General features: G+C 52.5%; 1 protein-coding gene across 2 annotated transcripts; it reads right to left on the bottom strand.

The window, feature by feature from the left end:
- Nucleotides 1-16,434: 16,434 nt before the first annotated feature.
- TCERG1L (transcription elongation regulator 1 like) lies at nt 16,435-66,484 on the bottom strand. Of its 2 annotated transcripts, XM_032116523.1 has the most exons (13): nt 66,200-66,484; nt 64,509-64,655; nt 63,467-63,647; nt 54,382-54,546; nt 36,011-36,136; nt 31,878-31,972; nt 30,724-30,812; nt 28,275-28,429; nt 25,050-25,119; nt 24,111-24,246; nt 21,085-21,174; nt 18,823-18,941; nt 16,435-17,375 (listed from the first exon to the last, which is right to left on the bottom strand). In XM_032116523.1, the coding sequence occupies exons 1-13, from the start codon at nt 66,467-66,469 to the stop codon at nt 17,219-17,221; spliced, it is 1,800 nt and encodes a 599-aa protein (XP_031972414.1). In that variant the 5' UTR covers nt 66,470-66,484; the 3' UTR covers nt 16,435-17,218. The 2 variants fall into 2 exon arrangements, with proteins under 2 accessions (XP_031972414.1, XP_031972415.1); XM_032116524.1 differs by lacking the exon at nt 36,011-36,136.
- Nucleotides 66,485-70,806: the final 4,322 nt, after the last annotated feature.

The raw sequence follows: 70,806 nt of genomic DNA, 5'->3' as shown, positions 1-70,806 counted from the left end.
AGCACTGCTGGGGTTCCTCTCCTCTGAGCCCAGAGAGATTTCAGGAAACTTCCCAAGATTTCATCAGAAACTCCAGGCCTTTCACTCCTCCTCATTTACAAATCAAGGGCAAGGCAAGAGTAGCCAAGATTTTCTGCGGTTTAAAGTTGTGCCTTTGCTGTGTGAGCTCTGGAGAGGTCTGAGTGAGGAAAGTACTGATGCCACGAATCCCTTGAAACCAGGCAAAGGTCAGGAAAAACAAACTCAGGACACTCAGAGGGGACCAGACCAGTCCAGGTCAATGGGCAGGGCGGTGCTGGAGGAACCCAGCATGCCAAAAACACATCTGTATGAACTTTGGAAGATTCCTTGTAGGGATTAGACCTGGGAACCATTTTCAGGTTCATGCGCTCCCTGTGTGGCATTGCTGGTTGCAAATACCAAGGATTGCATCTGACCTGGTATAGAATCTTTGTCCCAGCCTAAATTTGTATTTTTTAAACCAGAGTGGCCTTGCCTGGAGAATGCACTGAGTATTTCTCAGAGCCTCAGAAGAGCTGGGCAGGCAGAAAGTTGCCATGATCAGTCAGGATATGAAAAATCAAAAAGATGGGATAGCTCTATTCAAGAGGACATAAATCACAGGGGATTCTGTAGAGATTCATGGAATTACAAAGGGAAGAGCAAGAGACATCAAACCTGACACTTGATCTCTCTTGCTGAGTATAAAACACCAATTTCTAACACAGAACTGATTTTCCTTCTGACTTACTTTGTTTGACTGAAAAAAAAGCCTTCCACGGAGCAAAGCAGCCTCGTGCAGTGAGATATGCATGGAAAAGGACCTGACAGATCATCCTGGGAGCCCTCAGGTGGTGCTGCCTCCTGCCTGCAGCCACTGCCCTCCCTGGGAATGTGCCAGGCCTGGGCCTGGGGACGCTCTGGAGCTCCACAAGATCAAACAAATAAATAAATGCCATTAAACCATCCCCTGTTGTAGCCCTGGGAATGTCCCAGCCTGCTGGGCTGGGTTAAAGCAAACAAGGCACACAGACCTTCGTGCCACAGTCTAATTCTATGATTAACTAATTGGGTTTGGAAGGACTAATGCCAGCTAAGAGGCTTTTCTTCAGCACAGCCGAGTGGATGATCAGAGGAGATCAACGCAGCAGTGTACGAGTCAGGCCCCTGGAAATGTGTTTGTCAAACAGAGCTTGGCTGGGCTGCTGTACAGCCCAACAGGTTTAGGAGCTCCATGTTTAGGGAAGTTCCAGGAGCATCACAGGATGGAAAGAATAACCAAAAGGTTGTGCTTTGATCAGTTTTTATCTGGGAGGTGTCAGCAGCATCTGCCACACCTTCCCCACCCACTAAGGGGCCAGGAAACTTCAGCTCATTCCTTGGACACCTCCAGGGATGGGCACTCCAAACCTCCCTGCGCAGCCCTGCCAAGGCCTGAGCACCCTTTCCATGGGGAAATTCCTGCTGCTGAAGTCAGCTTGGTGCAGCAAGGAGGAAAACATCCCTCAGGACACCTGGCAGCATCCTGCCACACACTCCTTTATCCATGCCTTGGGAAATGATTCCCTTTCAGCTAAAAGAATGTGAAATCCAAATTAGTGCCTGTGCCCCAAACTGCCAGTGCATGAATTAGCATGAGTTAACCATCCCTAAATCACATTCTGCTGTTTATTCCATTTTGCTCATGATGTCATTTTTCTCGCCATTACAGTCACGGAAATAAATGATTTCACTTCTGCAGCCCCACTCCGGATAAAGCAGTGCTCTGGGAAGGATGGAATATTTATGTTAATCAGCTCCGTGCCTGCCCTGCCATTCCCAGCCCTGCTCGTTTGTTTGTGGTGCCACTGCTGATTACCCACTTTGGGAACAGAGTGCTGCAATCACGGGGGGCAGGCAGCAGCTCCCTGCCACGGGGGGCTTGGATCAATCTCCTGATCACAGCCGAAATCAATCTCCTGAATAAATTCCTGTAACTTTTCAGTTTGGGGCATTCATTAATTAATGTTACTGATTGCAAGGAGAGGCAGGTAGAGCTTGAATCAACATAAAGAAGCACCATGGACAGCGTGAATGCAGACCAGAACTGGGGCTGCTGGAAACACAAACTGAGGGATGGAAGGGCTTTGGTGTCTCCTAATTCAGCACCCTCTGAAAAGGAAACCCTGCTCAGCCCCAGAGCCAGAGATCCCACACAGCCTGTTCATAACTCAGCGTCTTCCTGCTGCTTTGCTCACGCTGCTGCTTGGGTTGTTCAGTTTGTTATGGATTTCTTTGTGCTTTAAACCCACCTTGAGCAGAACGTCCCCCAAGGAGTCTCCCAGCACGGAGCCAGACTGAGCCCTGGCTGGGTTTGGGGTCACACAGACAAACCCATCCTGCTGCTCCAGGGGCTGCTCCTCCCCAGGATCCTCCCAGCACAGTTACCGGGATGCTGCGTCTGGAATGCAGGGCTGAGGGATTACAGGTGCACGGGTACTGCCCAGGCACAGCACCTGGAGCTGCTCCCTCTGAAACGGGGTAACTTGGGGGGGTTGGTCACAACACCCTGTCACCCCACACCTCTGTGCCTCACCAGGAGAGTCCCAGAAGCACAGGATCACTTAGGAAAAGACCTAAAGATGATTGAATCCAGCTGCTCCCCAGCACTGCCCAGGCCACCACTGACCAATGTCCCCAGGTGCCACCTCCACAGGGCTGTGAAACCCCCCAGGGATGGGGACTCCCCCAGTTCCATTTTAATCAGAAAGCCCCAATTAACACCAAAGACCGAGGCCAATGCCCCACTGCCCATCTCACATCTGGATTTCCCTGCTCCTCCTCACCAACCTTTGGAGATCCCTCTTCCCACCTCTGCCACTGAGCAATATCCACCTGCTTCCCACAGGAACGAGGGGTTTGGGATCCCAGCTGCTTCCCACAGGAACGAGGGGTTTGGGATCCCAGCTGCTTCCCACAGGAACGAGGGGTTGGGATTCCACTGCCCAGGGAGTTCCCCAGAGCTGAGCAGCCCTGGCTGCAGCCAGAGTCCACCTTTGCCTCCAACACATTCCGGCCTTTCCTTCCAGCTGCTGCAGCAGTGAGGGATTGAACAGACACAGGGAGGACTCGGTGCTTTCCATCAGCTGGAACAAAATAGGATTGGAGGCAGGCAGAGCTGATAATTAGAGAATCAACTCGGTCTCAATAACAAAGCCCAGCAACAGAAAGCCCCAGACAGATGAAGCTGGAATGAGAGAAGAGGTTGTTACATCCTCTCATTCCTTTTATTCACAAAGGAGAAAATGGCTCTTTCCCTCAGAATTTTGGTTTTGGAGGAGTAGCCGGTGGGCAGAACAGATTCCTTCGTGCTCCCTGTGTCACCTGGCCAGGCTGGAGGCTTGGAAAGGCCTCTCCAGGTGAGCTCCAACGGATGCAAAAGTGTAAAATATTTCCTACTCCAGTGTAAACCATGGATCCCAGTTCCAGCTGTGCCCAGCAGGAGCAGCCAGCTGGGAAAGCCCGTGCTGGAAGGAGGGCACAGCAGGATACAGCAGGGGAGGACCCCACCCCTCCTGCAGCCCCTTCTGCAGCCCCACACTGCCCATTTCCCTCAGCTCCATGTGCTTTGGGCATCCTGGGCAATGAGCCAGAAACAGAATCCCAGAATGGTCTGGGCTGGGAGGGACATCGAACCCACCCAGTGCCACCCCTGCCGTGGGCAGGGACCCCTCCCACTCTCCCAGGCTGCTCCAAGCCCCAACCAGCCTGGCCTTAAACTCTGTTTTCTTAAATATTTCAGATCTGTGTTTTTATCAAATTTGACTTTTCCATGCTCAGGTGGGACCTGCTCCATCCCCACGACTCCTCCCAGGGACCTCCCAGCGATTTCCTTCATCTCACACACAAAGCAACAGCCCCCAAGCGTCTGCAAGAACGACCCAGCAGCATATTCAATAAAAGCTTTCCCTCAATTAGTGGCTTTCTCTCAATAATTACTTGCCTTGTTTTGAATTAGGGACTGGGACTCCACTGATCAATTGACCGATTGGAAAGATTGATTCCCACCGTTGTTCCTGCAGTTTGGTTTTCCTGGGATGATGCTTCTCCACAATTTTCCAGCTCCTGCAGCCCCAGGGGAGGAGCAGCTCATTCCCCACACCCGGGGATGCAGCAGAGCCTCTCCTGCTTTCCAAAGACAAGGGTTAAACATTAACAGCTAATTAATTTAGAGATTGATCTAAACACTGGCACAGGGTGCCCAGAGCAGCTGGGGCTGCCCCTGGATCCCTGGCAGTGCCCAAGGCCAGGCTGGACATTGGGGCTGGGAGCAGCCTGGGACAGTGGAAGGTGTCCCTGCCATGGCAGGGCTGGCACTGGATGGGCTTTGAGGTCCCTTCCCACCCAAACCATTCCATGATTCCATGTTTGTGCCGTGTGAGTGTCACACCCAGCCAGTGTGTTTGTGCAAAGACTTTTAAAAAACTCTTTTTAAGCTTTTCCCAGTCCTTAAATATCCCAGCCCTTGTCCCCTCTGCCTCCTGCGTTTTCCCTTTGCTGTCCCTCCCCTCCCCAGGGCTTGCAGGGGATGTTACTCCATGCTGCCTTTCCCAACAGAGGAATCAAATCCTGACCCAGAGGGTTTCCAGGGAGCTGTCCCAGGTTCAGTGTGAGCAGATTGGGTGTGCAGAGTTCATCCCTTGCAGGCACATTTCTCCATGTGCCGTGAGGGGATCAGGCTCTGTGAGCCTCACAGCTCCCAGTCACACTAACAAACATGTCATTGTGCTGGGCACACCTCTAATGCCCCCTGAAAAATACGGGAGCCTGCACAGGAATTCTGGGCACCTTCTCCAAGGAGTGAGTGAAACCCACTGGAGCTGCAGGACGGGGCAGGATGCAGCACATTCCCCCACACTGGGAACATGAGAGGGCACCTGGAATCCTGTATCCAGTTCTGGCCCCTCACTGCAGGACAGTCCTGGATGGGCTGGAACATGTCCAAGGAAAGGAACGGAGCTGGGAAGGGGCTGGAGCCCCAGGAGCGGCTGAGGGAGCTGGAAAGGGGCTCAGGCTGGAGCAAAGGAGGCTCAGGGGGGACCTTGTGGCTCTGCACAAGTCCCTGACAGGAGGGGGCAGCCGGGGGGGTCGGGCTCTGCTGGCAGGGAACAGGGACAGGAGGAGAGGGAACGGCCTCAGGCTGGGCCAGGGGAGGCTCAGGGTGGACAGCAGCAGGAATTTCTCCATGGAAAGGGAGCTCAGCCTTGGCAGGGGCTGCCCAGGGAGGTTTGGAGTGCCCATCCCTGGAGGTGTTCAAGGAATTCCTGGAGGTGGCACTCAGGGCTCTGGGCTGGGGACAAGGTGGGCATCGGGCACAGCTTGGACTCGATGGGCTGGGAGGGCTTTTCCAGCCTCAGGGATTCTGGAATTCTGTGACTCTGTGTGATTCTGGTGTCTGTGCACTCTCTGTGCACTTCCTTGCCCCTTTCCATGGGGAAAGGGGCAAGGAAGGCACAATTCTCATTAGCTGAGACCAATCAATTGTGGGATCAATTGAACAATCTGCTGAGCTGAGGGAGCACAGACCTTGCTGACTCTCCTTTACTGCTCCCAGATAATCTGGTTTATTGCCAAACCCTTATGACCCTTTACTTAACTCAGAAATGGGGAGGGGCATTAAAACTATTTCCCATTTGCTTATTTACAGTTTTATATTAGATTAGATTAGATTAGATTAGATTGTATTTTTCATTTGTGAGCTATGGCACAGGGTGCCCAGAGCAGCTGGGGCTGCCCCTGGATCCCGGGCAGCATCCAAGGCCAGGCTGGACAGGGTTGGAGCTCCCTGCAAGCTGTCCAAGAGCACTCTGAGCCAGGTGAACCCTCCCCTCTCAGCTGGCTGGGACAGAGCCCTCTGTGCTGCTGCGGACTGAAACAGAGGTTTTTTCCTGGTTAAATGCCCTGGAAAAGTGCTGGAGCCGTGTGGGTGCAGGGGAGCAGCAGAGGAAGGAGCCCAGGCCCTGCTGCACGGCACTGCCAGAGCATGGAAAGGGCAGAACACAAATCCCAAACACTCTGCTACAAAGGGGAGAAGCCCAGCCTTGTTCTCCTTTCTCACTGAAGCACATTAAAAGATTAACGAGGGAGGTGTGATCGCCAGGAAAAGGCACAGGGATTTCCATTAGGCAGTGCCTAAGCCCGAGCAGATCAGCAATCCCAGCAGTAATAAACCAGCTCCTGTGATCCTCGCAACAGACACCAGAGCCTTCTAGCAGCCCACAAGATTAAAGAAATTACTTCCATGAAGCACGATCTGCTCCCCTTGCTGGGCTTGGCTTAGTCAATCAGGGAGGAATACTTTCCCCTGCTAAAAAGAAACTTTTACAATGACACTTCCTTGCAAAAATGAGACTTTTCAGTGATAAGAAAATCCAATTTCCTTTGATCTGGCTCTGCAGAGCAGTGACTGCAGGCTGGGGGGTGTAAACCTCTGCTCAAGCCTGCCCAGGCTTAACTCAGTCCCTTCTGGTTCCTGCTCAAGGAGGAGGAGAGTCCCTCTCCCAGCACCTGGATATTAGCACCCTGCTCATTCCAGCTGCTCTGCCCTGAGCCTGCACTGGATCCCAAACTCGGCACTTGCCGACAGCTACAGAGAAAAACTGTAATTCTGGGATGGAGCAAACTCCGTTATGTGTGTGAAAGAACAGGAAATCCACGCGGAGATGGTTCCGGGCAGGTCCATCCCTGGGAACATTCACGGCCACGTTGGACAGGACTGGGAGACCTGATCCAGGGGAAGGATCCCTCCTCACTGCAGGGGCTGGAACTTGGTGACCTTTCAGATCCCTTCCCAGCCAAACCATTCCACAATTCCACAATTCCATGACCTCAGATGGTGCTTTCCACCCTCGGTCCCGTATGGGAGGTGTCAGGAACCTGCTCCAGAGACCCCCAGGATTCAGCCAGCTCTGTCCCAGCACTGGGCACTGCCAGCGAGCCGAGTGACCACTGCCCGGCATTCCCACTCCATGGCATTCCCACTGCCCAGCATTCCCACTGCCTGGCATTCCCACTCCATGGCATTCCCACTGCCCAGCATTCCCACAGCCCAGCATTCCCACTCCATGGCATTCCCACTGCCCAGCATTCCCACTGCCTGGCATTCCCACTCCATGGCATTCCCACTGCCCAGCATTCCCACAGCCCAGCATTCCCACAGCCCGGCATTCCCACTCCATGGCATTCCCACTGCCCAGCATTCCAACAGCCCGGCATTCCCACAGCCCAGCATTCCCACTGCCTGGCATTCCCACAGCCCAGCACTCCCACAGCCCAACATTCCCACAGCCCAGCATTCCCACTGCCCGGCATTCCCACAGCCCAGCACTCCCACAGCCAAACATTCCCACAGCCCAGCATTCCCACAGCCCGGCATTCCCACTCCCTGGCATTCCCACTGCCCAGCATTCCAACAGCCCGGCATTCCCACTGCCCAGCATTCCCACTGCCCGGCATTCCCACTCCATGGCATTCCCACAGCCCAGCATTCCCACTGCCTGGCATTCCCACTCCATGGCATTCCCACTCCATGGCATTCCCACAGCCCAGCATTCCCACTGCCTGGCATTCCCACTCCATGGCATTCCCACTGCCCAGCATTCCCACAGCCCGGCATTCCCACTGCCCGGCATTCCCACTGCCCAGCATTCCCACTGCCTGGCATTCCCACTCCATGGCTTTCCCACAGCCCAGCATTCCCACAGCCCAGCATTCCCACAGCCCAGCTTTCCCACAGCCCAGCATTCCCAGGCAAGGGCAGGAGGGACACGAACCAGGACATCCGTTCCAGCCCAAGATGAGCCGTTCCCCCGAAGGTTCCGAGCAGGGTTCCTGCTGCTCCCAGGCCTGTTCAGTCGGGCCCAGGAGCCCCCAGCTGCTGCCACAGCCGTGTCCCAGCAGCAGCCAGGGAAAACCAGCTCTGGAAATGCTGTGGGAAAGGAGTCCAAAGGCAAAATTCCATTTGCCTTGTGCCTCCCCTGTCCCCCTGCAACAGCTGGGAACTCCTGCTCAGCATCCTCTGCTTTGGCATTTAACCATTCCCCAGCCAGGAACCCACCAGGGACTGTAAATATCCGGGAACAGCTTTGGGATGGTCCCAGAAGCGCACGTGGGAACACAGAGCTCCCTGGATAACAGCTCGGAGGCATTTCCTGACAGGAGCTCTCCTGCTTGCAGAGAACAGAAGTAGCTTCAGTGGCAGGCTGAGAAAGCCCTTGCACGTTTTATGGGTTTATTATTTCCCGAGCTCTGGTTAATCACCCTTTTGGAGCTCTGTTTGCTAATTGAATGCTTCCCCTTCCATCAGGAGCTGAGGGGAGCAGGAGCTGCAGGAGATGTTGATTGCACACATGGATAAGGACACGGGGCTGCTCAATGAGCCTGGGAAATGAGAGATGTGTATCCGCCCTACATCAGCCATGGGCTTCGGTATCCCTGTTTGGGGGCAGCTCCTTGGCAGGGGCTGGGATGTGGGAAAGGAGCTCCTCAACCCCCCAGCCCCATGCTGGGTGCTGCACTGGGCAAAGGCAGGGCAGAATCCTGGCATGGTTTGGGTGGAAGGGACCTCAAAGCCCACCCAGTGCCACCCCTGCCATGGCAGGGACACCTCCCACTGTCCCAGGCTGCTCCCAGCCCCAATGTCCAGCCTGGCCTTGGGCACTGCCAGGGATCCAGGGGCAGCCCCAGCTGCTCTGGGCACCCTGTGCCAGGGCCTGCCCACCCTCCCAGGGAACAATTCCTGCCCAATCTCCCATCCAGCCCTGCCCTCTGGCACTGGGAAGCCATTCCCCCTCATCCCATCACTCCATTCTTTGGAAATTGTCTCTTTCCATGGTTTTTGTCGGCTCCTTCAGGCACTGGAAGGTCACACTTAGGTCACCCCAAAGCTTCTCCTCTCCAGGCTGAGCAACCCCAGCTCTCCCAGCCTTCCCTCCCAGCAGAGCTGCTCCATCCCTCTTGATCATCCTTGAGTTCCTCCTCTGGCTTGGCCCCAGCAGCTCCAGGTCCCTGCCATGCTGGGCCAGGACCGGGGCAGAATTCCAGGTGGTTCTCCAGGAGCTGTACCAGCAGTGTTGGGAGGAGAGGGCTTTGCTGAACAGCCAGGCAGGTTTGGAACAAAATCTCCCTTTTTGTATCCCCCAAGCATAAATTATCAGCTATAACACATAATTGTGGGGAGACAGGGAAATGGTGGTGAGAGAGGGAGGAAAACAAAAGTTAAATGAGTTAAACTGTAAACACAAACAGGTTTTCAAAAGGATAAGTGTGAAGTAAATGAACCAAAACTGGCTTAAACACTGGGGAGAGTGGATAATCGAGTTCAGGAATTAGAGTGAAAAACCAGGAGCTGCAGTTTAGAAGGACATCCACGGGGCAGAATACAAAGAGATCAGGAAAGTTGAGTCAAGCATAATCCCACCCTGGCAGGGTTTGTGCTGGGCTCACAGCAGACAATCTGCTGGGCCCTGTTACCTGTTCTCCTGTGGGTTTGGCTGCTGTGCTGCTTCCCTGCGTGGGGGCGGCTTTGGGATGGGTTGTGGGACACAGGGAGCTGGTGCTGGATCAGGGCACAGCCCCAGATGCTCGATGGAAGCCAAGAACACCTTCTTTCCCTGGAACATTTCCCTGCATTGCTGGGAAGATTCAGGGATGTGCTGCGAAGGGATACTGCCTATTTTCCCATTACAAGAGTCGTGTCACAAGCACAAGGCAGAAGCAGAGCTGCTGAATATTTCACGGGAGAGCCCTCGGCAGCACGGGAGACAGCGGGAAGATGGCTTGGGAATGATTCTGCCTGTGGAGTGCCAGCTGAAGGTGGCTCTGTTTATTACTGTTTGTTAAATTTGGGAGTGATGTTACTGCACTCAGATATTTATGGGATTTATGGATCCCATATCCATTTGCTGTAGAGAAGGGGTCACACTGGGTATAAACCCAGCACAGGGCTGGGGTAATTCCCGTCCCTCCCAGCAGCAGCTCAGACCGCCCCATAAACCCCATGTGTTCAGCACAGTCAGAATAAATGCTTGTTTGTAGAAATAGGAATAAGAGCCATGTGCCAAACCATCTGCTTGTGTCATTACTGTCACGGGGGCTGAGTGACTCCAGGCTGCCAACCCTGAGCTCCAGCACGGGCTGGCACCGCTGCCTCGGGAATTATCGAGGGCAGCAGCCACCATGGGCTCCCCAGCTTCGTTTGTTTTCCTTGGCTGGCTTTTACTTAATTGGGAATCAGATTGGAGCTGTCTGCACTAACCAGGAACGTTTCTGATTCCCTGGGACTGGGAGCAGCTTGGTGCAGCAGGTTTCCCTGGCAACCCTCAGATGCTCATATGGAAGTGTGGCCCTCGGTGCCCCACCCAGGGCTGATCCCACAACACGTCCCAGTCAAGGAATACACTGCTTTTTCCTATTCCTTAAGATCCAGCTCCCGTTGCTGGGAGAGGACTGCTAAACCCACATCAAGGAGCCACTGGGAGGGAGGTGGTGAGATTAGACACGTAAAGCCTTGTGTTCCTGAGTGGAGGAACACTCCTCACCTTGTCTGCTGCTTCGAAATAAACATATTAGAGAAAAACCCTTCTCCTGCCCAACACCAGCAGCTCCAGCTGGAGAACACAAAGGTTTTATCAGCACCAAGGTTTTATCATGGGCAGATAATCACCAGCTCCTTACACAGCCCAGGCAGCAGCTGACAACTCCAAGAGGGAAATGAAATCCTCCCAGAGCAAGCCTCCCCAGCGGGATTAAAGGCATCGAGGAACAGGGGCTCATGCAGTGAGAACCCCTGCCCGAGCCCCCAGGAATGTGCTCTGGGAGGAGCAGGAGGATCCGGGTTTGTGGCTGGTGCTGGGATGGGAACCCAACATCCCCTCTCCTGAGCTCTCTCCTGGCACTCTGCATAATCTCCCCTAGAATTCCCAGGGTACAAAGCAAACAACCTCACAGCTTTTCTGGTTTGCTTTTCCCCAGGATCCCCCTCCCAGGGCAAAACTTTTCTCCAGGCAGAGGACAAGTGTGGAATACTTAAAGACACAGCAAAGTTGAGAGAAAAAAGAGAGGGACAAACACAAACCAGGCGGGCCCCAGGATGAGCGTGGTGGGGAGCACAGCCTTGCTGGAAAGGGCAATCCCTTCTTTTCATGGAATGTTCCTCACTGGATAACCCTGGGGAGGCTCACAAAGCTGTCCAAGCAAGAGGTGGTTTTGGGAAGAGCTGAGGCCAAGCCATGGGATAACACAGGCCCAGAGGAGCCTGGAATGGGAGGGAAAGGACCCCAAAGCCCACCCAGTGCCAGCCCTGCCATGGGCAGGGACACCTCCCACTGTGCCAGGCTGCTCCCAGCCCCAATGTCCAGCCTGGCCTTGGGCACTGCCAGGGATCCAGGGGCAGCCCCAGCTGCTCTGGGCACCCTGTGCCAGGGCCTGCCCACCCTCCCAGGGAACAATTCCCAGTTCCCAATCTCCCATCCAGCCCTGGCACTGGGAAGCCATTCCCTGTGTCCTGTCCCTCCATGCCTTGTCCCCAGTCCCTCTCCAGCTCTCCTGGAGCCCCTTCAGGCCCTGCAAGGGGCTCTGAGCTCTCCCTGGAGCCTTCTCCTCTCCAGGTGAGCACCCCCAGCTCTCCCAGCCTGGCTCTAGAGGGGCTCCAGCCCTGGGATCACTCCATGGCCTCCTCTGGGCTCTCTCCAGCAGCTCCAAGTCCTGATGATATTGGACCCCAGTTCTGGACTCACCACTCCCAATACACAGAATAATTTACAGAAAAACCTGACTCGTGCAGCTCGTGGAAGCAGAGAGCAGGATATTCCTGCTCTTCGTTTCATGACTGGAATTTGTAGTTTCCTCTGTTTTTTAAATTAAAAGTCAAAATGGATTTTTTCAAAAACTGCCCAAAGCAAATACTTTAATTTTTAAGCAGTTCACTGCTCTGCTTTCCCCAAAGCATCCCAGGGCAATGGAGTTTCTGGTGTAGCAATTTCAGAGGCTGACATGGAGCAAACTCTCACTGTTCACTGCTGAGACCTCAGCAACAGAAAGCAGCGGCAGTGATCTGAAAGATTTCCTCATTTTTAATTAGTGAGAAGCCAAAGCCCCATCAGTGCCTCACCTGGGCTTCTCTCCTATCAGTGCCAGAAAAGAGGGACCATCAATTCTGCTGTGCTGAGACCATTCCTGGCTCTTCAACTCATCACTGACAGCCCACACCCACCCAGGGACTGCAGCACCCAGAAACTCCCTTTATTTCCAGCAATTCCCTTTATTTCCAGGGTAGCAGCCCCAGGTGTTGGTGAGAGCCCAGCAGGGGTGGCAGGAGCAGCAGCCCCAGTGGCAGCACTCCAAATGTCACCCCACCTTCACCAAGTGGGGTTCCCCAGCCTGGACCAAGTGCTCCACGTCAGCAGATCCCACTTCAAGGGCACCGGAGACCCAAGGAAGGCTCAGGGCTGGGTTCAGATGTGCTGAGGTTGCCCTGCAAAGGAAAGGGCAGAGCAGCTCTTCCCCAGCGCCCACAGCCCTGAGCCAGCCCCATCCTGGACAGCGTGGGGGTGGGAATTATCCCAGGGGAGAAGAGTTGCAGTGTCCCTTAAAGGGACTGCTGTGGGGCCAGAGTAACACCCGGGGAGGGCCAGGGCTGGGAGCTGCTTAGAGCCAGGGAATCCCAGAACTGGCGAGGCTGGAAAAGCCCTCGGAGCCATCGAGTCCAACCAGCACTGCCCAGGCCACCCCTGCCCCGAGTGTGTCCCCAGGTGCCACCGCCCCAGGGCTGTCACAGCCCTCCAGGGATGGGCACTCACCACAAACCGTGCAGACCTGCTTCCTTTGGCCACAGGCAGCTTTGGGCACAGCTCCCTCCACTCCCGGCTCTCCTCGCTCTGGGAATCACCAGTGGCTGCTGCAGGAAGAGGATTTGCCCTGGGTTTGTAACACCTCAGCTACACTGGATATTTTAGACAACATAGGGGCAGCTTTTGTTTCAAAATAAAGCCATAAAAACACCCGGCTGCAATTTGTAAGATCTGTGCAGAAGATCCAGACACATCAACCTCCAGCTGACTGTGTTTGAATTATTAAATCAATATTTTATTCTTTTAGGAGGAAAAACATCACATCTGAGGGGAAAATTATTTTTAATACAAACAAAACACAGGCCTTGAAAGTCCCAGCCTACTGTGCCTACAATGACAGCTCCTCAGATGGAGAAGGTCTTTATTAAAAATGCTCTTTAAAGTTAAATATAATCTTGTTTTGCAGGCAGTGCCTGTTCCAAGCAGAAGCACAGCTTTGCTGTGATTCCAGGGAAAGACTTCTCTCTTCAAAGGAGAAAAAGGAGAAATACATTTAAAAGATATTTTGTTTCGTGGGGTAAAGCCTGACCTGAGTGGTTTGGGTTGGAGGGATTTTAAGCCCATCCAGCTCCAACCCAACACCTCCCACTGTCCCAGGCTGCTCCCAGCCCCAGTGTCCAGCCTGGCCTTGGGCACTGCCAGGGATCCAGGGGCAGCCACAGGGCTCTGGGCATTTTGATGGTTAATCCCAGCTGGTGTCATTGGTTCCAAACCAATGATGGCCAAATTGGTTCCAACAGGAAAATGTGGAAAAATTCATTTAGAAAGATTTAGATGAGTCCTTCCAGCTCAGAAACTTTCCAGTAGGACTGGGGACTCCAGTGTCCTTGAAAAGTTGCCTGAAATGCGCACCTCAAACAAGCAGGAGAATTTACAAGGACAGGGGTTTTTCCTCTCTAAATAGATAACAAGCTCAGGAAGAAGAGGAGTGTTCAGAGGATGTTCAGTGAATCAGCAAAGATTTCTTCGCCTTTTTTTAATCAAACCCTTCATTTTTACCAGCAACTACCTCCAGAATTACCAGCTACAGAAGGCACTGGGGGGAAGGAGATGATATTTAAGGTCCCTTCCATGCCAGACCATTCGATGATTTACCTTGAAAATTGTTCTCAGAGTTAAATATTGGCAAATTATTCACTTACATGGAGAAGGAAAGGGGATGGGGCTGTGGTCTGCAATGAAGGTGAGAGGACAAGATCAGCTCTCTAACTGTAAAAAAAACAACAAAAAATATATTCTTGATTTTTCTCCCAAAGCCAAACGCTGCTGAGCACCTGGATAAGGAAATACAGCGGATCAGAAAGCAGTTGTAGGCTCCTCCCTCACACACAGGAGAGGAGGGAAAAAAAGTCCAATTTAGAGCAATTTTGACAAATATGAAGCATGCAGTCAGGGCTGAACCCAGTGCCCAGTTCCCAGCCAGATCCAGATCACTCCCTGCAGAAAAACTCCATCCCCTTTCCAAGGAAAAACATCATTTCTGCATTCCCAGTTTCTCCCTGTTTTCCCTCCCTGTGTGGAGACTTTAAACACAACAGCCTCAAGAGAAGCACATGGAAGAAACCCATGGAAAACTGCCGGGATCCAAGAGAGCTCTGAGAAAAGCCAAGTTGCCAGAAGTGAATTCAGTGGGAAAAGCCAGGGGAGAGGCAACAATTCCAGGTGCCAGCAGCACTGCTGAGGTGATGCAATGGATGGATATTCCATTGACACTCGGGGCATAAATCAAGTGAAATTGCTCACAGAAGCAAACCCAAAGCATCTCACTGTGAATCCAGAAGAGTAAATTCGGAGCCTCCTGGGAACTTTGCCATCATTTGTTTTCATTTCTCTGACTTCTCTTCATTTCTGCTCGGGATTAGCTCCCCCAACAATGATCACAGCAATAGGGAAACCTGCTCCCAGGGGATGGGATCAAAGCAATATTTACCAAAGTAAGCCCAAGCAAAGAAATCAAAATATGAAGAACTAAGTTAAACCCAGTCACAATGTACTTAAAAAAGAGAACCAAAATGGCTTTAACTCTTGCTGAACCACTAAAAAATCTGTTGCCTTGTTGGGAGACTGAAAAGGAGAGAAAAAGCCATCCCAAACTCACCAAACCCTCCCAAAAATCATCTTTAGTACACCTTCACATTGCCCACATTGTTTGGAATTTGTTCCCTAAGGATTTTGCCTTTTTCCTAAATAAACAAAGCCACATAACATTATCACCTTTGATTTTTCCTCCTATTTATCTTGGGTTCAGGCCAATATAATCCAGCTAAGGATGTAAGCACACAAATTGCTCCTCACTCACACAGCGTTACCCAAGCAAAGTCATGATCAGCATTTTATTGGCACGTGAAGCTAAAATGAACAAGCTCGAGCCCTTGGCAGCCCTTTCCACCTTAATTTAGCTTTTAATTACAACTCCCCTCATTTCCTGTGTCTTTTCTCGGGCAGGCAAACCCCGAGCTCCATCTGGAGATAGCCGGGGTTCATTCTCCTTCCCAGTGATCCCAGCAGCTGCAGACAGAGCCGCTCTCCGTGCCCTGCACTGGGTGTTTGCAGAGGTTTCAGGGCTGTTCTGTGCTCTTGGTTGAACTGAAAACCATTAAAAACATCCCAGTCTTTGAAATGTTTTCTTTTTCCACCTTGAAAATGGTAAAAGAGCAGATGTCCAAAACGCCCAAGGCACTTACCTGAGCAGGAGAACATCCAGGAGATCCGTCAGGGTATGAAATCATGGAGCAACCGATGGAAAACACGGAGCAACTGGAGACTCCAGCGGGAAGCAAGGAAAGCAGCACCTGAACCTGGCCTGTGACAGGTGGCAAGGCCTGGGTCAGCCCTTCTCCTTGCACCTCCCCACCCTCACAGCCAGGAATTCTTCCCAATATCCCAGTAACCCTGCCCTCTGGCACTGGGAAGCCATTCCCTGTGTCCTGGCACTGTGAATTATTCCGAGTTCATTTTTCCACGGCAGCAGGAAGTTCCTTTATCTCTGTGACTATAAAAACACTCAGGACACACCTAAATAAAAATTACTGTGAGTTAGAGAAAATATCCCTCTCACTCCAAGGAAGCAGAAACCCGTAGATTTAAGGAGCATTAACTTAAAATTTAGGTCTCCTGAGAAAAACATGACAACCACAGACAGACCACATTTGGAGCAGCACAAAGGCAGAGACGTCCTGATGTTCCTCCAGCCATGACATCCTACCTGTGTAGCCAGCATGACTCTTTTGCTCCCAGCATCCTCGGATTTCTGATGGATGTCAATGGAATTTGCACTCAAATCCTGAGTGGAAGGAGCCCCCTCTGGTTTTCCATCTCTCCAGTAAAAATCACAAACCCTGTGTTATTTTACCCATTATTTCATGGAATCCCAGAGTATCCTGAGCTGGAAGGGACCCACAAGGATCCAGTCCAACCCCTGACCCTGCACACACACCCCGACAATCCCACCCTGTCCCTGAGAGCGTTTTCCACTTGAGCTCTGGCAAAAATCTCTTCAAAAAGTTTCACCCCTGAGATCCCCCTGAAAACAGGTTTGAAATGCTCCTTAATTACAAAAGTTAAATATTTATTTATACAAATATGATGAGAAAAATCTCATGCAGACTCTTCACACACAGGAACAGAACCCAAATCCGACTGGGATGGCTTCACCAAAGAACTGGGGTTGGAAGGCTGAGGGGGCCGTGGCGCTGTCCTGGAGCACCGCCCACGGGAAGTTCTGGATCAGAGAGTTCTCCTATGGAACATGTGCCAAGATTTTCACACTCTTCACCAAGATTAACAATTAATAGCTGATTACTACTACTCAGAGGACTGGACAGAGACAGATGAGCAGCGGGAGTGGATCCTGCAGACCACCAGACCCCACACACTTGGTGGAAATGCAGAGTTGCCAAAAGACTGCTTGAGATAATTCCCCTAAATGATGGAAATGCCTTGAGATTGCTCTGGATGGCATCTGCTTCTGCTTAATTATAAACCTGCATTGGAGTCATAACTTGTGTATATTACAAGTAATTTGCATAATTAAAACAATTAAGGGATCGACGTATCATGGCAATTAGAAATGCATCAAACTCTGGATGTTGTACAAAAGAGAGCTTCAATATGAAACATTAATTCTTTGAGAACAAAATATCCTTCCCATTCCTGCAGAACAGCCTTCCCAAATCCAATGGATGGCCCATAAACTCCATTTAGAGGCATTTTCCCTCGGGATCCCCCACTCCTGGTGGTGCTGTTGGACCCCAAGTGCTTCATCCTTCCTCGGAATCCCTTCCCACAGCCACAGCCCGAGCTCGTGTCTTTATTGCCAGTTTCAGTTGCTTTTATCTCATTTTCCGTAGCCTTATCCTGTTTTCCTTGTCCCTCTTTTTGAGAATAAGAATGAACTGGTTGAAAAAATGCTCCTGGTCCTTCTTCTTCTGGACGAGGCGGAAGCGCTGATCGCGGCCGTACTTCTCTGCGAATTCCTTGAAGGTTGTCCTGTGGGAAACAGAGATGTTGAGAACCTGGGACTCGGCCAGGCCACCCCCAGGCTCCTGGACCTGGATCCACACCAGAACTGGGGGGGGGCTCTGGGAATGTTTGACAGGAGTGGGATGGTAAATCTGGGATGAAGAAGGGCCAGACCACGCCAGGGCTTTGGACACCTGGAGCAGCCTGCAGTGAGCAAGGATTACCTTTGGGATTTGGAAATGGGTTGATGGTTGGCAGGAGGCTGCTGAGCCATTAACACCACGCTCACAGACCAGTGACAAGGAGTTTTTATTTGAACTCCTGGATATTTTGTATTTCCAAGGCAAGCTCTCTCCTAGCAGGGTTTTCTACCTTAATTTCCTTTCAGGCTGCATTCCCAGCTCCTTTCCCCAAGGCGACTCTTTGCTTTTTATTGGAAATATTTGGGATTTATTTCTCTCATTGTGTGCCTCAATCAAGGCAGGGAAAGGAGCTTCATCGGTGCTTCGGTGCCACGGGCAGCTCCCAAAACCCTTCAGGGTTGAAATGCTCCCTGGCCTCTGGGCCAGCACAGCTTTTCCCTTGGGGACTGGGAGTATGAGTGCTGGAAGCAGTGTTCAGGTGGGCCATCAGCCCAGAATATTCCTGGTTTTGTTGTAAAATGCTTCTTCCCATTACAATACTTGCTGCTTGTATCCATGTGCCCACACAGCTCATGCTGAGTAATTATCTGCATGTTTTAGTAGGGAAAACTAATTTCTGTGTTCCAGCAATTTAACAATGTTTATAATATGCACCCCTTATTTTCATGTGATTTACAAATGAGAAAGCACTGCCCTAAGCACTGCCCCTGCCCCTGTGTGAGTCTGGATCCGTCACTTGAAAAACAAAGTGAAAAATAAGTTGTGCCTCGCACGCTGTATTTTAATTTAATCACAGAGCTGTAGAGTCACAGAAGGTTTTGGGTCAGGAGAGACCTCACAGATCATCTTGTTCCAACCTCCTGCCATGGGCAGGGACACATCCCATGAATTTAAAGCAGTGGCATTAACAGGAACTTTGTAAACTTGTGTTTCTCTTCCACCAAACCCCAGGACTAAATATAATCTCTGGGTGACTTCACCTGCATGTGTGATATAGATGAGATTGAACATCGTGGTACTGATTTTCCATAAGTAATGTGTGTTCTATGACCACAGCATACACAGGAACACAAAATAAACGTGCTGTGCCAAGTACTGCACATCCTGAGGGAGAGAGGAGAGGGAGAGGGACAGAAAGAGGAAGAGATGGACAGAGAGATGGAACATTTCCTCTCCCAGGAATACAACAAAATATTGGGGAATATCAGGGAAGAAATGCCATCCCAGCATTAGAACAGGCATGTTCCACTTGCTGTGAAGCGTTCCGGGCTGAAAAGCTCAGCCTAAATGACAAAGCTGAGCTTCCCAACCCTTCCTAAGGCAATGCCCACCTTGGGGATAACTTGGATTCTTCCAGAAGCTTCTTGAATTCTTCCTTGGCCAACAGCAACTTGTTCTTCTTCTCTTTGTACTCCTCCCTGATCCGGGTCTTGACAAACTGCTCAAAAATCTGGCCAAGGAAGGGACACAAGACAAGGAGTTACTGACAAAGCCTTTGGGCTGCTCCTGCCTCACCAAAGAGCTGCAACCCCAGCGCCTGCAGTCCTCACCTGCCCTCCCCACGTGTCCAGGAGGTGTTTTCATTCCATCACCTCCAAGGCAGGACGGGGTCTGTGTCCTGCCTGTAATGGGGTATTTAATTAAATGGTAACACTGTTTATATTAGCCCCAGAATCCCAGAATTCCAGACTGGTTTGGGTTGGAAGAACCTTAAAGCCCACGCAGTCTCACCCCTGCCATGGCCCATGGGCCCAGGCTGCTCCAAGGCTGATAAAATGATTCCACGATTCCAAGAAATGTGTCTTGATTGACTCATCATGGTCCAGGTGTTGTCCTTGCCCATTCCCTGATATAAATCCCAAACTCCCTGCTCAGGCTCTTTAGCAGCACTTTCCATCCTGGCAGCTCCTCATACATTTTCATTCCTGTATCTCCTTATTATTTCATTTCATTTTTTTTTTCCTTAAGAAGGAAAATATTGGAAAGGGAGTAAATGAAGATGTATGTGCCCCGTCCTCTGGTAAATACCTACAGGAAGCTCTCTGGAGAACCACAGGACAATATGGAATAAGTCCATTTTTCATCCCGTTTATTTAAAAAATGGACAATTCCGTATTCAAAATTATTCTTTCTGCAGGATGACAAAAGACTTTTAAGGGAGAGAAATAACCACAGAACAGCAGTGTTCACTGCAAGATCCCTGCATCTCCCCTGAATTTTGTAGCCTCATCTGCAGACTTTGGGATCCCTGGTGAAAATTAATGCCCAAATTATCCAGGCAGCAGAACTCCACATCCCTTTGGAGCTCCCCAGAAAAACCCAAGCCTTGCACAGAGCCCCCAGCCAGGCGCCAGTGCTCTGTCCAGTGGGGTCTGTTATTGCAAACCGCAGCCCTAAATCCTGCCAGACTCCTGGAAAATGTCCTGAACAATGAAAATTCAGCAGTGTCTCTACAATATTCCAGTAATTCAGGGTAGAACCGTTACCTTGAGGCCATTTCCCTCCCTACTGCCAGGTTTCCCAGGCTCAGGAGTTGTTCCTGCGTCCCAAAGAACAGGATCCCTGTGTTCCAACCTCCTCATAGCACTTGCTTGTCTGGGAATCCCAGACAAGCACTGGGAATCCCAGGATAGCCCGAGTGGGAAGGGACCCACAGGGGTCCTGGAGCCCAACTCCCAGATGCCCCAAAATCCCACCCTGTGCCTGCTGAGCATCACTCCCGCTGGCCAGAGCCAAACCTATGGGCGTCCCCAGGGAGTCCTGATTTTATGGAATTCTTTCATCCTCCCGAGACAACTGCTCCGGGATCCAGGGCCATGTGGGTGGTGTTTGTGAAACAGAGATTTAGAAGAAACATAAAGATTTTAGTTATAGGCTAGCTGTGTTGAGATTAGTTGGACTAGGAAAGAACTTGGGCTCAGTGAGAGTTAATTAAAATAGTTAGGAGAGCTGGACCTGAAACAGGTTTTAAGATGTTAGTAACTGATTGCCAAATAACTGATGATCTGTCATTTGCATGTTTGCTTAGCTGTGCTTAGAACGAGGAATAGAAACTTTGATAAGTTGGTGTAGGGAACAAGGACAATTACCAATTTCCTCCCTTGGTGGGAACCCGTTCAAAAGTCACGCAAGAGGAAACTTAGAGGTCACTAAAGTAATTAGGATTGTTAAAGTTGAGAGAGACAAAAAGGTCAAAATGAGGAAGATGAGTTACTTCATCTTTCTTGGGACCACTGACCCAATTCAAGACCACTGACTCCATTCAGGACACACACTGTGCATGCTTAATGACATTTAAGCTCATTTCCATATGAAGCGGAGAATGGGAGGTATTAATGTTATGAATATGCATTTGTATTTTGGATAGTCATCATATTTGGAAATAAAAAGTGTTGTGTTTGCTTGGATCGGGGCCCTGCATCTGAGGGAGCCATCCCACGCACTGCCCGGTGCCAAATAAAACATGCACTTTCTAACTCTAAGCTGTTAGAGAGTTTTTGTCCGTCTCAGTTGGATATCGATACTAGATCAATATTCATATCTTGGTAAATCATTTGCTGCAGACAGGGCTGGGCTGGGCAGTGCTCACTCACCTGCTTCCTCTCCTCGGGGTTGAGCAGGAGGTACCGCGGGTCAAACACGATCTTGTGCAGCTCCTTCTCCCACGTGGAGAACGCCGACACCTGGGAGCACAGACAGCGGCGTCACGGAGATTTAATGAGGGTGGGGAAGGAGCAAATGCTCCGAGGTGAGCACAGAGAGGAGCTCCGAGAGCTGAGGAACCCTGGGCAGGGTTCTCGGGGCGGCTGAAGGTGAATGTGAATGTCTGTGGCAGAGCTCTGGTCGCCCCCACAGCGCCAGGAGTGATTCGCTCCAGGACACCTCAGCGAGGCTCCGGGAGAGGTCCCCCCACATCTGTGGTGGAAGGAATCCACAGCAGGCAGGGAAATGCCAGTTTGGGGTGCTGTTTGTGCAGCAGAGACACCGATTCCCACTAAAGGAACGTTCACTCCAGAGCTGGAATTGTGACGCAGCTGAGGCACCCGGGGAAAGCTGGCAGTGAACATCTGCAAAGCACCGCATCCCCACAGCCACTGGCATGGGAACACCACATCCTGCAGGGCTGCTGCCAGCTTCGTGGAGTCATGGAATCGTGGAACGGTTTGGCTTGGAAGGGACCCCAAAGACCACCCAGACCCATCCCCTGCCTGGGCAGGGACAATTCCCACTATTTCAGAGGCTTCTACAGCATCTCTGGTAATTTGCTGGCTACAGAAAAATCTGAAGGAAATAAAATATTCTAATTACTCCATCTAATTACAAAAGAGTGAATTCACTAGAAAAACAAGGATGTGAAGTATAATTAAACAGAGTAATTAACACTCCAGCAGGAAAGCTCTGATGAAGCAAAGTGACTTTAAGTGGACTCGTTTTCCTCTCAGAGTGGTTTGAGATTGGAAAATCCAAAGCTCTGGCTGCCTCTGGGGATTTGAGGCCATGTCCCCCCAACATCCCCTTCCCACAGCCTGAGGTCCCCTCCTGGTGCCCTCCTTGTCCTGAGCTCTGGAGTCCCCAGCACCAGGAATCCTCTTTTCCTGGTGTCTTTTACACTCTCCTGGACATCAGTTTTGTTCCCACACCCCAACTCTGAGCTCCAAGCTAATTAAGCTCAGACTAATTCATCACATAACCGTTTCAGCTGATGATTTTGTGTTCAGCAATTATTACATTGCACATTTGGCAGACGTCACCTAAAATAACCTGGTATTTCTGATTGAATTCCAGTTACACTTCACACACAAATCCCCCTCTCTCCCCGGGACTGAGAAGGGAAAACCTTGAGAAAAAACACCCCATGGAATCCTTTCAAAAGTCTGGAGAGCAGCCCAGCAGGGAGGAGACTTTCCTGGAAATGCTGGCTTAGAACGTGGATATTTTGATGCTGTGAGGGGAGGGAGCCAGGAAGAACTTTAAATTTTCCTCTTTCTCTTAGAACTGTGTGGAAACTTTGAAACTTCCAGAAGAATATCCAGATTACATTTTGACACAGGAAAACTTGCCCCAGACTTCAGAATAAAGAGTGCCTGTCTCTTGGAGCTCCCCCAAACCCTCATCTCTTTTTAAAATGTTACAATCAATATTCTTCTGTTGACATAATTTCTGTAGGAAGCTGCAGAACTCCACTGGCAAACTCCATCTGCTCCGGGCTCTTTGCGATTCCATCCAGCAACTCCTTGAGAGACAACAGCACGAGGAGGAAAGGGCAGGGGATGGTCATTAAATAATGAGATTTAAGTGGCATTAATGGTCTCCCTGTGCTTCAGCCATGCCAAGCAGCTGATGCTGAGCTGGACAGCTCAAAAATGCCCAGGGCAAGAGCAAAGTAACCTCCTCTCTCCCCATTTTTAAACAACAGCAAAGCCAAACACTGAATTTCCCAAATTTCTTAATTTTAGGAGCAAATCTTACATAGAAACACCTGAAGATCCTGTTCTAGACCATCCCTAATTCTGCCAAATATTGACTTACTGCCCCCGAGTTCAAATCTGCCAGCAAAGTCTGCACCCAGGGCTCGTTTATGGCCCTTCTGCATTTCTGAAGCACAAATAACAAGATGTATTAATAAAGCAGCTCTGGCGTGGAGATAATTTGCTGCTGAAGCTCTAATTATCCCCCTTTAAAACCTGCTGATTACTGGGATAAATTTTGTAGGCTTTACTGCCTGACAACAGCCACCTTGGGCTGTATTTCCTTACAGGAATGACATTCCCTTTATGGAATACACGTGGCAACGTGGGGGGAGGCAAAAAATCTGCACCCACTGCTCATTTTACACCTCCCTGTCCTCACTGAGCCCAAACCCAGAGCATTCCCTGTTCCTGCAGCTCAGCACAGCTGGAACCATCTGCAGAACATCCTTTCCCAAGGATTTTTGTAAACATTAATGGCTTTATGCTGCCAGAGGGCAGGGATGGATGTGGCACTGGCAAGGAATTGTTCCCTGGGAGGGAGGTGAGGCCCTGGCACAGAAGAAGAAGAGAACTCAGAGCAGCTGGGGCTGCCCCTAGATCCCTGGCAGTGCCCAAGGCCAGGCTGGACACTGGGGCTGGGAGCAGCCTGGAACAGTGGGAGGTGTCCCTGCCCGTGGCAGGGGTGGCACTGGATGGGTTTTAAGATCCTTTCCAACCCAAATCATTCATGATTCCATGACTTTGGACAGCCAGTAAGTGAAATTGGCTCCCCACTGCTGGAATCACTGGAATTTGTGGTGCTGGACACTCAGGAGCTGCCCAGGACCACTCCTGATGTGTGAGGTGCTGACCAGGACAAGTCCTTTGCTCTTTGGGGTTCCTGTGGAGCCCTGGGATGGACTGTGCCCACAGCCCCGTGCCCTGCTGAGCCACTGCCTGCTGCAAGAGCTGCTGCCTCTGGGTATCCCTGGGTGTGTCTCTGGGAATCTGTCTGGAAAGGGCTCCCAGTTCCCGCGGGTGGCAGCAGGGGAAACGCCACCGGCAGTGCCAGCAAGGCCCAGGGCCCGGGGACGGGATCCCCACCGCCGCCTCCTCACGGGGGCTGGCTGCAGGAGCACGGTGTGTCCCGGGAAGGGCACCTTCCTTACCCCCCTCTCCAGCAGCATGTCCCTGAAGTGCGTGATGCGCTCCTCCAGCGGCGGCGAGCTCCGCGCGGCCGAGCCCTGCTCCCCTCCGTGCCGCGCCTCGGCGCCGCCCGGGCCCGCGGCCGGGCACTCCTCGGTCCTGTGCGGGGCAACACACACGAGAGGCCAGCAGTGGTCACTGGGGGACGGGGGTTAGTCCTTTTAATCCTCCCCGGGCCCTCGCAGAGCCTCCCCCACGTGGAGTGGACGCTCACAGATGGGAAAGGCCCCAGAGCTGCGGCTGGGTACCAACCGTGGGCTGGAGGCAGCTCCTGCTGAGGGAGGAGGGTCACCGGGGCCATCGGAGGGCTCTGACACCGCAACTGAAGGTGCAGCGAAGCCACAGCTTCATACAGCCCTTGCCAAGGAGGGCAGACTTTAAAGGGCTCTTTTTCTCATGCCAGAGATGACAATAAAGAATTCAATTCTGCACATCTACAATAATCCACCACAAACCCTGTGCCTGCCCACTCGGAAGGACACCCGGAATGGATCTGGGAAGTCTGCACGCCTCAAAATTGCTTTTTCAGTCGTGACTTCAGGAGAACTGAAGCACACATGGTAATAAAGGTCAGTAACAGCAGCACCTGGGGCTGGTTCTGGGCCTGCAAACCTGGGAGCAGGGAAAAAACTGCTGCACTTCAGTGAGGGAAAGCTTTTATCCAGTGCCTTTGGAGTAACTCCACAGCCTGGTAGCCTTGTCTGTAACCATTGCAAAGGAAGAGTTACCCAGACAAAAATGAGAAACAGAGGTTACAGAGAATCCTGGCTCTGGTGAGGACTGGGCACCTGAAAATGGCTCCCATCATTTACCCACACAGAAGAAAATCTGCATTTAAATTGCCCTTCTTTGTACCAACCCTTCTCACCATTAGACAGAGACAAGAAAACTTCAGAACTTACTTATTTCTCTTAGTTTTGATGCTCAGATCATCGTTTTCATCCCCTGGACAAGAGCTAACACACTTGTCTGCTGAAAAGAAGTAAGTCATTATCAGATTTGAACAAGATAAATGGAAGTACAAATTTCTCAAATTGACTTCTCTTCCCTTGTCTTTGCAGCTCTGGTATTTCCTGGCTTTCACTCCCCACAGAGGGTTTAAAAAATAACAAGTATTTTATAAAATCCTCGGAATTGCCTTCATCCAAATGGAAGCAACAGCAATAAAGTGACCATTTTCAGTCAGCAAAATTCCTCATTCTTCATTCATGACATGATTGCTTTAAATCTTGTTATTGTTTCACTTGATCCTCTCTCCTCCCTTCCCTACAAACAGCAGCTAAAGACATTCCTGCAAGATCATTTCCATGCTGGCACTGAAGGATTCACTGGAGGTGACTCCCAGCAGAGCTTCCCTCCTTTCCCACTTCTCTTCCTCCTATCAGCCAATCTAAGGCTGCTTTCCCAGGAATTCCAGCAGCACCTGGGGAGATCCAACACCCTCCACACTCCTGAGGCTGCAGAGCAGCTCCAAGGCAGTGTCACCCCCTGGTCTGACCTGAACACGGGTCCCTGAGGGACTCAGAGCCTGGATCTGCAGTCACACACAAGGGGAACAAACACTGAATTCTGAAATGGCTTCTCCTCACCTCCACCAGCAGCAGCTCTCACCAAAGCCCAAGGGACACAGCACCAGCAGTCACATCCCTGCAGTGCCTGCACTGAAGGGTCCCCAGCACCTGGGCTGGGAAATATTCATGTGCTGTTTCTAGGGATGGGCTTCAGACTCTTGTCTGAATGCCAAAGGGTCCAAAGGATCTGCAGGAATTCAGTAAATGACATCATCACTGGTTTTCAGTAGGAATTCTACCAACTGTGTCCAGGGCCAGGCTGGACACTGGGGCTTGGAGCAGCCTGGGACAGTGGGAGGTGTCCCTGCCATGGCAGGGGTGGCACCGGGTGGGTTTTGAGGCCCCTCCCAACCCAACCATTCCATGATTTGATGACTCCATAATGTCCGTTTTCCTCTAATTAGCTGGAAAAACTTCCTCAGCCTGAGCACCCAGACAGGCCAGGAGCAGCTGAAGGAAGAGATCAAAGCAGATAAGTTGCTCTGGGCCCTGGGAGGAGCTGCTCCTCCCCTCCAGCCCCATGGGATGGCCTGATGGGAACCCATTAGGGAAGAGCCACATCAACCTCCTGGAACAAACACTTGGTGGAGGAGGAGTAATTGATAAATGAGTAATTTTTCATTTATGCCCAAATTTAAAAAGCACTTGATCCTTCAGCAGAGACAGCCCAGAGCATCCCATGGATAACTTTGCTTGACATCTTTTATTTTTCAGATGTTTGATTTGAAAATTCTAATTTAAACTCAGCAGCAGCCACTCAGCTAAATAAATGTGGGAAGCATTGCTGGGCACACTCAGCTCGTTGGTGTTATTTATTTACTGAAGATTACAAGCTCAGAGGAGAGGTAACAAATAATCCCCTCACCTCAGAGCTGATCTACACTAATTATAACCTGCTCCAGCACTCAGCAACCACAAGGCCCAATTACAGCAGGGAAGATTAAGACTACTTAACAACAATGAAAGTCATGGCCATAAAAAACCAGGAGCATGAATCAAATCTTTGTGGTAGAGATAATAAATAAGAAGGATGGAACACAGCAAAAAATAGATTTTTGAAGTGGCACCTATCAGCCGCGATTTTAGACTCCTCAGTTAATTAATTACAGAGCAGGAACAATGACCCTCAGCTTTGTCTCTGGCCATGCCTTGGCAGGAATTCACTGTGCTTTCAATAGATCCTGCAATAAAAGCCCTGTTTCCACCCTGCAGAATGAATTCCAGCAGGTAGGCTTTGGAGGAATTAGATACACAGCTAAAGTTCTTCCAGCCATGCACAAAAATTGTACAGCAATATATACACAGGCACCTGCTGATGGAAATTCCTAGAGAAAAATGGAATTACAGGCTGTGTGGATAAGGAGGACACAGACAGAGAACCCTCCTTGGAGCTGCTTTTCTGTGACAGAAAAGCTGATAATGGATCCCTTTTATCTCCCTGCAGGCACGGGGTTGTAATGGTTAACTGGGGGTTTGCAGGGGTTCTTTGGGGTTTGCAGGGGTTCATTGGGGTTTGGAGTGGTAATTTGGGGATTGGAGTGGTTAATTAGGAGTTTGCAGTGGTTCACTGGGGTTTGCAGGGGTTCATTGGGGTTTGGAGTGGTAACTTGGGGTTTGCAGTGGTTCACTGGGGTTTGCAGTGGTTCACTGGGGTTTGCAGTGGTTATTTGGGGTTTGCAGGGGTTAATTAGGAGTTTGCAGTGGTTCATTAGGGGTTTACAGCAGTGGATCACAGCCAGTGCCCAGCCCTGCTGGCCTGAGGGGACAGGCAGGTCCTGCAGCATGCTGCCTGGCAGTGCCACCACCCTGATTCAGTTATGAAACACTGCACTTGCAAACAATGACAAAAGTCTCGCTTCTTTCCCCCTCCACTCTTCTCCCTCACCACTAGAGAATTCCAAGCAGCAGCTGAAGGATGGTGACTGTTCTTTCTCCACCAAAACCAGAATACTGAAGAATTCCAAGCAGCCAGCCAAGGCCAGGAGCAATTCCAAGGACTGCCATGACTGATGTCCCCCAGTAAGGGACAGCAGTCCCAGTAAAGCCAGTGTGAAGCCTCAGGAGCACTGGCACAGGACAGAGCAGCTCCCAGGAGCAGGGGAGCCTTTGCACCAAGCCTCTCAGTGCCCATTAGAGATTCACTGCTGGGATTTTCCCTCCTCCACAGCTTGGCTGGATGATCATTAGCCATGGAGTGTGTGCTCTGGGAGCAGCTGAGTAATGCACTGCTAATGCATTCCTAATGTACACCCTGACTCGGGCAATAAAACACACTGTGCCTTCTGAGAGGGATTGTATCCATCAAAGATTCATCTCCTAAAGGAAGCCACCTGCTTCTTCACTGCCAGGAAGGAGAAGGCTCAATCCCCAGCTCAGCATTCCAGTGAAAACAAGGATTTTGCAATGCACATCAATTTCCACGCAATCCTCCATCGGGAATCTCCCCGGGACACCCACTCTCACTCCGGGTCTCAAACCTCCACCTCCACACTCAGCTCCAGGTTCCAGGGGCTACTGGAGTTTAGGGAGAGGCCCCCAGTGCCAGGGTTTAGTTACTTGCTGCAGCCTCCAGCTTGCGCTTGTGCGGGGGGTCCTCGAGCAGCCGCTTGATGTCCCCGCGGTGCCTCAGGTCCAGCGGCCGCTCCCACACTGACAGCTGCATGGTGGGGTTGAAGAAGAACACGCGGTCATCTCCAGTCCAGACTACACACCTGCTCCAAGCGATAAACCAGCCTTAGAGCGTGTCCAGCGACAGGAACCGTGCCCGCAGCGGGGGCACTGCAGCCCTGAGGGGCACCCCGGGGACACCGCGGGGAGCCCGGCCTGGCCCTGCCCTGCCCTGCCCTGCCAGCCCCCCGGCACCCCAGGCAGGGAATGCTGTTCTCACCCACACACGGGCACAGACAGGGCTGAAACAGCCCCGAAAGCAGCAGGTGAAACAGTCTGTCAGGGAAGGGCAACAGGACCAGGTGAGGAGAAGGCGGTGGTGCTCCCAGCAGAAGCAGCCCCAGGGAAGGACATTCCGGGTTCTGGAGCCATGGCTGAGAGCAGCCAGGGGCAGGAGCTCTGGCTGTGGGGCTGTGTGGCCCTTGCCTCGATGCCACAGGCTGGCAGGTGGCCATGGGAGCCTCACCTGCTGCACTGGCAGGGAGAGGTGCAACCACAGCATCCCTGTGCCATCCCTGTGCCAACCCCATGGCATCCCAATGGCATCCCAACAGCTTCCCCATGGCATCCCCACAGCATCCCTGTGCAGCCCCCATGGCATCCCAGCCAGCTCCCACCTGCTCTGACAGGTCCCCCTGCCACCCCAAATCTTTAGGATGATTTTTAGGGCTCTGTTTGGGATCTGCTGAACGTGACCCAGCTCTGCAGCAGCAGCCGCGGTCCCTGGGCTTGGCCAGGGAAATATGCACAGCAGCAGTTCAGCTCCTTGTCCTGACATTCATTTGGAATCAGCCAAAATAATATGAAAATAACTATTGCACCATCCTTAACAGACATTCAAAAACCTGGAGATGTACGTCCCTAAATTTATATATAAATAAACAAACAGAATTTCCATCTCAGGCTGGCGCTTCCTGAATCCCAATGAGAACTAAACCCATTCTGAGACACACACACTGCTGGGAGGAAAACGCTGCTGTCTCTGAAGCAAAATTACCTGGAAGGAACCAACCTCATAATTACAAGCTCTGATGATTAATTGTTATTAAAAGCAGGGTTCAAAGCTGGGTTTAAAAGGGTCTGGTCCAGGTAGAAGACTGGAAACAGGAAAAGTGCTCCATCACTGCAGGGTACTGCCATAAAATAACCCAACACACCCTGTGTAGGGCAGGGAAGATCCCATAAAATTGGCTGCATAAACCCATGGAAGTTTTGGCATCCTTGATTCAGTGACATGCACATGATAAATATCTTTACTAACCTTTCTGACATATTGCCTATGTAACTATGTAATATATAGTACACATCCTATAAACACTACATGAATACTCCACGTCTCTTCATGCACAATGGTGTGGATCACAAACCACTGGGTATCTATCTCACAAGAGAGGTTCTTCCTCGAGTTGGAATGATTTGGAAGAGTTATGGGACTGTGGGAAGCTCTGTTCTCCCAGAAACCCCGACCCAGCAGGCCCTGGAGAACACCAAGGGGGTGGACAGGAACAGTCCCAAACCAAGGCTCCAGAAATACCACAGCTGTTCCAGAAGGAAGGGAAAAATCCAGGCATTTAGGTGAAGAGACAGACTTGGCTGGTAGGGATGGATGGGATATTGGGAAGGAATTGTTCCCTGGCAGGGTGGGCAGGCCCTGGCACAGGGTGCCCAGAGCAGCTGGGGCTGCCCCTGGATCCCTGGCAGGGCCCAAGGCCAGGCTGGACATTGGGGCTGGGAGCAAAGATCCCATGGATGTCAGCCCCTAAATAGAAACTAATTATTATAGGGGTGAAGGAGACAAAAATCCTTCTGTCAACCTCTCAGGGCAGAAAGTGCAGAAGGGTTTATCTGCTTAGAAATGTCACAAGAGCTTTGGTGACATGACAACAGCTCATGTTGTCACCTGATGGGGAACGTGCTCAGGGAACCTGGACCATGAGACACAGCCTGTGTCAGACACAGCCTGCAGCCAACACCAGCTCTGCAAGACAGGCAGAGTCACCCCTGCCACTGAAAGAACTGGGAGAGAGAGGATCTGGCCCCAAAAAGCAACCTTTTCTTTTAAATCCTGGTTTTCCTCTCTGCTCAATCCAAGCACCACCCAAGCTGAGACACAGCGAGGCAGAGCCCAGCCTGCAGATCCCAGGGATCTGGCTGGTGGTCGTGGCTCCCCCCCTCAGTCCCCCTAAGGCTGTGATTAACGAGGAAAAGCTCTGCCAGGCGCTGCACCAGGAACCCAGCGTTGCTGCTGAAGCCCTGGCAGTGTTTTGCCCATGCCCCAGCCCAGGACGGCACTGTGGGAAGGGGGTGGCACTGGGGAAGGGCTCTGGCACCTCCTCACCATGGGGATCCCGGCACTGGGGTGGACGCCACGGGCTTGTTCCCGTTGGAAGCGCTGTCAGCCTCACTCACGAGTTTGAAGGAGTGATCCTGGAGAGACACAGAGAGGGATGAGTTAACAAATAAAGCTGGAGCAGAGAACTGTTCCTGGCGTACAAATCACCCCTCGCCTGGAGTGGGTCACCTCAGGGCCAGAATTCCAGGAGAGGCTTTATGGACAGCCAGCTGCCTCTGGAGCAGCCCAGATAAACGGGAAGGGCTAAAAATGCCTCCCCACTAAGAGCAGTGTAAGGGACAAAGCAGCCAACACCTTCTGTCCACACCAACGGGTCCCTTGGGAGAGTGGGATGAGAGATAACTCCAAGTGTGGCTCTGACCAGGACAGGAACGAGCCTGGGAGCAGCGGGGGCTCCCCAGAGCCCAGGGAGGGCCCTGTGCCAGCTCTGCTCCTTCCCTGCTCCTCTGGGACTGCTCAGGGACATCACCACTGCCAGGGTGACTGATTGTCCCCCAGCTGCACCTCTGTCCCCATCAAACAGCAAAAACACGTTTGGAGCTGCTGGAGAGTCCAGATGAGGCCACAGAGCTGCTCCCAGGGCTGGAGCCCCTCTGGAGCCAGGCTGGGAGGGCTGGGGGGCTCACCTGGAGAGGAGAAGGCTCCAGGGAGAGCTCAGAGCCCCTTGCAGGGCCTAAAGGGGCTCCAGGAGAGCTGGAGAGGGACTGGGGACAAGGGCTGGGGGGACAGGACCCAGGGAATGGCTTCCCAGTGCCAGAGGGCAGGGCTGGATGGGAGATTGGGAAGGAATTGTTCCCTGGGAGGGTGGGCAGGCCCTGGCACAGGGTGCCCAGAGCAGCTGGGGCTGCCCCTGGATCCCTGGCAGTGCCCAAGGCCAGGCTGGACATTGGGGCTGGGAGCAGCCTGGCACAGTGGGAGGTGTCCCTGCCCATGGCAGGGGTGGCACTGGGTGGGCTTTGAGGTCCCTCCCAACCCAAATCAGTCTGAGATTCCATGGGGAGCAAACCAGCCCTGAGCATCCCTCCCCTGGTCCTCTGACAGTGACAGGGCTCCTGCACAGCTCCAGCCAGGCCAGTCCTGACCCGGATTTGTGCAGCTCACAGGTCCCAGGAGGCTCTGGAAGAAGCTCCAGCACAGACCTTGTCACTGTCACTGCCCGTGGGGACACTCTTCCTCTCCGTGTGCAGAATCAGCGTCGGGGGGCAGGAGGCTCTGCTCGATTCCTTGCCACGATCTGTGAGGGGAAAGGAGCTCTTTTAATGTGAAATAAATAAACCCACAACAAGCCAAAACTGGTGAAGAAAACCCAAACTGCTGCCTGTGGCTCTGAGCCTCCTCCTGCCACCTCTTCCTCCTTTATTCAATGCACCCCTTGTGCCTGGGATGCATCTCCTCTCCAAACACCACATTTTAGTGGAACCCATTCCCAGAGCTCGGGGAGAGGCTTTTACTGCACTGAGTGTGGTGTCCTGCCTTCCCAGAGCCCCCACGGGACACCCTCGGGCACACGGGCAGAGGTGGCTGGGCAGGGCTGGGTTCATGGTTGGACTCAGGGATCTCAGAGGGTTTTCCCAGCCTAAAGGATTCCCCAATTCTCTGATCCTCTTCCCCCCGGGGACCACGACCCCCAGACATCCCCTTGCTCCCAGCCCCCAGATCCTGCTGTGCTCCAGGTAACCTCTGTGGGAATCCCCAGGGAACGCTGGATTGATTCCCACTGGAAGCAGGGAAAGAACATTTCCCTCTCTGTTACAGACGGCTGTCTCCATCCTGAAATCCTAAACCCTAAACCATCCTGAAATCCTAAACCCTGAAATGTCTGCTGCCTACAAAAACTGTGTGTCAATAACAGAGAGGCCTTGAGGGACAACAGGGAAAGGCAAGAAGGCAGCAGGTGTGAGACAGAGACCCAACCATCCCAAAAAAGGAGTTTGCACAGCAAGACATTAAGAAATATGGCATTTTCTTAACTTGGACATCCCTGGCATTGTCCCAGGCCAGGCTGGACATTGGGGCTGGGAGCAGCCTGGGACAGTGGGAGGTGTCCCTGCCATGGCAGGGGGGGAATGGGAGGAGCTTCCAGCCCAAACCAGTCTGGGATTTTGTGGTTCTGTGGGGAAGATTCACCTCTAAATGCTACTCCATTAACTTCAAAATCACTCCGGGTACAGAACAGGCCCCCATTTGACTCTGCTTCCCTTGAATATCTCAGAATAATAAAACATTAAATCCATGGCATTTTGCTCAGAAGATGACTTCTCCCTTTTTATGGGGAGCAAAAAAGAAGATTTACAAACCAGAGCCATTAATTTCCACATTAAAGGAGCCAGGAGCAGGGAGCTGCTGATGCACATCAAAAGGGGCTCTAAATTCATCTTCCTTCCCTGGATATCTGGTAATTGGGAATCAAAGCTTTTCGGGCACCTTGGTCCTTGAACACAAGGAAGTCACACTCGGTGTCAGTGCCCACCTCGGCCTCCCCCTGCCTGGCCTCTGGGAAGGGAAGGACAGCACTCAGCAAGGCCTGGCACAGAGGGGTGGCACAGGGCCACTGCCAGGGCCAGCCCCGGGACCAGCACCTGCAGAGGCCACAGGCAATGGCCAGAGGTGATGTTGGTACTTTTACAGTCGTCACTGGTTGCTGGTTTGAGAAGCAGCCAAGATATTTCATCCACATGCAGGCACAGGCACACAGGCATGAGGAACAGGAAAACATTCCCTGGCTTTGGAAGCATTAATACAAACCATGGAATCCTGGAATGGTTTGGGTGGGAAGGGACCCTAAAGCCCACCCAGTGCCACCCCTGCCATGGCAGGGACACCTCCCACTGTCCCAGGCTGCTCCCAGCCCCAATGTCCAGCCTGGCCTTGGGCACTGCCAGGGATCCAGGGGCAGCCCCAGCTGCTCTGGGCACCCTGTGCCAGGGCCTGCCCACCCTCCCAGCCAGTAATACACAGATGTAAACAGCCAGATTTAAACTGAAATAGGAGGAGACCCCAAAGCACACTCTAGAAGCTCTGGACTGTGGAAAGGAGGGTTCAGCACAAGGTAATTGCCTTGGTCATTTATTAATGAAGATGAGGTTGAGGCTCAGGGTGGGGAGGTGCTGGTGTGGGCACAGAGCCACTCTGCCCCTGAACCTCCCACAGCTCCTGAGGGAGACAGACACTGTGCTGCAGCACCCGAGGCAGTCTCTGACCCCTCCTGAAAGCTCCTCTCCTTTCCCCTCCTGTGAAAGCTCCCTCCCAGCCCCCTCCCAGCAAAGCCAAGGCCCCAGGGAGACCCTTGGGTGCTGCAGCCCTCGCTGCACCTGTGGGTGAGCTCCTGCAGCAGGCAGCTCCCTGGGCATTCCCATGTGGAACGTGCTGCCACAGCATTTTGGGCAGTCAGCACATATAAAAGAAGATGGGAATAAAAAAAAAACCCCAAATAAAATAAAATAACAAAGGAAAGTCCTGAAAGCCCCTGTGCACAGCCAGAGCCATTTAGTTTTACACCTGCAGTTGAACACTGAGTGCTTTCCCTAAATACAACGTAAAGAGGAAAATAATCCAAGGTTGTTTCTCCTTCCCCAGACTCAGGAATTCCCAGTGAGGCCAGGGCAGGAGCTCCTGGCCCTGGAGTGGGGCTGGCTGTGCCACGGGGCCGTGGAGCCCCAGGGGAGACCTCCCCTCCTCTGCCCACGCTGGGCAGGACCAACACGAGGCGTTCACTGGGGCACACCTTCACCCAGATTTACTCTTCGCTCATTAATTAACCTTTTCCCCCCTCTTAAGTGCACAATGAAGCTGCAGCCCAACAGTGAAGCCACCACGACACATTCCCAAGCCCTTTTTTGCCCCCAAACTCAGCAGCTCAGTCAGCACTGGTGAGTTCCTGCTCGGCTGCCAGAGGATGAGCGGGAGATGGAGATAAAGGCTCCTGATTAAAGAGGCTTCTCCCAGGCTCCACGGCAGGTGCAGGGACATGAATAATTCACAGCATGGCAAGGAAAGGTGAAGCAGCAAAGCTACCTTGGGTATAGCACAGAGGATGTTTGGTATGATCACAAACACCTCAATAAAAGCAGAATTGGAGAGGGAGGGGAAGAGGGAAGATGGATTCATGCCATGAGGAGCTGTGGACAAGGCATAATAAAAACTTGTTTTGTAAAAATATGTAGAGGCCAAACCTCCATTAATCTCAAAAAAGTTTAAATTTTTGATTTAAGTGCTCCTGAGAACTGGATTTATTCAGTGCACACATCCCACACTGTGGGGTTTACCCTCCCCCAGAATCTCCACAGGTCAGTTCTGTCTATCCCCACAACCTCATTGCTCTGGTGTTTGAGATCAAGCTAAAACCTTCCCTGGCTGGTCCCCAGCTCATCCTCTGCTGGCTCTTACTCAATCCAAGGGAGGCACTCCAGTGCTGGCCCCGTCAGCCAGCCCCTGCCCTGCTCCAGGCAGTGGGGTCCCACCTTCCCCCCTCACCACGGCTCCAGGGACACAGCTCCCACTCCAGCCCCTGCCTTCTCATGCTGCTTTCCCCTGTAACTGGTGTTTGTCTGCTGCTCTGACCACTTTTGCTGCCCTCCAAGTGCTCCTTTCCCCTCTCAGAACAACTCTTGAGCTGAGCTTTTCTCCTCCCTGCAACAATCACTCCCCACCCTCCCTGTTATTGTTCAGGGGATTTGTAACGGGAACAGGAGAGCAACACAGACAAATTCTTTGTTGGTGTGGATTCAAGGACAAACTCATTCCATGGTTGGGTGTTCCAGGCACACATCCAGCACTGCCCAAGAGGTGCTGTTTGCCACTGCCCTGGAAATCATGGAACCACAGCCTGGTTTGGGTTGGGAGGGACCTCAAAGCCCATCCAGTGCCACCCCTTCCACTATCCCAGGCTGCTCCACACCCCATCCAACCCCTGGACCCTTCCAGGGCTGGGGCAGCCAGAGCTTCTCTGGGTAACAAAGTGTAATCCCCGGGGTGAAGGATCAGATAGGTCATGTCTGAACTGATCCCTAGCAATTCCTCATAAACACCATTTTTTTCCACAGAACAGTGCCAGGAAGGTGCCCTCAGGGCCCCATGGTGCCTCAAAGGCGACAAGGGTGGCAGCCCCTCCTTGGCTGAGTGGCCCCAGGTCAGGCAAAGGAAGCACCAGCACAACCCCAGCGCAGCAAACCCATCAAACCCAGGGTGATTCCTCGGGGACCCCATCCCTGCAGGACACAGACACGCCACAGACCCCCCCGCCACGGAAGCAGGACATGGGGCCAGGACCCACCTGCTCGTGCCTGATCCATCAGGTTGGTGGCCATGAAGGTGACGGCGGGCGTGGACACGGCGGTGACACGGGTGACCTGTGCTGGCACCAAGGGGCCCACAGCAGTGTCCAGCCTGGAGGCAGAACCTGGGAGCAAACCACAAGGAAAGAATGGCATTTTTCCCTAGCAAATAAAAATTCCCTTAAAATCCTCAGCTTTTTTGCCCCGGCTCTCAGCACTCGAGGCTGTGGTCAGTGGTGAACACGGTGGTGCTGCACTGGCAGCTGCACTTGGGGATCTCAGGGAGCTTTTCCAGCCTGAATGATTCAGTGAATTCATCTGTTAACACAGCTCCCTGCCCCCACTGCAGGGTTAAAACAAGGTTTGTGTTCAGCTCAGTTCCTGGCCATGATGCCCACGGATTCTCAGCCAATAAACAGTCCCAGAAACTTAAAATTAATTAAATTGCGGCCCTCAAAATAAGAATTTGCCAGGACAGATCAATGCCCTCCCAGCAGGTCACAGCAAGATCAGTGTTCTCATTTTAAATAACACCCCTCTGGTTTCCACTGTTATTCATCACAACTTCTTTGTGTCCCACTCTGTCCATGGGAAATGATTTTGCCAGTAATTTCAAAGTGCAGCTTTACCCAGGGGCTCACAGTCTGCTCGGACAAGGCCCAGAGCAGAAACCCACTGCTCTGCTCATGTGCATTATAGGACCAGGCCAGTTACACCAGGCTCCTCAGTCTGCACAATTCCTGGCTGGCGCCACATCCGAGGTCACACCTGGAGCCTTCGTTTCCAACTAACTGGGCACAAGTTTTTCCGAAGCTGAGCCACCCGACACCATCTCCTGCCAGGGGAAGTCCAGGTGTCCCAGCAGCAGTCCCCACGGCCCATTTACAAGCCTCCACTGCCAAACTGTGCAGACACATCCCTGCTTTAAGGCAGACTCTGGCAGTAACACAATTCCCAAGCACAATCCAAGCTGCAGGATTTCCTGCCCCTTCCTTTCATGAGCTATTCATGAGCTGTCAAACAGTTCCCACCCCAACTTCTCCACATTTCAGAATAATATGGATCATTTCTGAAATGTTCAGTCAGTTAAAAAAACTCACACACTCGGAACCCCTTCACAGATCTGTGTCCCTACAATTCCAGGTGCCAAAGCACAATATTCCAGCACAGAACCATGGAATCCCAGAAGGGTTTGGGTGGAAGGGACCTCAAAGCCCACCCAGTGCCACCCCTGCCATGGGCAGGGACACCTCCCACTGTGCCAGGCTGCTCCCAGCCCCAATGTCCAGCCTGGCCTTGGGCACTGCCAGGGATCCAGGGGCAGCCCCAGCTGCTCTGGGCACCCTGTGCCAGGGCCTGCCCACCCTCACAGGTGAGGATTTCCTTGGGATAGGGGGAGATTAACTACAAGCAGTTCTGCAGGAAAAACATGAGAAAAGGATGATCAGAAAATAATTTTGTTATTACTTTTTTTTTTTTTTTTCCCCCAACACTAATCCAGCATCAGAGAAATTCCCGTGCAGCTGTGGCTGCCCCTGGATCCCTGGCAGTGCCCAAGGCCAGGCTGGACATTGGGGCTGGGAGCAGCCTGGGACAGTGGGAGGTGTCCCTGCCATGGCAGGGGTGGGATGGGATAAACTCGAATGTGCCTTCCAACCCAAAGGAGTCTGGGTTCTATGAATTCTCTGCACCCAGAACTGGAATCATTTCCATAACTTGCATAATTATCTCCCGCAATCCCAGCCAGCACTCGAGACGAGCTCTGCTCATCCCCTCCTCGGCTTCTGCCGCCTGTTCAAACGTGACTTGCCATTATATAATTTCAGCTGCTTCTTTATGTTGATTTATTATCCAATCCAGGAACAATATCAGTGCATCTTTTGATGTGATGGAAGCAATTATCCCACGGCTTCCATCCGAATCGGAGTCAAGTATATATAAATATATATTTATATACACATATATATGCATTTCATACATGCAGATTGAGTTCAACTGCTTATTTTAATTATAACTGCTGCTCACCAAATAAGCTGGAATGATTTAAGGCAATCTTAACCTTTAAGGAATAAATATTTATGCTTTGGAGCTCTTTGTGCTTATAAAGAGCAGTCTTTGCAACGGATGGCTTTGGAATACAGATAAAGCCTGGATGAAGTTGAATGTCACGATGCAATATCAGCCCCTGGTCTGAACTGAACATAACCTGGGCTGGAATTACACCTGAGTATGAACCCACACTCCAAGTGCTTCATGATTAAATTCCAGCCAATTTTACTCTAAAACAATCCTGAGGAGGGGAGGGAGGAGGAAAGTTCTTCCCTCTGAAGTTTTGGAAGATGCAGAGCTCGAGAGGCCTGACGAGCACGGGGCCTTTGGAGAGCATCTGCCCATTCTTGAGATGATTTCAGTCATCTCTCAGCATTTTCCAAACACAGAGCCACCCACACTGCCATTAACTGCCACAGGGACAAAGGAGATGAAGGCAGAAGGGGAAGGGCAAGAAATCTGGGGATCCTACTGCAAATGATCCACTGCCCTGATTGGTGTCTGCTGATGGAATCCAGAGGGGAGATCCAAGGCTGGACTGGCATCCCCAGCCCCTCTGCCTGGGGCACCGGGGCCCCACAGCCCCACCTCCTCTGTCCCTCTGGCAGCAAAAACCTTCCACAGGGACAGGGGGCTCAGCCAAGGGGCTGCTGGAGCCCCAGGGAATGTCCCCTCCCTGCTCCCGGGAAAGGGCAGCTCGGGGACGCCGCTCTGGCCAAGCTGGGCACGGCCACAGCCACACTGGCTGGACTGGGAAGGGTGCAGTGGACACACCCAGCCCCCAGCAGCTGAAGTGCCATTTTCGCACAGTTGCTTCAGCACTTGAAGAAGAAAATGGGAAATTCCCCGTCCTGTAAATGACTGGATGTACCTCAGCTCCAGCAGGAACCAGGAGCCAAATCCCACAAATTAAACTGGACAGTAGAGTTTTCCCAGAACAGAAAACCAACATTCCCACCTTTGCTAACAGGAATCACTGCACAGGAAAAACAATGGGATGCTGGTCCTGGACTGCACCACAGCTGACTCCAGCCATGGAGAGCTCCTGCTCCTGCAGTAAATTTCAGTTCGTGCCTTTCCCAACTAAGCCAAGGCACTTCATCCTCATATTAAAGCTCAGCTCAGCAAGGGTTTAAGCCCAGCTTTTCTCAGTGTGATTCAAGGACGGATGGGCTTTAAGGTCATTCCCAGCCCAGACCACTCTGGGATTCTGAGACTCCATTTTAACACCAAATTACAAAACTGGGATAAAGAAACGCATTCCTCTGCAGAGGAATCTCCCCCAAATGCCTGGAGACTGCTGGAAGGAACAGAACCTTGAGGAGAGGAGTGGAGCCAGGCACTCATCAGCTCCCAGCAGCGGGTAATGAGCACGGCTGGGCTGCAGGGCAGGCACACACCAGCCTCATCCCGGAGCTGCAGGATGCTGCCCTGCCCTGTGGGAACAGCCTTGGGAACAGAGATGGGAGAGGTCAGAGGGCCAGGGGTGAGCAGGGCTGGGAAAGGTGACAGGGGCAGGGGTGAGCAGAGCCAGGAGAGGGTAGGAGGGGAGGGTGCTCCATGCCTGACACAGATTTATCCCCCGGTCACTCCGGTGTCTGCCCTGTTTTCCAACCCCGCTCAGCCACCGCTGGCACTGAGCTCAAGGCATTAAAATGTCTGAGAGGGATCTGCTCCTGGGCACTTCCCCCAGCCCCTGTGGGATGTGAGGAATGCCTGCAATTCCCAGCTCTTCGTGGGGAGCTCTGGGAGCCAGCGCCGGGAGTGAAAATCCCCTGCCCGGTGCTGCAGGGAAACCACAGCTCCTCATAAAAACCACTGCCAGCATTTCCCACTTAACTCACTCCTGCTGCCTCTCCACGTCTCCCGCGAGATTTGGACTTGAACTGAGAGAAAGAACCAGGGGTAGAGTTCAGAGCTGTTGCCAGAGAAGATAATAGCCTTAAGCACTGTGTGATGAGGGTGATGCAGGTCGGGCAGAAGCACCAGCACAAGGCTCCTGCCCGAGGTGAGCCAAGCCCAGCAGAGAAATCCAGCTCTGTGCTGGTGAGGGACGTTCCAGGCAGAAGAGACCGGGATGCAGGATGGTGTGGGGAGAAGGAATCAGAGTAAATCCAGATCTCATCCAATTCTGTCACCACTGGAACATTACTCTGGAGGAATTTGCCCGTTCCCAGCCCAAGGTGGATGACTCCAGCACCACCTGGGATCAGGGAGTCCCAGAGTCACTAAGGCTGGAAAAGACCTTTCAGACCATCAAGTCCAACCAGCACCACCCCCATGGTCACCATTAAACCATGTCCCCAAGTGCCACATCACAGGACTCTGAAGCCCCTCCAGAGGTGGTGATTCCACCATTCCCTGTTCCAGAGCTTTACACCCCCTTCCATGAAAAAACATCCCTAATATCTGATCTAAACCTCCCCTGCTGTGGGTGCCCTGCCCCTCGTGAGGAGCCCCCTGTGCTCATCCTGGTGCAACCAAAGTGTTCGCAGCCCCAGGGAGGAGTTTGTGACATCCTGGGCCATGAGCAGGCTGTTTAATGGAAAAGAGCAGTGAAATCAGCAGCTGCAGCCACCGTGTCCAACAGCCCGGCCCAGAAATGCACCCCATCATTTTTACTATTGCCAGCATTTCCTGACCCCAGAAGTTACTGAAGATCAGGGCCTAGGGACTTGCTTCATTTAGAAGCACTGTCTGTCCTGATGAGATAATTTGGGGCATTCCTGCCTATCTGCAAAGGATAGGAGAAGTCTCTTTGCTTAAAAAAAAAAGGAAGAATAGAGCAGTTATAAAAAAAAAAAAAGAATCGACTTTTTACTAGGCAGGCAGCCTCCTTCAGCTACACACAGCCCCCGAGCCCTGCTCCCCCTTCCCCTCAAGGACACAGCACGCTCCTCCTCAAGGCAGTTCTTGTTGGGTAAACACAAGGCTGCCCAGGAGCCACCTCTGAGAAATCTTCCTTCCTTCCTCTGTTTCTTTGTAAGGCCCAGACACGTTCATTAAAAATATTCAGCACTTTCTGAATCTGATTATGCCCTTCCCTCTGCCTCAGACCTGGGAACGTGTGGTGTTTCCTGAGCAGCAGCTGCCCTTGGCTGCCTGCACAGGGGCTGCTGGGGAGAACAGCTTGGTACAGCTGGCACAGCTGGCACAGCTGGCACAGCTGCTGCAGGGCTCAGCACAGCTGCCCTGCCCTCGCTGCCCCCCCAAACTCAGCCCCAGGCTCACTGGGTGAGCTGGAGCTCAGCTGGTGCTCCCGGGGTGATGGAGAGAGCCCAGCACCCTGCAGTGCTTTGGGATGCTCTGTGACCTCTCAGCCCAAACTGGGGCTGGGAAAGGCAATCCCTGCTTGCCCCTTCTCCTGGGACCCACCCCAGAGGGGGTCACAGGGCAGGGGTGATGGGTGGGCACAGCTCTGTCCCAGCTGGCACCTGCCAACAGCCCCTTGATCCCAGCTGGAAACGGGAAACAATAAATGTGGCAGGGGCAGACAGGGGTGGTTTGGGCTGCTTAGGGAGAAGAACACACCAGACACAAACAGCATTTACACCACAGAATCCTGGAGTCCCAGATTGGTGTGGGTTGGGGGGACCTTAAATCCCCCCCTGCCATGGCAGGGACACCTCCCACTGTCCCAGGCTGCTCCAAGCCCCAGTGTCCAGCCTGGCCTTGGGCACTGCCAGGGATCCAGGGCAGTCCCATGGACCACTTCCATCAACAGTGGGAAAGAGGAGGAGAATTTTATAAATCAGACTTCTCTGGTTTTCAAACCCAAACAGAAACAACCCTCGAAATTTTGGCAGCATCACTGGTTTTGGCAGAATCACCCCAACTGCTTTGCACTTCCTCATCCATGTTTCCCCTGGTTTATTTTTGTTTGGGCTTTTTTAAATTTTTTAATTGAAAAAAGAGTATGTGAATTTCTACTGAAGAGCTCCTTTTCTACTGCACTGGAAAGTAACAAAAATAATCCATTTGTGACCTGGGGTGGAGCACAGGAGAATGACAATGAGCTGGAAGGTGAGGGGTGACACCAGCGTGGATGTTCATTCCTAGAAAGGCAGAGCTCTCAGCAGGGATGGCACAGCCTGGCACTGGCACAGGAGACTCGAGGCCATCACAGGGACTGGGAGAAGCAGGAGCTGCTTCTGGGTTTTGGCACAGAAATGCTTTGTGTTTTTAGTTTAAAACTGATGGTGTAGAAGCCAAGTCACCCCATCCATCAGAGGAATAAATTGCCCTAGAAGGAGGTCAGAAAATTAGTGAAGGGTCTTCTGTCTTTGGTGAAATGAAAAATGAAAGCATGAGACGCAGAACTACAGCTGGGTAGGGCTATATGCACAGATAAATCAGTGCAGAGCAGAACAGCAATACAGAGAGACATCACCTCTCTCTTCCACAGGATACTTCCCACCCTGGCAGTGCCCAAGGCCAGGCTGGACATTGGGGCTGGGAGCAGCCTGGCACAGTGGGAGGTGTCCCTGCCCATGGCAGGGGTGGCACTGGATGGGCTTTGAGGTCATCCCCACCCAAACCACTCCATGATTCTCGATCTCCAGCAAATCCCAAATCCTGCTGGCTCCGAGCCCGACCCCGCACCCTCCCCAGCACAAGCAGGAGCTGCACTTTTGTTTCTGCAGGATAATTTGGAGCTTTCATTTCAATATGCATTGCCATAACCACTTCAGGAACTGGTAAATGTTGGAGTAAATTGCTTATTGGAGCGGGAAGGGAAGACAGGAGATAGGAAGTCAGCAAGAATTCCTGAAAATCTGCAGAGTCAGGACTAAGTGACAACGAGCACCTTCTGCAATGAGCTGTGCTGGGGGAAAATTTCCCTCTCCACTTTCTCTTCTCTTAACAACCTGGTCTTTTGCAATTTCCACCAAATGAGCAGCAAAACGAGGAAAGTCACAGCAGCTTGAAAAGCAAAGTGAAATCAAAACAAATCAAAGCCCCTGAAAGCTGAAGTGTCACGTTCAGCCACGTTTTACAGTTCTGTCCTGTGCTACTGATGCTTGAAACACCAAAATCAGCCAGGGAAACGCCCCCTGCCCTGAGGGAGGGAGACATTGCAGGGGTTGGACAGGATCGACCTTTGAAGGTCCCTCAGCCCCAAACTATTCAGTGATTCCATGACAGTGACAGCCCCACACCCCAAACCTGCTGGGTTCAGGGGCACAAAATATCCCCCAAAACCCTGTGAAGTCTCCTGCTCCCCTCTGCCCTCAGACAGGGACAATCACGGGGAGCCACGGCTCTGATTGCTCTTCAACGCCTTGCTGCTGCATTTGGGAAACCTGCCGAGTCCCAGTCGAAAAGATTCCTCAGAGGAATTATTGTAGATGGGGTTCAGCATCCTCATCTCTTCCCTTTTGGGGGGAAATGGTTGTTCAAGCCCCTGTGCCCACCCCAGCACAGCCCTTGCCCAGCCCTGACCGTGCTGCACCTTCCCTGGTGCTGCCCTTGCAGCCCGGAGATGCCAGGCAGGAACTCCCCCCTTTGTGCCAAACCCCAGCGTTGGCTTTGACTGGAAAAAAAGCCCAAAGTGCCACGAGAACTCTGCAGCTCTGTGACCAGCAAAAGCCACCAGAAAGCATTTCCCTGCTTTCAGTGAGATTTCCGATGACAAGAGCTGTAAGAGCAGGGCTCACAGTGACGGAATTAAACCCGACACATTTAATAACAAGAAGAGCAGGATTATTAAACACCATCCGAGCCTTGCTTGGAAGAGCAAACGATGCAAATCCTCACAGGCTCAGCTCGTGTCCCTGGGTGGCTGCTGAGCTGCCTCAGCCCTGCTCCCCCTGCCCCAGACTCTGCCTGGGCTCAGATCCCACAGCTTCAGGCTGCAAATACAACTCCTGCTGGCAGCTCTCTCTCACTGCTCTTATTCTGAAAGATAAACAGGCAAGGAGTGTTTGGACAACACTCTCAGGTGTGGGGGGATTCCCGAGGCGTCTGTGCCAGGCCAGGAGCTGGGCTCGACCCCTGTGGGTCCCTTCCAGCTCAGGATGTTCTGTGATTCTGTGATCCCAGAGTAAAACTCACCTTTACTCACTGATTTTTTCCTGCACAGATACTAAGCTGAACTGTGAGACCCTTCCTACACTGGGAGCCCAGGGAAAAGCAGAGAGCCCCCAGGGATGGCTTCTCCTCAAGCCTGGTTTGTGCAAAGAGGGACTGGATAGCAGCAGACACCAGAATATACACTGGGAAGCACAAACAAACCATTCCTTTGGGCACACTTCTGGGATTATTTGGAATTACAACAAGTTTCTCTGAGTTACTGAGCTGCTTTGGCAAGGTTGGAATGGCGCTCCCTCAATGGGATCCATCACTTCCCAGGATAAACCAGTTTCCACCAGTTATCACCACACAGCCCCTGCCTCGCATCTGCTGCTCCTCTTGCATCAGCACCTTTCTAGTGAATATGCTCCTGATTTTCAAAAGTCTGCACTGAGAAAGAAGTATCAGGGTGGTTTTACTCATTAAAAAGAAATCTTGCCAGAGCTGTGCCCAAAAAGGAGGCAAATCTCTCCACCTGAGGCCTGGATCCCATGCCCAGATGACAATGACAGTGACATTTTGCACACTATGAACCAGTACTGAAACAAAACACACTGAAACCTCCCCCAGCTGACCTGGGCTGGAGAGGGCAAAGGCACAAGAAAAGGCAGAAAGGAAGAGGGAAAATGATGGAAAGTCTCCAGCAGGAAGAAATCCCCCTCAGCAGGACAGAGCCCATCATGTCCCCGAGGTCCAGGAGTGGGAAGAGCCTGGACATCTCCTGGATCTGCACCACACAAGGTCAAACCAAGGTCCCTGCCTCACTCCCTGAGTTATCTCCACAAATGGGACGAGATCACCACCAGGTAATAGTTAATCAATTAATTACTCTGTTCCCTGGGAACACTGCAGAGGAAACGTTCACCACGGCAGCGACTCCCCCAAAGCAAAGGTCACTGGGCTCTGTCCTTCCCAAAGCCCCTGCAGCCTTCTAAAGCCAAGAGTGCAGTGGATCTGATCCTCTGGAAAGCAAATACTGTGGGAATTCAGAAAAAATAAACCAAAGCCCCCTGTTCTCCAGCCTCTGCCTCCACAAACAGAGCAGGACAGACAGAGCTCCTGCCAGGCATGGAAACACTGGAGCTGGATTTGGGACACTGCAGGGACAGGGAGAGCCCTCCCTCGGTCTGGGGAGTCACCCAGGCTGCTCAGGGTGTGGGGTTGGCAGAGCCCATGGCATTCCATCATCCCCTGGATTTACCACCCACATGAGCACCGGGTGAAGCAAAGCCAAGCTCTGCTGTTCACTGAGGGAAAAATCCTGGGATTATTTATCCTGCTTCCTAAAAACTCTGATCCTCTTCTGGGCTTTGTGTTAAATGCTATGGGATCATGGAATACCCTGAGCTGGGACCCACAGGATCATCCAGTCCAGCTCCTGGCCCTGCCCAGACCCCCCAACAACCCCACCCTGGGCATCCCTGGCAGCGCTGTCCCAACGCTCCTGGAGCTCTGGCAGCCTCGGGGCCGTGCCCATTCCCTGGGGGAAGAACCTTTCCCTGATCTCAGCCTGAGCCCTGGCCCAGCTCCAGCTGCTCCCTGGGTGCTGTCCCTGGCCCAGGGAGCAGAGCAATATAAGTCATTATTAATATTGTATTAAAGTCTCAACAATTCCAATTTTTCTGGGATCTCATTTGGAGGATCCCTCCCTCCCCATTCCCGTTTTCCCAGGCACAGCTGTGGCATTCCCTCTCCAGTAAATCCCAAGCAGGACACAGCCCACGCTCGGAGCAGGGACTGCAGCATTTCTCCAGCCGTGGTTTCTGGGTGTGGAAAACTCCACCAAGCTCTCCTCAGGCCCTGCTGCATTACAGACCTTAATGGAGTCTCCAAATTGGGGGAAAAAAGCTGGTATTGGATTTTTGGCCAGTTCCTGAGAGCAGCAGCGCCTGACCCGGGAGACCTCCCAGACACAGGGACCTCCTGAGCAGGGAAGGGGGCAGCCAGCGCCGGGTAGAAGACTCCTCTTGAATTATTCATGGCGCCATCACAGAAAATTGGAAAATATGGATGGAGGGCCCCAAAGCCACAGCAGGAATTGATGCTGAGTGTGGCTGGGCACGTTTGGCAGGGGCTGGGACTCTCCTGGGCTGTAGCAGAGGTTTCCCAAGCCCAGGGAGGGGGAGGTGGGACCACCCTGCACCCGAGGGTGCCACGGGGCCAGGGAGCCTCTGCCCACACCAGGAGAAAAGGGGATGATGGTGATGATGACCCCACACCCTCCATCTCCCACAGCCCTTCTCACCGCTCCATCCAGTCCCATTTCCCAAACTTTTATGATTCGTTTCCAGCCTCATGCAGGCTCCAGCACCAAACTTCAATCTCCTCTCTGGATGGGACGTAATTCTGAGAGAATACACTGAATTATGCAGCATCAAACCCTCAGAACTCCCCCTCGCTCCCCATCGTAGCAGAGTAATTATTTTTGCATGAACCAATCCTTTGTGTTTCAGAGTGAAATCTTCACATGCTCATTTCTGGGAGGATTTGAGCCAGAAATTAGAGGTGGAATTTTGAACCCACTCAAGCAGAAACCAGGAATGTGCCTCTCGTGCTCAATTTTTATGGTGGTTTCTGAGTGGAGGTCTAAGGTCCTGGGGTCTTGAAACCACAGAGGGGACTCAACGTGGAACAGGGGCTGGCAGGAGGGATTTTCTGGGAATGACAGAATCCCAGACTGGTTTGGGTTGGAAGGACCTTAAAGCACCTCCCATTCATCCCCCCCCCAACACCTCCCGCTATCCCAGGGTGCTCCAAGCTGGCCTTGGTCACTTCCAGGGATGGGGCAGCCACCAACACCCCCAAGTGCTTCTCCTTTCCCCCCTTCCACCATCACCACGTCCTGCATGTGCCAACAGAGCTGCAATTGCAATAAAATCCAAGAAATTCCATTTAGTGCTCTGGGGAACATCTACGGCACACTTAAAATTGGGAAATGTAATTTATTTCCCTTATTTATATTCTGGCCAAGAAGGAAGGTTCATTTTACCTCGTTACATTTATTTACACTTTAGTGGGGCCTGATTGAGGAACCCAGGAAACATCCACAGCCTCCAAAGCAAAACTGGGTACAAACACCAGGAAAATCCCTGTGAATTTGGTTCCCACCATCCAAGGAGCTGAGCAGGAATAGCTTTTTGACTGGAATAATAATAATAATAATAATAATAATAATATTACAAACCCTGAGCTCTCAGCATTGCAGAGCCCCCCATGTTGTGCCATGATGCCCTGGAATTTCCATTCCTGCATAATAAACTCCCAATCAGGTATTTCTATATCCATTTTGATTTCCAAGATGAAGTGTAGCAGTGTTTTTGAATGATTCCAAGGATGTTTCGTGGCACAGGGTTTGCTCAGCTCTCAGTCCCCTTGGCGAAACGTTTGGAGAAAACTGAGCCCTCAGCCTTCCAAGGTCCCCTTCTATTCCAGGGAATGCTGAGATGATTGCCTTGCCTAAGACACCACACTGAGAGCTGTCACCAGGACATACAGGACCCTGCAGATGCAAATCCAGAAAGTGGAGATTGGGGAATTTCTTCCTCCATCAGGTTTAGTTTTGCACTGAATCCACCTCATATCCAGCCCTGATTCAGGACTGAAAATTCAGGCCAAACATTGGGAATATACTGGTTGAAATCCACTCTGTGGCTTTGTTTTACAGTATCAACACCAGCCCCCAAATAGCTGAAACACAAACTTGGCTGAACACACAGAAAATAATTATAAAAGATGCTTTTTTTCTCCCTGGTAACAAGCAAGACAAATGCACACAAAGCAACGCCACTCCCATCTTTTACAGGGACCTCAGCAAGATTTGCTCCCTTGTTCCCCTCTCCAAGTCCCCCAAGTACTCCTGTGGGCACCCCCAAGCAGGACACAAAAGCTGGGTCTGACCATCCACTGGGAATTACTCTGCACCCCAGCACCATTCCATTGAGCCTTGGCCACACGTGCAGAGCTCCTAAGGGTTGAATTGCACAGATAAATTTAAGGACACAGCAGCAGCAGCCACCAAAACAAGGTGTTCCCTCAGCTCTGATTTAAACCTCATGGAATTCTCACAGGAATTCTCATTCATTCATCTTCTCCTGGAGAGGGACAAGCAAGGACTCTTCCTGGAATGATCCCATCATCCTTCCAAGGCTTATTCCTTTGTTTCACTCAATTTGGTTTTTCCTTCTAAGACTTCTGCTCCACTAACAGGAAGTATATCCAGTCTAGTGAAGACTTTTTAAGCTACACAAATCTCAACTAAATTTGAGTCTGCAACAGAAAGGGAAAGAGCCTGATCTGCCCAATCCAGCCCAAGTTCCTCAAAGGGACACCAGGAAAATGATAAACTCCCGTATCAGTGTTACCCCCCCAAGTCCCAGCAGTGATGACAGCCCCAGCCTGCACACCTGGCCTGGCTCCTGGCTGGGGAAAACCCACCTGGCAGGGATTTTAACAGTGGAATTGCTGCTCCTAACAGTGAAACCTGATTTAAGCACTGCACAGCACTGCACTTCCCACAGAAAAACCCAGCTCAGTGTTTTAACAAGCAGTTAAGGATACAGTAAATTAACTCTGACTTTCATGACATTTACCAAGAGCTGGGCACGACTGAAAGGATTTGGGCTGTTTGTCTTCTGTAACTGCCACTGAAGTATTGATATTTTTCCCTTTGTCAATACCTTGCTATTACATCCCAGCACTGAGAGGCTCCTGTGGTGCACACCACAAACATGAGCGTGGCCCAAACGAAGCAGGACTGAGGTGTGACCTTCTCCTGATGTCCAGCCCGACCCTCAGGTCCTGTCCCTGCTCCTCAGACATCCCAAAGCCCCTGTTTGTATGAAATGCACCGTGATCCATAAATCCAGTCTGGTCCATCCATGCATTTGCATCAATAAACTCTCCATGATGAGTTTCCAACGTGGATGGTGCAAAAATGTGCAATATCACAAAGCTGTGCCTGATCTCACCCTGCCTGTCCTGCTCCTGCACTTTGCCTGGGTAACCCAGAAACAGCTGAGTTTTCACACTCTGAGAACCATCATCCCATTCCTTACAGGGTCTTAATTGGGCAGCTGAGCACTTGCAGCTTCCAGCAGAGACTCACTGTGCAGGGAGGAGGGGATTGGTGCCATTTCAGTGTGGTTCTGGGCGTTATCTGAGCCCCCTGTACGAGCTCACCTTCCCTCACACATGCCAACACAGATAGGGAACCAAAAAGTGATTTTGTGCTGAATATTAGCTGAGGTAGGCAGTTATCACTTTAATAACTATAAACATTCATTTACTTGCTTCGTTACCCAGCATTAGAGCTGGGCAGATCATTTACAACAAGCCTGTTACAGCTACTCAGCATTCCAAGCCGAGCTGTTTCAGTGCCAGGCACGTGGGACACCCAGCAAGGCAAAGGAGAAGCCTCCTCAGGAGAGAACATCACATTCCTGCTCGGAATACTGGCGATCTTTCCAAAATTGTTATTTTTTGCTCCCCTAATATCTTGGAATTCTGGTGTACAGAAGGGCTGGACTAATCTGAACTGAGAACTGCACCAGGAGAATTCCCACAGAGTGCATCCTTAAAGGATGGGAGTGAGCCCAGCAGAGAGACCGGCCTGGCAGAGCCAGCAGGAACCATCCCAGTGCCCAGAGCTGCACCAGCTTCCCAAGCACTTACTGGATTCCAGCTTTTAATTAATCTCATTAAGAGAAGGAAGGAAGGAAAGAGCTTGGAGTTCCCACAGAGGCTGGAAAAATGTCCTCAGCACAGCCCTCCCAGTAATGAGCTGGCAGGGAAGAGGTTGGCCAGGAAACATCTGGGAAAATGCTGGAACATCAAGGCCAGGCTGGACATTGGGGCTTGGAGCAGCCTGGGACAGTGGGAGGTGTCCCCACCATGGCAGGGGTGGCACTGGATGGGATTCAAGGTCCCTCCAAACCAATCCATCCTGGGATTTTGTGATTCCATGAGGATCCCAGGCTGAGCTCAAGGATTTAATGGGAGGAACTCCACTGCCCTGTTACCTTCCCGCAGCACCGACCCCTTCCCAGCTTCTGTGGCCACTCTGGGACAGCCTCTGCTTCTCTTTGCTGTTTCCTCCCAGCCCCACCTGAACCATCACTAATTGTGCTCTGAGCCGTGGTTCAATCAGCAGCTCCTGCTAACGAGGGACTGACAGTCACCGGACAGAGCTCGGACACAACCCTGGCACCGAGAGCCAGGGTCAACACACAGCATTAAGGTGCTGAGAGGAAAAAGGCTCAGCCACTTCCCAGCTGTTCTGTGGCAGCCTAAACTGCTACATTTAAACCCTTAAATAATGCTGAGAGCCAGGGAACAGGTGGCAAATGGATTATATGGCAGATGGTGCCTTTTTTAATATTTGTGCTCACTGCTAATTTACAGAGTTCATAACCACAGACTCATCTCTTACCTTCTTCACTCCTATCACTAAAAACCTGCATGTGAACAAAATAAATACCCACTTCTTTCTGCAGTAGCTGCAAAGTGGTATTAGAGATTACCAGACACTCCATTCCTTAATTACTGCAGGTAAGTGCTCGCCTTCGCAAAGTTTAATGCATTTAGGGGTTCTTTGAGACGGCTTTCAAAGCCTTGGCGTGGCAGTGCTGGGAAATGCAGTTTCCTCCCCCAGCAGAGCGCAGGAAGATGCAGCACAGTGAGGAGCTGCAGCTCCACGAGCTCCTGTTTAGTCTTTATGTTAAACCTGGCACAAAATCCACACTCACGGCCAGGCTGTCATTAAATATTTAAGGGAACATTTGCCTGGGAGATGCACAAGCAGCACCACCAGTAGATGCAAAATGAAGAAAGGAAATAAAAGTGATACCAACCCAAAATGGGGCTGAAATAGCAGTGCTGGAACCTTCTCCATTCGCCTCACTGGTGGGAGAGCAGAGCACAGAAGTGTTGGGCCAAGGGCCCTCTCACTGCACAGAGCCTGAGCTGGAGCCTTCCAATGTCCAGCCACACATCACTCCATGGACAGGTTCCTCAAGCTTCAATGTTTTATTCCATATAAAACAGTGTTTTATGTTGCCATTAAAGCCAGGGGTTTTATGCTGCTTCTTTCCCATACGTTTATTTCATCATTACAGGTTTTTCTAAGATCAGCACGGCGACAAAATAATCCCCAGGAGCACAACTGACTGCAGAGCCAAGGCACAGCAACCTGCACCAGCCAGCACATCCCACCCCTGCCTGCTCAGCCCCATTTCCCAGGAATCCAGCTGGGATCCTTCACAGCATCCTGCCAGGGAAAGGCTGCGCGTGGCTTTAAATTCCCTAAATATCCTGTGCTCTCTCATAGAGCTTTCTTCTGATTCTCCTTCACAAAATGTAAAATAAATTGTATTAAAATGAACTTATAAAAATGACCACTGCATTGTGCACACTCTCAGTTCCCCTGAATTCCTGGTGATTTGCTTCAAGGGAGCTCCAAGGAATTTCCTCTGTGAGGGGGCAAAGCAGCAGAGCCTGGATCCTCACCTGCCCAGGGCCCTTCCCACACCTCCCCCCTTGTGGCACTGCCCTGCTGTTCCCAGGGTTACTAATTAGGCTGCCAGGAATTAATTGTAAGGCTGCAAAACTGACCATAATCAAAGGTCTAAAAAATAAGTATTCACTTCTAAGACTATTGATCGAGCAAATCCCTGTGATTAGGGACACTGGACTACACAAGGTAGGAATGGGACACTGGCCTCTAATGGAATCAATTAACTGGGGATAATCACACACACAACGTTCAGCCTTCCAGGCACCCATAAACATGGAGGCTGAAGTTGGAAATAATTTAATTTTGGGGTTTTGAAGTTCATTGCTACTGTGTGAACATGGCCTTTCATAAACTTTAGGCTAGGGGAATGTGGGAAGGTCGTTAACCCCAATTCCACAGATCATTAACCCCAATGTCACATTCTGGGTCACATGTGGATGAGGAAAATGCAGCCTCTCCTCCCTCACAGGGAGGAATTCCTTCCCAATCCCCCATCTACACGGACCATCCTGCAGTTTAAAACCATCCCCCTTGTCCCATCACACCTGGCCTCAGCACTGTCCCAAACTGTGCGTGTGGGATGCAGCCCAGGCTGGATTTAGGCTTTCTGCACCTGCTTTTCCCCTGCTTTCCCTCCCTGTCGCAAGCCTGGTCCCTTCCCCAGACCTTCCGAACCCTCAGCCCTTTTTGCCAGGTCCTGTGGCTGGACCTGCCCAGGCCAAGGACACCACAGAGAGGTCCCTGCCCCGAGGGCACCCCAAGGCTCCTTCCCAGGGCAGCTGTGCCTCAGGCTGGTGGTGACAAAATCCAACCCTAACACCTTTCATCCTGTCCTCCTCCAGCACAGCAAAATGAATCCTACAAAATTGTTTTATGGCAGCTCTGCAAAAGCCCCAGCCTTCCCTCCAGAGATGGGATAAGAGAGAAAAACCAGGAGCCGAGTCTCAGGTTTATTGCTCGTGGATCAGGCGCTCCCAAGCTTTCTTTCCTAAAAAGCTGCTCTCCATCGTGCAGGACAGAACGCCCCCAGCGTGGGTTTGCTGTGAGTGACTGAGAATGGGATGGCTGCTGAGGCACTCAGGGTGCGGTGTTTGATGGCCCATCACACACCCAGGGACAGCACCAGGACAATCTCCTGGCTGGGCACATTTGTTGTCACAGAGCCCAGGAGGTTCTGGAGGGACAGAGATTCCTGGAATCACCACTGTCCCAGAGCCCAGGAGGTTCTGGAGGGACAGAGATTCCTGGAATCACCATGCCCACCGTGCCCAGCTCTCCCAGCTGCACATCAGCTCCTCCCCACACTGAGAACATGTCTCACATGGAATCCTGCTTTCCAGATAAACAGGGATTTTGTCCTCCTTTGGTTTCTCCTCTAAAATACTCCTAAACAGGCAAAATGTTTTCTAGGGGTCAAACAGGATATTCTTTGGGAAGCAGCACCAACTCCCTGTCCCACAGCAGCATTAATTCTGCTTTCTGCTCTAAGTTCAGCACCAGTGGTTTTTGGACTAAGTACAAAACATTTTCAGCCATTCCACAGAATCCCTGAGGCTGGAAAAGCCCTCCAGGGTCACCAAGTCCAGCCTGTGCCCCATCCCCACCTTGTCCCCAGCCCAGAGCCCTGAGTGCCACCTCCAGGAATTCCTTGGACACCTCCAGGGATGGGCACTCCAAACCTCCCTGGGCAGCCCCTGCCAAGGCCTGAGCTCCCTTTCCATGGGGAAATTCCTGCTGCTGTCCACCCTGAGCCTGCCCTGGCCCAGCCTGAGGCTGTTCCCTCTCCTCCTGTCCCTGTTCCCTGCGAGCAGAGCCCGACCCCCCCGGCTGCCCCCTCCTGTCAGGGACTTGTGCAGAGCCACAAGGTCCCCCCTGAGCTCCTTTTCCTGCCCCTCACTCCTCTGGGTCAGTTTGCTCTTCCCAGCCCTGATCCCAAAGCCCTGCTCACACCCCTGAGATTTCTCCGGGTGGCTCCTCGGCAGGAACAAGAATCCCTGAAACCCATTTCTCGTTAAAAGCTCTCCCATGAACACCAAGCCAGAACTGCACCTTCTGCAGAATTCACTCTCCCTGTGCCTTGCTGTGCTACGCTTCAATTACCAAAAAGATGGAACAAGCACCCTCATTTACATTTTTAACTTAATTGGCATATAACTGTTCTAAAAATAGCCTCAAGCATTCCAAGCGCAGTTACAAACATCACCCTAAAGGCTTCCAGTCAGCCAGACCTGCCCAGCCAGGCAGGGATGCCCCAGTGCCTCCTCAGCTGCCACCTCCAGGAAGTTTTCACTCAACATCCAGAAAAGAGCGATTTTTCCAGGCAGCAACCACACCTCAGCCTCTGGGAAAAGACCCAGGCTGCGCTCTCCCAGCACGTTTGTAACACCAAACACCCAGAGAATCTGCTTGGGACTTCACCACGCTGAGCAGCCAGCCTGTGAGTGCCCATTGCAGCTCAGGATGTGCTGCTGGGGCTCAGAGGTTTTCCCACAGAACCCCCTGAGATGAGGGAGGAACCAGCTCAGTTCACTGACTGCCCCTAAACGTGACCGGGACGCGACCATGACAAACATCCACGGAACCCACTCCTGACACCCAATCCCAGAGAACGCCTCCAAACCCCTCCAAATCCCCAACTCCAGCCCCAGCTGCAGCGCTGCCACCCGAGCCCTCAGCACCCAGCAACAGCCGCACACAGCAGCCCTGTGCTGCTCCTCAGGGCCACGGCAGGGACCTTACCTGGGAAGGGCGAGGCCAGGAGCGGGACTTTGATGGGGGACAAGGTGAGGAGGTGGCAGGGCTGGAGGCTCGGCCCCGGGGGGCCCTGGGGGGCCTCAGGCTCCAGGGACACCAGCGCCAGGCTCTGAGTGCCAGCCGCTGCTTTAAGGCTGTTCTGGCAACCACCTGTGGGAGAGAGAGACACAGTGAGCGTGAGCTGGAGGGGAGAGCAAAGGCTTGGGGAGAATGACGTGCTCAGCACGCTGAATTTTGGCACCAAATGGAACAAGATGCAGCATGTCCCACCTGGCCTGTGCGCCCCCTCAGAGAGACACCAGAGCCTGAGCTGGGGTTATATAGAATATAGCTGTATTTTGGGCTCGGTTCTGGTCTCCAGAGCTCAAGAACCACAGAACCACAGAATCATTTACGTTGGAAAAGACCTCCAGGATCATTGAGTCTAAATCTTGACCAATCCCCACCTTGTCCCCAGCCCAGAGCCCTGAGTGCCACCTCCAGCCCTTCCTTGGACACCTCCAGGGATGGGCACTCCAAACCTCCCTGGGCAGCCCCTGCCAAGGCTTGACCTCCCTTTCCATGGGGAAATTCCTGCTGCTGTCCAACCTAAACCTTCCCTTGAAGGCCCCCATCTTGAGGCTGTTTCCTCTCATCCTGTCACTGGTTGCCTGGGAGAAGAAACGAAGAAAGGAAGTCAAGCAGCTACTGGAGAGGGTCCAGCAGAGGCCACAGAGATGATTTTGGGACTGGAGCATCTCTGAGATGAGGAGAGACTGTGGGAGCTGGGCCTGGTCAGTCTGCAGAAGGGAAGCTGAGAGGGGATCCCATCAATCCATACAAATATCCTCAAGGGCTGTCAGAGGATGGTGCCAGACTCTGTTCAGCAGTGCCAGAGACAGGACAAGGAGCAACGGCCAGAAACTAAACCACAGCAAGTTCCAGCCCCACATGAGAAAAAACTTCTTTCCATGGAGGGGCAGAGCCCTGGAACAGCTGCCCAGGGAGGGGCTGGAGTCTCCCTCTCCAGAGACATCCCAAACCCTCCTGGACACGTTCCTGTGTCACCTGCTCCAGGTGACCCTGCCTGGGCAGCGCCCTGAACTGGGTGATCTCCAGAGGTCCCTTCCAACCCCAGCTATTGTGTCACTGAGATATTTCTGAAGGACTCCCAGAGCCCCTTTGCCAATTGTGATTCCAAAGCCCCAGCTTGTGGCTGGAGCATTTTCAGCCATTAAACCCCACAGATGTGAACACATCACCACAACCCTGAGGGACGAGGCAGCAGTGACTCACACACAAACTGTGCAGGATTATTAAATTTAAATGAAAAAACTTAATAAAAAAGCCAAATATTTGAACACATGGAACACAATTATTCTCAACTTTCCTAAGTGTAACTGTCTGATGTCAAATCTGAATTTACTCCTTGCTGTATTAGGCACCCACTCTTCCCTCACCTGCCTGGCTGCTCTCCCGTGTCCTGCACACAAACCAAGCTCTACATCTCATCTCCTTCATCCCAAAAACACAACAGGGCACTTCATGGAATCACTGAGGCTGGAAAAGACCTTCAGGATCATCAAGTCAGCCTGTGCCCCATCCCCACCTTGTCCCCAGCCCAGAGCTCTGAGTGCCACGTCCAGACCTTCACTGGACACCTCCAGGGATGGGGACTCCAAACCTCCCTGGGCAGCCCCTGCCAATGGAACCCAGGAATCTCCCAATTCAAAGCTCAAACACCCTTCAGGCCCTGCCCCATTCATTCCCCAGTCTGACACTGGCAGGGAAGACCTTCAGAGCTAAATATTTAAATAAACAAGAACAGGAGTTGTGAAACTCTTGAGCAGCAAAGCAGATCTGACAAACAGCAGCTGTTCCTCCCTCCACACCAAGCTCAGGATTCAAAAATTAAGCAATCATCAGCTTATTATGGCATCCAGCAAAGCTCCCAGCTCGAGTGCAGATCCTGCAGGCAACGGGAGACAACGGTGGCCCCACAAATCCCCATCTGGTCCCACTCCTCACTCCAGGCATTTCATCACCCTGAGGTGTCTCTTTCCCTGTGTATCCTGGCAAGGAGCACAGGGAGTGGCTGCTTGGGAAGGGTGACTGTGGGGTGAGGGATGCAGCCCCCCTACAACAGCTCCAGGGAGGAGAACCGCAGCAGGGACCTTGGATAACATCAGGGAATGGTTTGGGTTGGGACGGACCTTAAAGCCCACCCAGTGCCACCCCTGCCATGACAGGGACACCTCCCACTGTGCCAGGCTGCTCCCAGCCCCAATGTCCAGCCTGGCCTTGGGCACTGCCAGGGATCCAGGGGCAGCCCCAGCTGCTCTGGGCACCCTGTGCCAGGGCCTGCCCACCCTCCCAGGGAACAATTCCTGCCCAATCTCCCATCCAGCCCTGCCCTCTGGCACTGGGAAGCCATTCCCTGTGTCCTGGCCCTCCATGCCTTGTCCCCAGTCCCTCTCCAGCTCTCCTGGAGCCCCTTTAGGCCCTGCAAGGGGCTCTGAGCTCTCCCTGGAGCTCCCCTTCTCCAGGTGAGCACCCCCAGCTCTCCCAGCTTGTCACAACCCTTTACAAACAATTGTTTCCCAACAATAAGCCCTACATTAGCCAAACAGAAGTAACGTATTTTCAGTGTCACCAAAAAAGTCCATTATTTCTCCAGTATTCCTCCATGCCAAGGAGCACCTGCAGGTGCACTAAATAACAGGCACACAGGCCACAAAACCCCACAAATATTTAAGTTTTCATCATTCAGCAATGGATAAATGAAAACAGATTTTCTGCCAGAGTGACAATGGAAATTAAAAAAACAAAATACGATCAGTGTCCAACTAATCCAAGCTTAAATACAAGCTTCTTGTTCATTCACCTGGGAGCTGGAACAATCCTTCAGTGAGGTCAAACACCTGCCCTCCCAGAGCCTGTGCTCATTCCCAATTCCAGCTGTCTGCTGCTGGGAAAAACCCACAAAACATCTCCTGTAGCTCTTGTGAAAACGAATGCTGTCTGCAAACACGACTTTTCTGCGGCTTCCTGCAGGGCACAAGAGCAGAAAGGTTGTTTACTTCTCATTTGATTCTTTTATTCTGGAGAGGAGGATGTGATTTCCCCAAAGAGGGCAGGAAAACAGGAAAATAATGTGAGCCTGGGCTGCCTGGCCAGCTGGAGCCTGCGATGAGCAACGCTCCTGGAGCTGGGCTTCCTTATTAAACTTTCATCAGTCCCTTATTAAAGTTTCATCACTCAGTTGAAAGAGAAGTTTGGGTGGTTTCCCCTCCTTTGATGAAGTTCTCTCTCCTGCTGAATAATTCTGGGGAGGAAGGACCATCCCTGTGGCTGTCAGCGCTGGACAGGGAGCACGGGCAGGGGTTGGCGGGGCCACGCTCCTGCTCTGCCTCAGCTCAGCAGCATCCCACAGCTCATCCACTCAAACACAATGCTGGATTTGCCAAAGCCTCTGGAAGCTGGCCCAGGACTCCTTGAGAGCTGAGGGCTTCCATGTGAGAAGTTCTCCTCAGAAACAAACCAGGTCTTGCTGAAAGTTTTTTTTCAAAAAGGCTTTGAAAGGATTTGAGAGTTACCATTAATCATCCTGCATTTACAGGGGGAATTTCAAAAGTCAAATGCCATGAAAAAAGGAGTAAAATACTATCACTGATATTCCAATGAGGGGGAAAACACAAGATTTTTTCTAGCAGTGGTGTTTTCCACAGATCTGGTTTTGCGAGGCCATGGTACATCCTGAGGTGAAAACTTGTCCTCTGAATCCCAGAGTCCCTGAGGTTGGAAAGGCCCTCCAGGATCACCGAGTCCAAGCTGTGCCCCATCCCCACCTTGTCCCCAGCCCAGAGCCCTGAGTGCCACCTCCAGGACTTCCCTGGACACCTCCAGGGATGGGCACTCCAAACCTCCCTGGGCACTTCAGTGTTTCTGTTCCAAACGTCACCAGCACCCCCTGACAGCAGTCCTGCCTGAACAGCAGCTCCCAGAGCCTCTTGGGAGGACCTATGTGCCTGCATCCAGCCCAGCTCCTCACAGCTCCACAGCCCCCCCAGCCCACCTGATGGCTTTAAGCAGAATTTTCTGTATTTTTAAGTAGGATTCTCTGCATTTTTAAGCTCCAGGACTTAAAGCAGCATTCGCTGTCCCTTCCTTTGACCTTGGTTGCAGGTGGAGGCTGGTGGTGCCCCTGTCACCCTCAACCCCCTTCTGAATGCAAACAGATGTTCCCAGGGGTGTCAAACAGGGGGTGCTCAATGTTTATGGAAAGCTCTTGTACTTCACAACCTGCCTGGCGTTGGCCCGAGGGAACGTGGCACCTCCTCCTTGCACTGACCTGGGGTTCTGAGCTGAACCTGGCTCAAAACTGAGAGGGAGGCACCTCCCAAACGACACCAGAGACGCCCATAGGGCCCGGGCAGGGGCAGTGACACGCGTTAGGTGAGGCTGTACCAGTGACACGATTCTGCAGGTGATGTAATAACGATGTATTAGACAGGAGGGTGTGCGGAGTTTCAATGGATCAATCTGGATTTTCATCCCACTGCAAAGGAGAACACCCCGATATCCCTGCAAAGGAGAACACCCCGATATCCCTGCGAGGAGAACACCCCGATATCCCTGCAAAGGAGAACACCCCGATATCCCTGCGAGGAGAACACAGGGATATCCCTGCAAAGGAGAACACAGGGATATCCCTGCAAAGGAGAACACAGGGATATCCGGGCAAAGAGAACACCCCGATATCCGGGCAAAGGAGAACACAGGGATATCCCTGCAAAGGAGAACACGGGGATATCCCTGCAGAGGAGAACACAGGGATACCCCTGCAAAGGAGAACACGGGGATATCCCTGCAGAGGAGAACACAGGGATACCCCTGCAAAGGAGAACACCTCGATATCCGGGCAAAGGAGAACACCCCGATACCCCTGTGAGGAGAACACCCCAATATCTCTGCAAAGGAGAACACAGGGAATACCCCTGCAAAGGAGAACACCCCGATATCCCTGCGAGGAGAACACAGGGATATCCGGGCAAAGAGAACACCCCGATATCCGGGCAAAGGAGAACACAGGGATATCCCTGCAAAGGAGAACACAGGGATATCCGGGCAAAGGAGAACACCCCGATATCCCTGCAAAGGAGAACACAGGGATATCCCTGCTTTCTGGATATCCCTGCTTTCCAAGGAGGAAAACAGCTGATGGCACTGCCATTGTAAACCCAGGAACAGCCCTGCTCACTTTTCTGCTCCTGGGCAATAAATGCAAATCCCTGGCTCCTCACAAACACCCCCTGCCCTGGAAGCACCGGGAGAGCTGGATTTATTCACCAGGAGGTCTCAGGGTAAGTTCGGATGATGCTAAGGAAAGGTCAGAACCACCAGCCCAGCCCATAAAGACATTGCTCGTGGGTTTATTTCTGTCATTTAAGTGGGAAAACAACCGTCACTCAAAGTTTCTCTTGATTTGGAGAGATAACAGGAAAAGCACCAAAAACCCATAAACTTAATAAGCAAAACAAAAAACTTTGTGAAGGCTGTGATTAAAGCCAAGCATTCCCAGACCTAATAAAGTGCTCAGCTCGGCTGTGCTTGAATGCTCCACAAACAAAGAGAGGTTTGATGGCTTTGCAGGGACATGAATGGGGTCCTGCTGTGCCATTCTTGGTTCCCAAACAGGGAGCAGCACACACACTTAACTACAAGATAATCCGATTTGGGAAGCCAAACCCTGAGTGCTTGTAAATGCAGATGTGCTTCAAACACTGAGCTGGGCTTAGGAAATACAGGAGGTCAGAGGTCCTGGGTCACTTATTTCATGAGAAAATAGAACCCCAATCTAACACAGAGCAGCCCTATTTAATTCAGAGATCTGTAAACTGGAATTAACAAACTGGAATTACCAAACTGGAATCACCGAGCAAACTGGTTTTTTCTGTGTTTGGATGTGTATCTGCATATCAAAGGCAGTGCTGCTACTGGCTGCAAGAAACACTGGCTCGGTTCTGTAAAGGGTACTGGCATTAAGAGAAAGAAAAGACATTAATGAGAAGGATCCAAACGTCCCACACGACATCCTTGTCTCCAAGCAGGACAGACAAGGAACCAGATGAGCTTTAAGGTGCATTCCAACCCAAACCATTCCATGGTTCCGTGAAACCCTTCCCAAACACACGCACAGGAACACCCCCTTGGCAAGGGAGCACTGGTGGTGATGCTCCTGAGAGCCAGGAGTGCCAAACTGCACCAGCACACCTCCGAATGACATCAGGGACAGTGAAAGCACCGAGTGTCCTGTACCACAGGGCTCCTGCTTTCACCTGATGGGTGCCACCGAGGGGTCCTGCCAGTGCTCCCTCACCCCATCCAGCAGCCCTGAGCTCACAGGGATGTGCAGGACACACGGGGGGCACAGGGACACACCTGGCCAGTCCTGACCCACACAGCCGAGAGCACCGTGCAGGAGACAGAAACCTGAATCCTTTCTTTACAGAAATACCAATCACAGCAATCTGAATCCTTTCTTTACAGAAATACCAATCACAGCAATCTGAATCCTTTCTTACAGTCCTCTCTCTGCAGAAACATCTAAATGCTGCCTTCCTCCCCAAAGCGCCTCCCCCTGCACACATAAACCAGGCTATCATTGCCAGGGAAAAGGCCACCCTTCTCCTCAGAAACACTCAACACAGAGTACATAAATTCACATTTTGCAGTTTGTGAGAGAATAATAACTGCTGCTTCTCACAGTAAATAACACCTTGGAGTAGCTGGAGCTGCAGCTGTTAAATTATGCACATTACCCTTCGCCAGCCTCCGTGCTCACTCCTTTATCTGAGGAGCGCTGCAGCTCCATTGAGAAAACAATTATATCATTACTGATAACTGGGGAAGGCAGAGCCGCCGTAGGAGCGGCTCCCGAAATGAATCCTGCACAGAAACCTGATTAACTTCCCTTTTATCCCACTTAACCGAGCAATTTTTATTACTCTTCACATTAAGTGCAAGGATTCCATAGGAAATACCTCCAGTGCTGCCATAACACCTGGAGAAGCAGCTCCTGGTTGTGGCTGCAGGGCAGGGACCGGGCCACCCTGCAGGAATGGCCACTTGTCCCTCACGAGCTCTGGAGGCCCCTGACAGCCTGGGATGTTGGACTGGCACCAACCACAGCAACCAGAGAGGAGATCTCAAGAGGGATGGGAAGGAATTCTTGACTGGCCCTGGCACAGGGTGCCCAGAGCAGCTGGGGCTGCCCCTGGATCCCTGGCAGTGCCCAAGGCCAGGCTGGACATTGGGGCTGGGAGCAGCCTGGCACAGTGGGAGGTGTCCCTGCCATGGCAGGGGTGGCACTGGGTGGGCTTTGGGGTCCCTTCCCACCCAACCCAGTCTGGGATTCCATGATTCTGTGATTCCATTATTTACAGAGATGGCTGGGGGGATTTGTGCTTCTCCCTGCCCTTCTCCCACCTCAGAGGTGGAAGCCAGCACTGAACCTGCTGCTGGGGGAAGAGCAGGATCCAGCTGCAGGGCTCCTGAGCAAACAGCCATGGGCGCAGGCATGAAACCCTTCCCCTCCCGGTGCTCCCTGCAGCCCACAGACGTGGCACCAGGCTGGCAGTGTCCCTGTTCTGCCTGGCACTGTCCCTGAGCCACTCCCAGGAATGCTCTTGCCTTACATCTGACACTTTGCACATGATAAAATACGCTTGTGCACATTTAAAATATAGAACTATTTTAAAATACTGACTTTTTTAGACATGCAGAAACAGGAGGGGCTGTGGGTCCCCTGCCCAGACCCCCTCCCTCACCAGCACACCCATCCTCACAGCCCCTGCTCCTCCTGCCTGGGAGCACAGCTCGGTGACTCCCCAGGCAGCCTGGGCACACAGCTGCTTTTATGGGTAATAAATACCAATAAATACTCTAATAAATAGAAATGGATTAATGACAGGGTCTCCCCTGTCACAGCAGTGCCTCCTCCAGCTGAGCCCCAGGCAGTCCTGGCAGCAGGAGAGGACAGCTGAGCCATAGCTCTGCTAGAACACCAAAACATGGACCCAGACTGAATGGGCCAACACGTTCCAGGGCATTCCCTGCTAATTAATCAGGCTGGCTAACGAGCCCAGGAGCCAGGATCTATTCCAGCACACTCCAAACCTCAGCACTGATGGCAAACACAAGGTCCTGAGTGCTGCACAGCTCTGAAATACAAACTGCTTTGGGGAAAGGCCACGGAAAGGGAGCCTCAACCCCTCTGCTCTCAACCCCAGGGACAGCACCTTCGCTCTGAGGAGGGCAGGAACAACTGGCAGCAAGCAGTAATTCTAATTCCCACTTTAAGATTGTATTTAGGGGCCGAAGCATCAGTGGCGCTTTACTCCTCAATCTTCTGTATAGCACAACTGCTATTTTAATTTACTCCTGCAGCAACAAAACAGAGCTCCAACCCGACTGGAATGCATGGTCTGCTCTTGGCCAAGGGTAAATGTTCTTTTCCAGGTATAAATCTTGGTTACCTAAAGCATCACAGAATATTTACACAGTTCATATTTATATTTATAGCTTTTAGTTCTTCTGTTAAGTCACGCAGATTAATGGAATTTATTTCACAAATGACTGAGCTGTAATGAGATGACGGATCCACTGCTCTGCTCTCCTGCTGGCTGTCTGCACAGATCCCACCAAACTCTTAAAATGAGCAGACAGCAGAATCCTACATGGGCTGTGCCACAGAATCACAGGATCTTTCAGGCTGTCAGCGATTTCTTGTTTGAAAAATAAACTCAGTAGATGGGGAGTGGTTGGTCCCCTCCTTGCAGAGGTCACCAAGCAGCTACAGAACAGCCTGGCACAACTTGCCATAATTGCACACGGCCTTTTCCTTCTCTCGGAGTCATTCAGAGGATGACCTGCATTTGGCCATCAAGGGTCTGCTCAAGCAAGAGATTTTCAGCTGAATGGAAGCAAACCTTCACTTTAGAGAGCAGCTTTGCCTCTCTGGGGGACGCATTGAGGGAAAAACACCAAGAAACAGGCAGGTACTTAATTATTGATGCACTTATATCCTGACCTGGGATCAGCTGAGGGGCCAAGACGAGCGTGGGCAGTGGCCTGGAGGCAGCAGCTGGCCTGGCTACAGCCATGGCTACTTGATTGCTCAGCAGCAGAGGCTTCTCAGCCCCCTGGAACAGCCTGGACTCCTCAGGTTGGATCCAGGCCGAATCCAGGGCAAAGGCATTGTTCAAGTAGATCTGTCCAACAGAAAGAAAGAAAAATGTTACAGTTTGAGATCCAAAATTCAGAAATACAAGTGAGAGTGAAGTGTCTTTAACTCAATGTTACAGCAGGCAGTGCCTCTGCTGGGGACAAACTTCCCAGACCAGGGGGGTTTCTGCTCCCTCCCTGCCGAGGCTGAATTGAAGCGACCACTTAAAAATTAATTGGCTTTGACATGACTCATCAGCTGCTGCAGCAGCACAGGAGGCAAGGAATCACTGAGGGCAGCGTTGTCCTGACACAGCCACTCCGAGCGACCCCGTCGGCGCCAGGATCACGTCCCCAACCGGGACATGGGGATGAGGGACAGGGCAGGACAAAGGCACAAAACAGCTGAGGTGCAGCAGGGGACAAAGGCACAAAACCAGGTGTTCAGCACACAGCTGGCAAATGGGCAGATGTGGGGAACGGAGGTGGGATGGGGACACGGGACCCCCCGAGGGACACCCTAGCACCGGGGGTGTGGCAGCGCCCACGGTGACACCGCTCTGCCAGCGCTGGACTGTGGCACCCCTTAGGGACAAACAGTGGGAAAACCAGGGAGAAAGGGGAGATGGAAAACCCCCATAACCATGTCTTGTAGGAAAATGAAGACATTCTACTCAAAGGAATAAATACTAAAGACATTTTAGTCTCATTAAAACTCGGGAACAGTGAGGCTGTAACTGCTGCTCCATCACCTGCCCCTTCCAACATTCCTCCCCCAAAGGGTTTTCCTGACAAACACCGACCTCTCACAGCCCTCCCCAGTTCACTGAGCCCACAACACTCTTCAGCTTAGGTACTTCATATGCTCCAGCCTTAAAAACCCTTCAGCACGCCAGGACCGCACTTACTTTGCAGTTGGGCAGCCTTTTATCAATCCAGCTCTTCCCGGCGTGAGGCGGCACCGTGGCTGTGTACACGGGCGGCAAAACCGGAACAAACTCCACGCTGGAAGAAGGGGAAAATCCTACGACCGGGGAGTGAGCTCCAAATAGCCACTTCAGAGGGAAAAAAACCATAGGAGGAGGAGTTAACAAAAGGATTTTACCCTGAGTAACCGATGCTTTCCATGATTTCCTAATCCGTGACGGATGAGCACGGAGAATGTCAGGAATGTCCCTTCAGCCCAAGGGTTTGTGTTTCTTTGGGCATCGCAGGGTGAGCAGCGAGCGGCACTGGCGGCACAGAGCGGTTCGGGAAGCCACGAACCCAAAACCTGGAGCAGGGCAGCACCGGCAATGGCTGCAGCCGCCAGGCAAGCGGGGCTTCCTCTGCTCACACTGAACCTCACACCGAACCCAAAACAGGACCGGAAAGTGCCTTAAAACGCGTCCGGAGAACCAAAGGGAACGGCAGAAATGTTTTTTTTTTTCCTCAACTTAAATTCGCCTGGCAAGTGGGTTCCCACAGCAAAACCACCTCTGCAGGTTCGTCGAGTGGTCTCCCGCTGGGGAATAATTGATGTTCCCGTTTCATTAGAGCAGCACCGACTGTTTTCTCCCGAACCACAGGAGACGCTCGAGCTCGAAAAGGCTGGAAATCATCACACCGAATCGAGCGGACACCACAGCGCTCACAGCTCGCGTTTATTTTTACTTCTGTCTACCAAAAAACATGAAGCCGAGGCAAAACTGCGCGCACAGCTCCGACCCCTCCGCTGTGACGGGACGAACACGCGGCTGCAGGCTCCGCTACTGCGAGCAGCCTCATGGCAGCAATTAATAATTGAAATATTCATCAGGGAAAGCACTGGCGCGACACGTTGGTTCCAGTGACACAGCTCAAAACTTTCGTCTTTATAAATATTCACAGAGCGCACAGCGGCGATGCTGCCCCGGCTGCCGGAGCGCGCCCGGAGCATCCCTCCCGTTCCGGCTGCCTCTGCGGAAAGCGCATCCTGCAGCCAGCAAGGAGCCAAGCCCCGCCGGAGGGACCCCCGGCCGCACCGAACGGACCCCCAGCCCCTCTGGCAGCTCCTCTCCTCCCGGAGAAATCCTCGCCGCACGTTTCCAGAGCCGCTGGAAGTGCCGCGCTCCAACACGCGCGGGGCCGTGACCGGCGAGCGAGCCCGCGGGGCGCAGAGCATCGGGAAGGGGATGCAGAGCCCGGGGAAGGGAGAATGCATAGCCCAGGGAAGGGGGTGTAAAACCTGGGGAAGGGGAGATGCAGAGCTTGGGAAGGGGGGGTGCACAGCCCGGGGAAGGGAGATGCAGAACCCGGGAAAAGGGGAATGCAGCGCCCGGGGAAGGGGGGACGCAGAGCTTGGGAAGGGGGGGATGCAGCGCCCGGGGAAGGGGGATGTAGAACCCAGGAAGGGGACATGCAGAGCCCGGGAAAAGGGGGATGCAGCGCCCGGGGAAGGGGAGGATGCAGAGCTCGGAAAGGGAGAATGCAGCGCCCGGGGAGCCCCCCCTGCCCCGCGGGGTCTGTCCCGCCGCCGCCCCCATCCCGCCCGGCGCGTCCTCGCCGCGGGCAGGGGTCTCGGTGCCGGGGCCGGCGGCTCCGGGAAAGTTGTGTCCCCGCACGGCGGCTCCGCCCTTACCTGGCCGTGCAGGAGCGGCTCCGCGGCCGCGGGCAGCAGCGGCAGCAGCGGGGGCTCGGCGGGGCCGCGCCAGCCCGGCCCGGGCCGCACCAGCGCGGGGGGCGGCAGCAGCAGCAGCGGCGGCGGCGGAGGGGGGGCCCCGGCGGCGGCAGCGCCCACCCGGAGCAGCCCCGCGGCCGCGGGCAGCACCCAGGCCCAGGGGGGAGCGGGGGGCTGGGCGGGCGGCGGCCACAGCAGCGGCGGCGGGCGCGGGGCGGCGGCCGGGAGCATCCTGCATGGCCCGGGCCAGGAGCGCCGCGCTCCGCTCGCCTCCGCCGCCCGGCGCAACTCCGAGCCCGCGGCACCGCGGGCAGGCTCCGCCCGGCGCGGGGGGAGCGGGGCGGGGGCGCGGCGGGGCCGCCCCGGGGAGGGGAGGGATGGGGGAGGGACGGGCGGAGGGACGGAGCCCCGGCCCCGGGGCAGGCTCCGGCGGGAGCGCCGCCGCTGCCGGGGGTCGGCGGAGGAACGAGTGGGATTTTCGGCGTCATCCCCCGCGGCCGCAGGTGCGGGAGGCAGCCCCTGCCCGCGGGGGACGCGTGGGGATGGCAGAGACGGCTGGGGTGCGCGGCACTGCCGACACTCCCGACACCCCCAACCTTCCGGAGCCCCCCTCACCCCTAAAATCCCCCGGACCACCCAACCCCCTCAACACCTCCGACCCCCAAAGCTCCCCAACCTCCTCGCCGTCCCCAGAAGCCGCAGCCCCCAAACCTTCCCGACCCCCCCAATCTCCCCCTTTCCCAGGCCGTGCGAGTGCCACGGAGTCAGAGTAGCAGCAGGGTCGGGTATCCCACGGCTGCCCCCTCAGCCGAGACCCTTCTGCCGTCAATGAAAATGACATGGATTTAAGCTGCCAGAGGGCAGGGTTAGGTGGGATAGTGGGAGGAAATTCTTCCCTGTGAGCAGGGGCACAGGGTGCCCAGAGCAGCTGGGGCTGCCCCTGGATCCCTGGCAGTGCCCAAGGCCAGGCTGGACATTGGGGCTGGGAGCAGCCTGGCACAGTGGGAGGTGTCCCTGCCATGGCAGGGCTGGCACTGGGTGGGCTTTGGGGTCCTTTCTAACCCAAACCAGTCCGGGATCCTGGGAATTTCCTGGCAGACCAGAGGAGAGGAGCCTGGTGCTGCTGCTGCTGCCTGAGCACCTCCCTTGTCCTGTCTTGTCCAGTCCAGCCCAGCCCAGCCCAGCCCAGGTGATTCCGGGCTGAGCGCCCCAGGGCCAGCAATGTTCCCTTACGACCTGTGGGTTTGTTTCTGCTGCCGTCTCCTCTCTACTGTGAAATGAAGGAGATGAGCAAGCCTCTGCTGACGGCATCACAGCTTCCAGCAGCTCCAGCAAAAAATTAAAGGGATGAATAACAGCAAAATGGGCTGAGCCTGAGTTCACAGAACTCACAAATGTTTCAGCTTCATGGTTTAAAATCGTTGCAGAGGAGTTGGATCTCCCATGGCAGCAGACAACCTCAGTAAAGGTAATACCTCAGTAAAGGTAATACCTAAGAAGTTTTGGAATCAAATGATGATGATCTGTGGCTAAGCACGAGATCAGGGAAATACAGTGCTTCTAATTACCCTGAGAGACACTGGGAAATGGAGACTGGAGTAAAGCACAAAGCGACAGAAATCTGATGAGCAGAGGATCACTGCTAAATGTTTTAGTGTGTGGCTGTTTGTACATCTCAAAACCACATCCTGGTAATTGGGACTGAGCAGAGGAACAGAAACACAATGACAAAATCAACAGCAAAAAACCAACAAACAGATAAAGGGCTGCTTCCTGTGAAATGCACTGGTGCTTGAGGAGCTGGGTTTGAACGCAATGGGGGGAAAAGGCACCTGAGAGAGTTCATCAGCGTCACCTCTGGTGCACACCTTGGCCCTTGAATACTGCAAAGAGCACTTTAGGCAGCCAAAAAGCCAATTTAGCACTGAAATAAAAGGTTTAGACCCACCACCTTCATTTTTAAGTCTAAAAAATGGGTCTGAGCACTCCAAAGAGACATCCTTTTTGTTCATATCTGCATTGTAGATTTCTCTCCCTGAGGACACTCTTAACCACTTTTCCTCATGCCGCGGTTGTGCGGTGAGACAGTCTCGGGTAATGACCAAACTTGCTGATGTTGGTGCACTGAACTGTTTCAAGGAAGGGCTGCTGTAGATCAGCAGCCGTCTCCAGAGATCCATGTCATTTGGGGCGGTGGCACAAACAGCCCAGATCCCACCCCGCATTCCAAAGGCATCCCGTGGAACAGCCTGAGTGCAGGTGCACCTGTGGCCAGGGACGTTTGAGCCTCTGAAGGTGCCTGGAGGTGCCAGCACCGGGGTTCCCGTGGGATCCGTGGCTGCTGAGGGTGTCCGTGGTGGGTGGTGCAGCAGCTCCCGCTGCTCCTCGGAGCACAAGTCAAGCCTCCACTGAGCAGAGCCCCAGGCAAACACATCAAATCAAAGATTGACATCAAATGACCCCTTGTTTTGGCTCCTGGCATGTGAAATATCCGGTCTTTGATGTGATTTTTGCTGAAATCCATTGATTTGCACGAGCCCTGTTACAACCCCATTAACAGATACCAAAAAAAGAGGAGGTAAATGAAGAGTAGCTTCAGTGCAATAAAAATCACCGCAGGAATACCTGTGTGATGCAGGACTTCAGCCTCCCCAGGAGCCCTTTTTCAGTCTCTGGGACGGTGGGAATTGCCTTGGGCTCCTCGGGAGCCTCTCCCCCCTCTCTGGCAGGAGGTGACCTCTGGCAAACTGGGTAGGAGAAAAGGATGGAGCAGCATTCCCCCTGTAAAATTCCTTCTGTAAAATATCTGTTTCCATTCTACTGGACTTCAATCAATTTGTTTTCTGGTATTTATACAATATTCACAAGCTGGTTTTATCCAAAGTCGGAGTTATTGATACCAAAACTTCAACCTCTGGTAGTTTAGGAAGGAAAAACAATCGAGGGATCACTGCCCTTCAGTTCCTGGCCAGCTGAAGGCAGAACAAGAAGGCACAGGCAAATACAGGATCCCAGATTGGTTGGGGTTTGAAAGGACCCTAAAGCCCACCCAGTGCCACCCCTGCCATGGCAGGGACACCTCCCACTGTCCCAGGCTGCTCCCAGTCCCAATGTCCAGCCTGGCCTTGGGCACTGCCAGGGATCCAGGGGCAGCCACAGCTGCTCTGGGCAACATCTAAATTCATTCACTCAGACCCTGAATTTCTTCTAATCCTGTTGGATGCAGAAGTCAAAGACACTTTTCTTCTTTAAAACCAGTCCAGACGCAGGGTGAGGCTCGGCAGGGTTTGCACACAGGAAGATCACTTCAGGTAGCTGTGAGAAGAAACAGAAAACATTCAAACCAAAAGAAATACAAAAAAAAAGAAAAGACCTCTTTTGTGTGTGCATGAGAGAGAGACGGAGAGGCTGGAAACATTCTCTTTGTGAATTGGAGAATAAAGAGCACAGTCAATCCAGGGAGGGTTTGCTTTGTAACAGCTCCTTGGAACACGCCTCCAGTCCAGGGATTTAACCCTTCTGGGGAGGCAGTCCCAGTGCCACTCCACAGCAGCAGAAGGATCAAAGAAAACCAGGATAAAGATATCTGCCTCTGCCCCCCTTTGTTCCAGAGCGCTCCTGAGAGCACACACAGCTCTCTTGGATCTGGGCATCCACTTAAAAGACTCCAGAAAAGTTTCCATGCTCAAGTGGGAGCTGAGCAATCGGTAGATGCAGCAACTCAGCTCCTCTCTACAGCCAGAGATGGCTAAACCCACCCTGAATTCCCACCTGGAATTCACAAAGCACACCCAGGGATGCCCTCAGGGAGGAGACGCCAGGGAGGTGGGTGCCTCCCTCAAACACGGGCATTGTTGATGCCAGTGACCCTGGCACAGGGTGCCCAGAGCAGCTGGGGCTGCCCCTGGATCCCTGGCAGTGCCCAAGGCCAGGCTGGACATTGGGGCTGGGAGCAGCCTGGCACAGTGGGAGGTGTCCCTGCCATGGCAGGATGGATGGGCTTTGAGGTCCTTTCCCACCCAAACCAGTCTGGGGTTCCTTGATTCCATGGATCTGCTGCCCTCGGGCTGGTCCAGTGCTCCAGAAGGGCCCCCAGGGCTTCCCTGGGGCCAACACTTCTCCTTTCCATGGGAGACACTCCTGGCAGGCACTGCTGCCCACAGCAGAAAGAGACAAATTTCCTCATTCCCTCCCATCTTTCCAGAGCCAGCAGACTGTCTGGAGGACTCTGTGGATCTCCAAGGAGACACTGCAGAAACATAGCGTTCTCAGAGTCAGACTTGCACCTTTCAGCCCTCCAAAACAGCAAGACACAAGTGTGGCATCAAGAGGAAAAGACGGTTTGCAGCTGCTACAGCCCCGGGTGTTTCCAGGGATGCTTCCCTCATTTACATTCTCCAGCCATCCCTGAAAGCCTGGAGAACTGGTCCTCTGCACCACCACTCATCTCATAAGCATTCCAGGAACCTCAGGGAGCTAAGGAAGAAATTCTGAGCATTGCAGCTTCTCAGTGGAGTCAGATCAATGAGTTCACTCCAAATAACTCATCTGGAAATTAACTCTTTCAT

The sequence above is a fragment of the Corvus moneduloides genome, chromosome 8, assembly GCF_009650955.1.
Source record: "Corvus moneduloides isolate bCorMon1 chromosome 8, bCorMon1.pri, whole genome shotgun sequence".
NCBI lineage: Eukaryota > Metazoa > Chordata > Aves > Passeriformes > Corvidae > Corvus > Corvus moneduloides.
Note: the sequence above shows the minus strand (reverse complement) of the source record. Positions and strands in the feature narration are given on the sequence as shown.

Bases quoted from the DNA above. Each gene is read 5' to 3' on its own strand.
- TCERG1L (XM_032116523.1), bottom strand. From the start codon at position 66,469: ATGCTCCCGGCCGCCGCCCCGCGCCCGCCGCCGCTGCTGTGGCCGCCG. The intron at 64,656-66,199 runs GTAAGGGCGGAG...TTCCCTCTGAAG, and splicing joins AGCCGCTCCTGCACGGCCAG to TGGCTATTTGGAGCTCACTC. The intron at 21,175-24,110 runs GTAAGGAAGGTG...CTGTGCTCCCAG, and splicing joins ACATGCTGCTGGAGAGGGGG to GTGTCGGCGTTCTCCACGTG.